Source organism: Falco cherrug, chromosome 7 (genome assembly GCF_023634085.1).
Source record: "Falco cherrug isolate bFalChe1 chromosome 7, bFalChe1.pri, whole genome shotgun sequence".
Classification (NCBI taxonomy): Eukaryota; Metazoa; Chordata; class Aves; order Falconiformes; family Falconidae; genus Falco; species Falco cherrug.
Window position 1 is genome coordinate 4,148,200 of NC_073703.1, and position 68,899 is coordinate 4,217,098.

At 56.6% G+C, this 68,899-nt stretch overlaps 1 protein-coding gene and 1 long non-coding RNA gene across 9 annotated transcripts; both read left to right on the plus strand.

Annotated features, from left to right (window-relative positions):
* The first annotated feature begins 9,532 nt into the window (after positions 1-9,532).
* LOC129736564 (uncharacterized) lies at positions 9,533-11,172 on the plus strand. Its single transcript, XR_008733345.1, has 3 exons — positions 9,533-9,629; positions 9,748-9,911; positions 10,976-11,172. It is a non-coding gene; the product is annotated as an uncharacterized LOC129736564 (long non-coding RNA).
* A 2,492-nt stretch (positions 11,173-13,664) lies between these two features.
* On the plus strand, positions 13,665-45,579 carry TLE3 (TLE family member 3, transcriptional corepressor). Of its 8 annotated transcripts, none has more exons than XM_055716332.1 (21): positions 13,665-14,088; positions 14,508-14,631; positions 14,702-14,802; positions 16,467-16,530; positions 17,405-17,449; positions 25,788-25,850; positions 26,344-26,448; positions 33,075-33,276; positions 35,116-35,132; positions 37,389-37,508; positions 37,800-37,850; positions 38,032-38,187; positions 38,331-38,463; positions 38,718-38,914; positions 39,557-39,633; positions 39,846-40,095; positions 40,280-40,527; positions 40,845-40,992; positions 42,221-42,371; positions 42,833-42,909; positions 43,150-45,579. In XM_055716332.1, the coding sequence occupies exons 2-21, from the start codon at positions 14,608-14,610 to the stop codon at positions 43,255-43,257; spliced, it is 2,337 nt and encodes a 778-aa protein (XP_055572307.1). In that variant the 5' UTR covers positions 13,665-14,088; positions 14,508-14,607; the 3' UTR covers positions 43,258-45,579. The 8 variants fall into 8 exon arrangements, with proteins under 8 accessions (XP_055572307.1, XP_055572312.1, XP_055572308.1 ...); XM_055716337.1 differs by having other exon boundaries at positions 26,344-26,418; positions 38,718-38,899; XM_055716333.1 differs by having other exon boundaries at positions 13,665-14,037; positions 33,072-33,276; positions 38,718-38,899.
* The last annotated feature ends 23,320 nt before the right edge of the window (positions 45,580-68,899 follow it).

Consider the following 68,899-nt stretch of genomic DNA (forward strand, 5'->3'; position numbering starts at 1 on the left):
GCCAGCTCCTCTGCTCCGCCGGTCCTTGGGCTCCTTTGAACGTGCTCGCTTCAATTATCTCTAATTACACGCGGTGTATCAGAAGCCAGACTGCTTTGAACCTGAAAGAGAATTTGCGCCGTTTCCAGGTGCAGAGCAGCAAGCCGCCCCAGCCACATGAAAAGTTGATATTTCTGGAACTATTAAAGAAATGTCTTTTAATGATTTAATAAAATAGCCAGCGTAGCAACGAGTCCTTTCAGATGTCAAAACCCCAATCCAATAAACCATTGCTCTGATGACTGGCTTCCTCAGATGCATCATCAGAGAACGATTTTCCAAGGCAGCCTGGGATGGCCATAATGATGGAGCCGAGAGGGGCCTTGAGAAGGATCGTCACTGCTCACTGGCTCTGGCTGGGACAGCCACCGGTCCCCACTCGCCTGGTGTGGCGATGGCCAGAGTTTGCCCTGCTCCATCCCCACCACAGACCACAGCGTGTGTAGAGACGAGAAAGCCACGGTGCATCTGAGGCAGTGACAGCAGGGCGATAGTCCTATTTATTTTGAGGATGCTGGTGACCTTCTGCAAGCAACACAGATAAATGCTGGGGCAGGCAGCATTGTTCTCTCTTAAACCAAGAAATAGAAACATTAATCATCTAACCAGTCATTTATCATGGTTTGGGGGCATTAATTTGATGGTATGTCATTTCCCATTTGGTTTGTGTGTTGTGGAGGTTGCATTCAAAACACCTTCAATTAGATGTAACTAATGATATAGAGCTATTTTAAGGACCGATGATCCCTCAGAGCAGGAGGTTGCTGTGACCAACACAGCCACCTCTGACACCAGTTAGGAGCAGGGGGATGAGAACGCATCCCTTACTGGAGGACAAGCTACCGCCAGCCTCCCTGGGCTGCTGGGCTACCCTGGCCCCAGCCAGGGCTGTGGGACACGGGTCTGCAGCCTTGTGTGGTGCAGGGGTCTTGCCTCATGCTCAGGAAATCATGAAACCCCCCCATTGCCCATGAGACCCCCCTTCTTCCTACATCCCACGCAGTCGGTGGGCTTGTGCAGACAAATCCAGGAGAAGTTTGCTTGGTACCCAAGAATCATGTTTCCCTCCTACTCAACAGCCAGCTCGTAGATGCCAGGCTGATGTTCCTCATCACAGCGATCCCTTCTCCTCGGAGGCTTATTTGTAATGCAGACATTGTGGGAATGTCCTGGACCTCATCTGCCTCGCAGCTACCCCAGCAAGGGAGGACTGAAGCCTGCATCCGAGAGCGGGACAAAGAAGAGCAACAGCTTACAGGCTTTGTCCTGAGGGTCCACAACAACGTGATGGGGGATGCAGGTGGACGAGGTTGTGATGGGGAAGGGGGCAGGGAGAGAGGGATGAGGAACTGGGGACCACCGCTCCCATTGGAGCCTGAGCAGCCATCTGGGGATGCTGCAGTACTGAAGGTCAAACAAGTCTCTGGAGCTGGGTGAGCCGGGCGTTTGGATCAGGACCAGGCAAACAGAGCCTGATCCTCCTCCCTCCCTGTGCATCTTTGCATGAAGGCATGCAGACCGCAGTGCCCAGATCAAAGATGTCCAAAGGAGAGCCAGGCCTCTGAGGACGTAGTCCCTGGGCAGGGAAACACCCTGCCACCTCGGAGATGAGCATGCCCCAGCCTGCAAGCACCGTGCCACCGTGGCCTCGCAGAGGAGTCCCAGCCTGGTCCCGGGCCAGGGGCTGAGCGTGAGTGCCGGGCCCGGCCATTAGGTGTGGGTTTGGTTCCTGGCTCAGCCGAGGTCTCGTTGCACAACTGGGGTGAAGCACATAACCTCCCGCCTCGCTCGTTTGACTTTGGAGAGCTGTTAAGCCTCTGAATGGAAAAGCACCCCGTAATGACCCGGGTTATTAATGGTTGCTCGGGGAGTAATAGCAGAGCTGGGCAGATCAGAGGAGCTGCCTGCAAACAGCCCTGTCATCCTGCCTCGGAGCTGGCCTGCAACACCCTTATCTTTCCCAGACTGGGGCAGCTCCTGAGCAAAGGCTGCCCATCGTGCCAAATTGCACAGCGCAGCAGGCAAACACTCATTAGGTGCTAGGTGGAGCCTACCAAACCCGTACTCAAGGGCCACCTAGACCACAGCAAAGCCAGGCTGCAGCATCAGTCTGAGCTGTCAGCACGAAGCAGAAGGAGCTGCATTACCACAGGTCGAAGTCAGAGCTTTGCTGTGCCTCGGAGAAAATCTCTTGCCGGGAGAAAAGCAAGCACCTGCCCTGCGGCCGTGCATGCAACACACCCTTCCCACCGCAGCAAGTCATAGTGCTCGCTAATGCTCCCTAGAAAGTCCTGTCTCCTAAAGACCTGCTCCAAAGCAACCCAGGGAAAGGCAATTGCTGCCCTTTTTAGAGAGGTGGATGATTTACTCCAGTGCCTGGAATGATTCATTCGGAGTTGGTCTGGTCTGTTTGGTCAGGGCCGTTTTACAGGCTGGGCTCTCAGTTCCTGGTGCAGCATCACCTCGGGGGCCCTGGACACGGCAGCTCCCGGGTTCCTCCGATACGGGGGTGCGGTGGGTGCCAGAGGGACTGCCTGTCTCTCATGCTGGAGACCCCTGAGTGTCCCCGCGTCCCTGGGCAAGCGAGACAGCTAAGGAACAGGGAATGATCCAACAGACATTTGACCTTCCCTGTCTGAAGGCTTTGTCAACACGAAGAGACTGCCTGGAATAGATGTTGCAGAATAAGCTGTTCTGTTGAGCTGTTTGAGGCAGAGAAACCCTCATTCCCTTTTGCAGGCTGGAGAGCCTATAAAAAACAACACAGAGTAAATTGCAAATGTGTCTTTTTGCACCAGCTTTTGGCTTTTGCATGGAAAATGTGGCCGAGACGAGGGCTTTAAATAAAAAGAGATGCTGTCCCTGGCTGCAGGAGGGCATCCTGCCCCGGCTGCTGGCCGGCTGGCTTGAAAGGCCGGACCGATGCTAGCCAGGCTGGAAATCCCGTCTGAGCCCAGCCTAGAGCCAGGCTGGCCAAGGGAGGGGGGAAAGGGGGTCTGGCCCACCCCGACTCATGCACCGAGGCCGAGGTATTTTTGGGGTGCAGGTGCAGGCTGGTGTGGGTGCAGGGCTGCACCCCAGCAGTCACTCCCATAGCTTTTCCCCTGGGAATTGCAGCATGCCCAGGCTGCCTGCGCAGTGGGGTGAGCCGGGCAGGGCTGTGCCCCACGCTGAGCACCATGCCCAGCACCTGCCCCCTCCCATGGGTCCGGCAGCGTGCGGGCGGGCGGGATGGTGCCCGTGGCGAAGCCTTCCCAAGGAAAACGCCACCAGCTCCCACTCCTGTGTCGATGGGCAGCTCGCCTGTGTGGGGCTGGCACGGCTGCTGCCTGACACTGCTCCCCAAGCGCCGTGCCGAGGGCGTGCTGGCGAGGCCACGCTCGTTAGGGATGCCACAGCAATGCTTCTGTTGTTCACAAACCCCACACTGTTGTATTTTTGCCCCGGCTCCAGGCAGTGGCCTGGCTGTCTCTGAAGAGTGTGAAGCCCTTCTAAAACTTTCCGGCTAGCTGACAAAGTCCTCCGTGATGTAGCGGTCCCAAGTATTTGCTTGATCTTCTGTTGCCACACATTCTTCCGAGAACAAATCCGCACAGCAACGCGCGCACGTCATTCTCCTCCGGAGAGCTGGCTGCTTTTCTCCTGTTATAAACCAAAGCTGACAAGTGTCAGACCTCCTGCCAAATTCGCACTGACTGGCATTCTCATGAGTGTTGGTCAAACAGTAAAATCCATTCATTTGTCTAAAAACAAACCCACAGCATTCTCCTTGTCTCGGGTTGGGACAAAGTCTGTGCCTGTCTGCTCCCAATGCCCTTCCTATGATGGCAGCGGGCATCGCCCCCTCCTAACTCCACAGCCGGCACAGGGATGGGCCCCACAGGGTGGCACGGCTGCAGCCCCGGCCCCCCCAGCTGGTGCTTGGTGGTGGAGGTTTAGGCGAGACCCCTAGAAAAGCAGCAAACCTAAAGCTTGGGAGTTATTGGAGGTGGGAGGTGGCAAGGCTGATGCTTCAGCTGGGCTCGGCTGCGAGCACAGGGCTTGGTCCCCTCCGTCCTCTGGTGCTGTAGCCCCAGCACCATGTCCCCATCCCCAGGACCCACCTCTTCCCTCATGGACCCTGGGAGGCTTCGTTCTCCCTGGCCACGTGGCAGCGAGCGGCGTGGCCGACCCTGCGTGCATCGCTGTGCTTCTGGCTGATGGCAGCACCAGGGCTCACTGCTCGGATTGACGTGCGTGCGTACGCTCTTCGTGTTTGATTAAATGTTTCTGAGGAGCGAGATGCTTCGTTTCCAGACCAGCAACAGATTGAGCAACAGAAGCATCTCTCTCTGTTGTGGAGCCTTCAGGAAGCTGTGGGTATTTTTTTTAATTTTTTTTTTTTTAAAAGATGCTGGAGATGTGCTGGGAGGAAAGCGGAAAACACAGGGCGAGCGTCGTGCAAACCTGGCAGCTCCTGTGAGCAGCTTCTGCTCAGCCTTCAGTTGGGATAAGTGGTGGATTTGAAGGCTGGGTGCAAGTGCTGTGGCAGCCGGAGCCGCTTGGAGCTGGGTGCCCTCGCTGGCTGGGGGAGCGGAGGCCTGGGCAGTGCGGTGTGCTGCCCTGTCTCCTCAGGCAGCCTCTAAGGGAGGGCTAATCCCACCAGAGGGAAATCACCAGCTGCCCACAGCAGAGCCGGTGGGCTCCCGGGGAAGGGAGCATCCCTCAGCCCTGCAGCGCCCAGGCAGCTTTTGGGGCAAACCTTCTGCAGACGAATGCTGTGTTTCATTGGGGATGATGAGCGACCTCTTCATCTGCTCCATCTTCCATCTTCTTCTCGCTTCGGTGAAACGCCTCAGACATCCTCACAGGCAGCACGTAATTGTTGGCCACTTCACTGAAAGCCCAGCGCTGTTGCCTTGCCAGGGTAAAACAAGCCCTTTGTTGAACCTCCAGCTCCCAGCCGGCTCCTTCCCGGGGCTGGAGAGCACAAGGCAGCCCGGCTGCACAATGCTGGAGCCCCGCCAGCGTGTCGGGGCATCCCAAACCCCACGCTGCGCCTTTCATCCCGTGTGGGTGGTACTGGGAGACAGGCTCTCCCACGGAGCAGGGGCATGCTGAGGATGGGGGGGCCCTGCTGACAGCCCCCCGCTGGGGCCAGGGGCTCTGAGCCCTTCCCCTGAGCAGGGTGATGCTCCAGGGTTGGAGACGGGGGTACCCAGGCTGTGTGGGGCCCTTGGCAGAGTCCCACCGTGGGTCTTGACCAGCCTTGGCTGCAGCAGAGCAGGTACCTCCCTGAAGGACAGTTTCCATTTCAGAGCTGCAGGGAGACTGCCCAGGCGACTCTGAAATCAAACCTGTCCTTCATGCAGGGTCCTGTTCTTCTGCAGCCGTGGGCTCGCGCTGGCCTGTGGTGGGTCAGGGGCTCTGTGGGTGCTGCACCTTGCTGCAGGAACTGAAAGGCCCCCAGGGCCTTTTCTGGGGGCTTCTGGACGGCTCAGAAATTACCGCTTCTCCACTGAAAGCTCACTGCTTCAGTCCTGAGGCACATGATTTAGAATCAGGCTATAAACTACGGTTTAACGAGCCAAGGAGTGGGGCGCGCGGGGACGGAGGGGTGCTGCCCACCCGTGCTGGCAGCCACCTCCTGCCCACTGGCCAGAGGGAAAGAACCCTGTCCCCGTGGGAGACAGCGATGCTGGCTTTGGGCGAGCAGTGGGACTGCTGCCAGGGGTTCCTGCAGTCGTTATTCCTCCAGAGAGAGACCACAAAATAGCTCCTGCCCAGCAGATACTGGCTGCGACTGAAACCAGTCCCGAGCTATGGCTGAAACCTGTCCCAGGCTGAGCCCCAGACAAATGTGCACGGCTCTCATGTATCAGTGGTAAATGTCTTCCTGTTTAAAAGCTCTCAAAATCACAGGGGTAGCTTGTTTTGACATTTGATTAGCCACAGAGAACAACTTGAGAGTGCTTGAGTGAGTGAGTGAGCAAACTCAGAAGCAATCCTGGTGCTGAATGCTCGGGCCTGTTAGCGATAGAGGCGTATCGGGCAGGGAGGGTGGGCACCGCTCCAGGGGGAAGATAAGTGGGCTGCTGGGGGAGGCGAACGCGAGCAGAGGAAGTGGTGAGTGAAGTCAGCTGAAAACAGTTTCTTTTGCTCGCTCTGACTCATAAATTTCATTAATACCCAGCTTTGCTCGGGAGCGAGTGGCTCTGTGCAGCCCTCCGTCCCCCTGGCCCCGTGCACGCTGGAGGGGGGGCTCGGGCTGCTCAGGACCCAGGAGGATGGAGACCCACCATCGGTGAGCGCTGGGGCTGCAGATCACCCCGCCACCCCTCGCTGCTGGTGGCCTTAGCAGGTCCGGGGTCAGGCAAAGGTGCCACCACGCTGCTTGTCTGGTTGGTGCCGGTGTGATGCCGCTGCAGCCCCAGCTGTGCCAGCTGTGCCAGCTGCTGCCAGTGCAAGGGCCTGCGGGCAAGGTAGTGCTAGATGGGCAGGAGCATCCTTGCCTGCAGAGCCCAGCCCGGCGCGGGCAGCCACCCTCCTGCAGCCCCCCAGTCATGAACTCCCGGGGGTTTGGTGTTTTTTTGTTGGTTTTTTTCCCCCCCCAGACCTAAAACGTGTTGTGTCAGGTTGGTCAGGACACTGCAGGGCTGTTTTCCTTTCCCTTGCTATCACTGCTATCAAGTAGGAGTTAACAGCTCTTGTTTATACAATGACTATCTGGCCAGAGGCTGATTTAATACCTCCCACTCCTTTTAAGTGCAAATAGACTCTAATGTGTGTATTAGACTACTTGAACGGCTGTTCTGGTGAAATACTTGCTTTCCAAATAACTTATCTGCAGTTAATGCTGGGGAGAGGAGAAGAGCAAACTTCTTTAGCATTTAGCAATAATAAAAAGAAAACAATCCGTTTAATATTTTCCTCTTTCCTTGGCTAAGCCTTTAGTCGTACAGAGCTTTCACAGGCGGAATCCTATAATGGTTTATGGGCCGCAGCCCTGATTCAGCAAGTTGCTTATGAGCATCCCCAGGCCTGAACCCAACAGCTCTGGCAGGTGATGCCACATCTGGGGACAGGGAGCTGCACAGCCAGGCTGCCACTGCGCCCGCTTCCAACCTGGCACAGATGCCAGCCCCATGCTACCGCCATCCCACATCCCTCCCGGTCCCCGAGCTGCTCGGTCGGGCTGGAGTGTGGCCACCGGTGGGGCCGGAGCGGTAGCCGTGCTGCACAGGCAGCCGTCTGCAGCCACGCTTGGCAGGAGAGACAAAGAGTAATATCATCCCTGAGCGAAACTGCAGAGTTTCTGCTGAGTCACAGTCATCAGGGAACGGGGAGAGCAATTACAGACGAAAACTGGGAAGGCATCCCAAACAAATTGGTTATAATTAACAAGTAGAAGAATAACACCAGTAATACCATTAGCAGGCCCAAAAGCCATTTGCAATATAATATCTATAATTAGACAGTATACAGCAAAAGCCTGGGCTGAGCTGCTCGCCCCGGGAAGGGAGGGCAGGTGAGCATGGGGAGCAGAGTGCCGGCGGCGCAGGCTCCGGGGGTGGCGAGCACCCACGAGCACCCGCGAGCATCCGTGAGTATTCGTGAGCATCCGTGAGCAACCTGGCTCCGGCCATGGGGGCGAGAGTCTGGCGTGGGGCTGGCCCTGGCTCTGGTGCCCAGGGAGGCTCAGCAGGCCCAGCTGAACCTGCTCTCCCCGCGGAGAGCGGCCAGGCTCTCCTCTGCCACCTCCCTCTGGGTCGCACCTGGCGTTAAATACACATAAGCACATGGTGTTGCTATCCTGGGAGCAGATGCAGTGCCGGGGCCCCAGCGTGACCAGTGCTGGTTGAATGCACAAGGCCAGCACTTCTTTGGGCTCTGCTGAAGCCCACCTGTGGTCCAGGGGGTCCCTGCGAGCTGGGAGACTGGGGCAGCACTGGGACTGGATGCAGAGATGCAGGGATGCAGGCAGGGGTCAGGGAGGCAGGCTGGGGCAGGGAACACCACTTCCCTGCCTGCAAAGAGCTCTCCGATGCCCTGTTTTCCCCATCTGGATTTGGACACCAGTGAGTTGTTTGACAGAGCCGGCAGTGCCGGAGCTGCTGGGTTTGGAGCTGAGCTGCAGCCAAGCCCCGTTAGCGGGTGCGGGGTCCCATCCCTCCACCAGCTCCTCCTGTTGGACACAACTTCTTGGCCAAAACTTTGCAAATGAGTGGATGGGCTGAGGCTTTTCTGGCAGGCGGGATGGCAGCTCTTCCAAGCTGCAGTGCCACCGGGAGGTCCTGGGGCTCTCCCTTCCTCTCTCTGGCACTGTCTGTCCCCATCTGTACCCCCCTCACCCACCTCCTTGCACCTCCCAACCCAGCCACAGGAGGATGGGGGAGATAACATTTGCTCTGGAGGCTGGGGCCCTGGTTCGGTGCTCGGAGGGGTTTGCAGCCAGACCCCAGCGGGTTTGCTGCCTCCCAGGCCCCCCTGCCCAGGCAGCCCCTGGCTGGGCCACTGCAGCCCAGAGGCGCTGGGCTGGGCCGGCGCGGGGATTGCTCAAGCAAATCCTGCAGATGAGGGTGATGTCAATGGGAGTTACGGGGTAATCGGGGCCTGTTGTGGCAACACCAGGAACCGACGCTCTTCCCTATCTCCGCCTGCGCGCCAGGCTGCGGGGGCTCGGAAACAGCCCGGCAGCTTCTTGGCGGTGCTGGATGCGGATGCGCGTGTATGGCTGTGGGGGGCAACTGCGATGCCCACCGCTCCTGCCGCTGGCCCAGAGGACCCCGGCACGCTGCTTTCAGTTTCCTATAGCTGCTGTGGAGCAGAGAGAAAAGTTCTGCTTAAACCTTCCGAGGCATTCGAGGAGGAGCGCTGCATCCGCAGGCTGGGGTCCAGGCTCTGAGCCCTATCAGGGGCTCAGGCCCCTTCCCACGGGAGGGCCCCCCACCTCTCCGCCCTCCCGCAGCTTTGTGCGGGTGCATTTTTCCTACCTGGAGCCCCCATCTTTGCTCTGGAGGGGAAAAAAGGAAAAACTGGAAAAGCTCGAGGCCAGCACACAGTCTGTTGTGTAGATACTCACTCGCACTGGCTGCGGGTGCTCAGAGCATCACTAGTGGGAACACCCAAAACTGAGAGAGGCTTTTGCTGACCCCAGCCCTTGCGAGGGATCCTGGGGCCAGAAGCGGTTGCAGGATTGAACCCTCTCTTGCCAGGGGGGCTATAAAACCTTACTGCCAAGAGCAGATAAACCCAAGCTTCCCCACAAAGCAAAATAAACTTGCTGATAGCTCTCCCGGCTCTCCGTGGTCGGTCATTAGTATGCGTTTCACTGCCTTCCCAGCTCTGAAATCCTTGTTTAGATAAACTTGAAAGCTAAAGGAAATTTGGCAGGCAGGGTCCTGCCCTGTGCGGAGGGCAGATAGTGTCACCTGAAATGTAAACACACACTATTGACTGGGGCCGGGACCAGCTTGTCAACGATAAAGCCACCTCTCGGGGCAGCTGCCGTCACGCTGCCGGGCACGGGGAGCACCGCTGGCACGCGGGGTGAGCTCAGCTGGTCACGGTGGCTGGGGAACGAGGTGGGAGCAGAAGTGACCCAGTGACCGGTGGGTGTGCGTGTGCCTGCACGTGTGCGTGCGTGTGCCTGCACGTGCGTGTGTGCGCACACGTGTGTGCATGCACAGAGGTTTCTCCATTTTCCCCCCTTCCACCTTCTCTCACCAGCAAATCCAGGTGGACGGATGAAGCTGTGCTGAAGCTGGAGCCAGCCTCTTCCAGGGGTCACGAGACACAGGGCATGTGAAGAGGAGACAAAGTGTGGTGGAGGGAGAAAATCGCGTTTCCTATCACTGGCATTGCGGACCCGATGCCTTGCAGGGAGGCTGGAGGTGAGCAGGATGACTATGGCTGTGTGGGACCCTGCCAGTTGCAACAAACCTTATCCCGCAGGATTCTTTCCATCCTGTTTCCTACAGCTGCAGCACGGCCCGGCCCTTGGGAGCAGGGCTATGGAGGGGCTGCGTACGCCCACCGCTGGGCTGGGGCCAGCCGGGGTGGCCGATGCTGCAGCATCGATGACGAGAGGATGGGGTGCCGTGGCTCTTGACCCACACGGGCTGTTTGGGAAGGGGAAGGGCAGGTCGGGCAGTTTCCCCAAAGGGTGGCATTGCGGTGGGGACGAGACGGTGTCACAACACCCCGTGCCCAGAAGCGGAGCCTGAGGTTTCTCCCCAGACGGGGTGGGTGAGGACATCTCCTGTTCCCTTTCGCACAGCTGTGAGAGCTCGCAGGTGCCAGGGCTGCAAGCCCACAGTGTGCCTGGGCATCCTGGCACAGTGGATGGGGCACAGCTTGGCCAAAAGCACCCATGGGACACTGACAACCTAAGGGAGGGACCAGCGCATCACCCTCAGGACCCCCAACACCTTCTGTGCTCTGCTCACCCTGGGGTGCTCCACTGCCATGTCCCTGTGGGCAGCTGCCCTTTGCAAGGCACCCGAACGATGCACGCGGGGGCTGCACGGGGCCACTGGCCTTCGCTGACCATCCCTGCAGCCCTCATCCTCATCCTCATCTGGGGGGGGCTGGCTGTCCCAGCTCAGGCAGCAACATGCTGGGGAGAAGACCCCCCTCTTGCCTCCCTCCTGCCCCGTGTCAACCCACTGAGGAGGGATGTGACATCCCCCGTCTGCAGTGACAAAGGCACCTGGTGGCAGCGCAGGCTGGCTGGCTGGGAGAGGAGCTGGGGGCTTCTCCCACTGAGGCTTTTCCTAGGATCATTAAGAGAAAAAACCCCCAAAATCTCAGAAAAAGAAAAATAACTTATGGGAAAAGATCACAGTTTATAATTGGGATGTGCAAATATCAATTTAAGTAGATTTTAAATCAATATGAACCAGAATGTTTCATTTCACCCTAATAGTTCTTTTTTTTTTTTTCTTTTTTCAAACAGGTGAGTTTTAATAAGCTAAAATAAAACATCTGCTATTTCAGTGCAGTCCTAGTGTGAGGAATATCAATTAACAAGAGGCATTCTTGGTCGTTTGAGTTCACCACAACAGCGCTGGAGCTACAGCTAGATGGGAATGTGAAGAAAATTACAACCTTTTCGGGGAAACCATTAAATAAAAATCAGAATTTGTCCATAAGTACCGCTGGGGGAGGGAAGCGGCTCATCTAATGTGTTCTATTTTCAGCAACGAAATGAATTCTCAGTGCAAAATCACTGCTTTTCACTCCTGTCCCCGTGTCCCTGTGTCCACGGAATCAGGCTCCAGAGGGCCCCTTGGGTGGAGGCTCTGGCTTGGCCCTGCCATTGGAGTCACCCCATTTATTTGCATTTTTCCAGCTCAGTCGGGCGCAGGGTGAGGATCCGCAGGGAACACGAGTGCTCAGCGTGGGCTTGCAGGGTCTCAGCACCCAGCAGCACCCACCCTGGCCCCATGCTGCTGCAGCCGCAGGGTCAGCAAGAACCTGCCGGGGGGGGGGAAGCACGGGAAGATCAATAAACCTTCCTCAGCTGTGAAAAATTAACAAATATCTGCAAACCCAAGAGCAAGCGTGGAGGCCAACACACAGCGATTGGAGAATTATCACGGGTCGCTCCAGCCTCCATCAGCTTGAGGAAATGGTGGGCAGCTCCAGCAGCCTGCTGCTGTGCTGGGGGGCAAGGGCAGCGTGTTCTGTCCTCAAGGGTCACGCGGAGGGGAGGATTTTCAGGTGCTGCTGCCTTTGCTTTGCCATCCTCCTGGGACCGATGCGAGCGTGTGACACCGGGAGCATCGGTCACGTTTTTCCACTAAATAGATGTTGCCTTGGATGTACTCGGCAGCGTGAACTGCCAGGGAGAGCACTTTACAGGAAAAATAAGCACCGGTTTCACCGCTAATATTTCCAGGGTTACCAGTTGCCATTAATTTTTGCTGTTTCTCCAGGCACAGGCGGTCTCAGGAGACCCCCGGCGTGGCTGCAAGGGCTGCGGGCCCACGCTCGCCCATGGTGGCTTGCATGGGGGCTCTTCCTGCACCTGCTTGCCTAGCACAGCCTGCCCGGGGCTGCGGTCCTGGGGGGGCTCAGCACCCCCCTGTGCACCCCGACATGCACCCCCGCTTCGCAGGGAGCTACTGCCTCTGCGGGGGGAAATCAAAAAGGAGCAAAAGGGAAGGGAAATTAAAACCTCGGCGGGGGGTGGGGAGCAGGGAGCGCAGTGGCTTTGGCTCCGCGTCTTTAATTCCGCGCCGGGTTTTGCGCGCTCCCACCTCCCCGCCCGCACCCCACGTGGGGACAGGGCGGGGCCGGCCGCCTCGGCCAATGGGCAGCGCCGACGCCTGACACTTTTTGCACGTCAACAGCCGGAGCGCAGCCAATTAGCGGCGGGGCCAGGCCGGGGGGGGCCGGGGCACCCCCACATCCCAGGGGGGGCTCCTCTAGCCCCCTGCCCGGGGGCCCGGGGGGGCGGGGGGGCGCGTTCCCCGCGCAGCGCGACCACCGCCTGGGGGGGGTATTTTTTTATTTCCTTTTTTCTTTTTTTTTTTTTTTTTTTATGAGGGGTGTGTGTGTGGGGGTGTTTTGATTTTTCATTTTTTGTGTTGCCCCCCGCCCGCCTTTTATTATTTAGATGGACGCGTTTCATTACTGGGGAGAAAAACCTAAAATATTCCTTTGATACACAAAATCAAATTGATATTTAGCCTCTGCTTACTTCTTTATGCGCGGCTGCCCGCGCCGCGCGGCAGTGACAGATTGTTTGAGCTGGAGGAAAAGCCATCCCGAGCTAATTAAGCCGCCATGCCGGGGGGGCTGCGGGCGGGGGGCTCCGCGGCAGCCGCGTTTGTCAGCGCTCCGGCCCCGCGTGGCTTTGATTGACAGCGCCCCCCCCTCCGCGGCTGCCCGGCTCCCTTCAGCCAATAGAGTTGAAAGAGCCGAGCGCTCGGTGGGGTTTGATTGGTTGAAGGGCGGGGGGTTTGCTGAGGGGGCCCCACGTGGGGTAGGGAGGCTCCGTGTGACGTGAGGGTGAGGAGCCATTTTGTGTCGCCATCGGCCGGGCCCACGCGTGAGGATGCGGAGGGCCGCGGGGGGCCGCACTCCTGCCCACCGGGGTTCGGCGCCCCCCGACCTCCGTACACCCCCGGCCTCCGTAGCCCCCCGGGGCTCCTCACCCCCCGCCCCGGGCTCGCCCCCCCGGGCTCAGCGCCCCGGGGTCAGCCCGGCCGGCCTGTGCGCCCCCGAGGCGGCGTTACCCGCGCCCCCCGTTACACCCGGTTCCCCCCCCGCCCTGCCCCGGTAGCACCGGGCAGGGCCCAGCCCCCCCCCGGCCCCCGCACGGCCAAGCGGCGGCCGCGCAGCGGGGCGGGCGTTACGGTGATACAGCGGCGGGGCCGCACCGGGAGCGCCACCGGGACCCCACGGGCAGCGCCTGGGCCCCACCGGGACCCCACGGGCCGTGGCGGGGCCCCACGGGCAGCGGGACCGGGCCGGGGCGGTGGGGAAGCGGGGCGTGGCCTGTCTGGCTGGGAGGCGTGGTTTACCGAAAGGGCGTGGCCTGATGGGGGCGTGGCCCGCCGCCGCCGCTCAGTCTCTCATCGTTTCAGACACAAGTCTGGGCATTGTGACGTCTCCGCTGTAGTCGCCCAGTCAGCTGCGGGCTTTTCTGTCCCCCACGTGGGTTTTCCGGCCGGCTATTGGGCGGCGGCGGAGGGGCCGCCCGGGTTTTGTTCCCCCGCCCCGCTTCGCCCCAGCGCTCTGGCGGCGGCGGCGCGGACCGCGTGCTCCGGGGCTGCCGCGCTCCGCCGTGCGGGGCTCCGCTCCGCGCTCCGGCACCCCTCACCCCGGCACCCCCCGGCCGCGGGACCCCAGCACCCCGGACCTCGGGGCAGCAGGAGCAGCAGCAGCATGGCTTGTGGAGTTACGGCGATACCGGCTGGACGCAGCTGAACGGCCGCCCCCGGGCGGGGGAACCGCGGCGGAGGCACCGCTCGCACTTCGCATGCCCGCGGCGCCCGGGAAGTCGGATGTGTACGGCCTTCTCCCCCCTCCTCCTCTCCTCCATGGCCGTCGTGCTCCGGCGTTAGTTCCTGGCTTTGCTTCCCCCTTCTTCTCGCAGCAGGAATCCCGCGGGATCCTCCTTCCTCCGGGGCTCCTTTGGTTGCGTTTTGTTGTTGCTTTTTTATTATTTTTTGTGTGTGTGTCTCTGCGTGTGGTTTTTTCATTTTTTTTTTTTTTTTTTTTTTGAGAGCGGCCGCCGGCAGGCGGGGGGGCGAGGGAGCGGAGCGCCGCGGGGCGGGGGGGGCCGCACCTGGCCCCGGCGGCTGCGGGCAGCTCGGCCGGGCTGGGCTCCGCGGGCGCGCAGCGCGGCCCCGGCGGTGCGGTGGCTTTGCGCGGGGGGTGGGGGGCCCGCAGTCAGGCCTGCTCCCCCACCCCCCCCGCCCCCCATCCCCCCTCCTCCGCCCCCCGCACGGACTTTTCCTCTCGTCTCTTTGTTCCAGTTCTCGGCCTCTCCGGGAGCGCTCCGGGCAGCAGCGCACGTCGCGATCGCCGTAGCGAGGCACGGCGCGGCTGGCTCCAGTGACCCCCCCCAGCCCTGCCATGTACCCCCAGGGCCGGCACCCGGTGAGTCCCGCTCCCCCTCGCCCCGCTCCCCCCGCTCCGCGGCCCCGGTGCTGAGCGCCTCTCCCTGCAGGCTCCGCACCAGCCGGGCCAGCCGGGCTTCAAATTCACCGTGGCCGAGTCCTGCGACCGGATCAAGGACGAGTTCCAGTTCCTGCAAGCCCAGTACCACAGGTGAGCCCGGGGGGGCCGGGGCGCGGCTGCGGGCAGTGCCGCTCCCCTCCCCTGCCTGCCCCTGCCTTGCCGTGCCTCCCCTGCCTGCCCCTGCCTTGCCGTGCCTCCCCTGCCTGCCCCTGCCTTGCCGTGCCTCCCCTGCCTGCCCCTGCCTTGCCGTGCCTCCCCTGCCTGCCCCTGCCTTGCCGTGCCTCCCCTGCCTGCCCCTGCCTTGCCGTGCCGCCCCTGCCTGCCCCTGCCTTGCCGTGCCGCCCCTGCCTGCCCCTGCCTTGCCGTGCCGCCCCTGCCTGCCCCTGCCTTGCCGTGCCGCCCCTGCCTGCCCCTGCCTTGCCGTGCCGCCCCTGCCTGCCCCTGCCTTGCCGTGCCGCCCCTGCCTGCCCCTGCCTTGCCGTGCCGCCCCTGCCTGCCCCTGCCTTGCCGTGCCGCCCCTGCCTGCCCCTGCCTTGCCGTGCCGCCCCTGCCTGCCCCTGCCCCTGCCTTGCCGTGCCGCCCCTGCCTGCCCCTGCCCCTGCCTTGCCGTGCCGCCCCTGCCTGCCCCTGCCCCTGCCTTGCCGTGCCGCCCCTGCCTGCCCCTGCCCCTGCCTTGCCGTGCCGCCCCTGCCTGCCCCTGCCCCTGCCTTGCCGTGCCGCCCCTGCCTGCCCCTGCCCCTGCCTTGCCGTGCCGCCCCTGCCTGCCCCTGCCCCTGCCTTGCCGCCCCTGCCTGCCCCTGCCCCTGCCTTGCCTTGCCGCCCCTGCCTGCCCCTGCCCCTGCCTTGCCTTGCCGCCCCTGCCTGCCCCTGCCTTGCCTTGGCGCCCCTGCCTGCCCCTGCCCCTGCCTTGCCTTGGCGCCCCTGCCTGCCCCTGCCCCTGCCTTGCCTTGGCGCCCCTGCCTGCCCCTGCCCCTGCCTTGCCTTGGCGCCCCTGCCTGCCCCTGCCCCTGCCTTGCCTTGGCGCCCCTGCCTGCCCCTGCCCCTGCCTTGCCTTGGCGCCCCTGCCTGCCCCTGCCCCTGCCTTGCCTTGGCGCCCCTGCCTGCCCCTGCCCCTGCCTTGCCTTGGCGCCCCTGCCTGCCCCTGCCCCTGCCTTGCCTTGGCGCCCCTGCCTGCCCCTGCCCTTGCCTTGCCTTGGCGCCCCTGCCTGCCCCTGCCCTTGCCTTGCCTTGGCGCCCCTGCCTGCCCCTGCCCTTGCCTTGCCTTGGCGCCCCTGCCTGCCCCTGCCCTTGCCTTGCCTTGGCGCCCCTGCCCCTGCCCCTGCCTTGCCTTGGCGCCCCTGCCTGCCCCTGCCTTGCCTTGCCTTGGCGCCCCTGCCTGCCCCTGCCCTTGCCTTGGCGCCCCTGCCTGCCCCTGCCTTGCCTTGCCTTGGCGCCCCTGCCTGCCCCTGCCCTTGCCTTGGCGCCCCTGCCTGCCCCTGCCCCTGCCTTGCCTTGCCTTGGCGCCCCTGCCTGCCCCTGCCCCTGCCTTGCCTTGCCTTGGCGCCCCTGCCTTGCCTTGCCTTGGCGCCCCTGCCTTGCCTTGCCTTGGCGCCCCTGCCTTGCCTTGCCTTGGCGCCCCTGCCTTGCCTTGCCTTGGCGCCCCTGCCTTGCCTTGCCTTGGCGCCCCTGCCTGCCCCTGCCTTGGCGCCCCTGCCTGCCCCTGCCTTGGCGCCCCGCTGGGTCTCACACCTTTGCTCTGCCCCCCCCCCCCCCAGCCTGAAAGTGGAGTATGACAAGCTGGCAAACGAGAAGACAGAAATGCAGCGCCATTACGTTATGGTAAGAGACTTTAATCAGATTTCGGATCAGGCTGTAAATGTCATTAGCTGGGAGCCCAGCCGTGTGCTGGGAGAGGGGCAGCAGGAGGGGGACAGGGACCGGGACCTCTCCACCCCGCCGGAGTGGGCACCCAAGGGACCTGCCGCCCTGCCCCGGGCTCAGGCAGGGAGGGGGCCGGCTGCATGCCCTGCTGGTGGCTGTGCCAGGTCGAAGCAGCCCAGGAGAGCAATAACAAGTTTCCTGTTAACCCCTTTTCTGCCGGTGCCTGCGGCCCCCTGGGCAGGGGGTACTGGGGGGTGCCCCGGGGTGCTCGGCGGGATGGGGTGCAGCCCCCGACGATTCCCACCCGGGCTCTTTTATTGCATCTTTTGAGGACAGTTTGCATGGCAGGGATGTGGGGGGGTTGCTGGTGGGGGTGGCAGGAGCCAGCCACCCCCTTTCTCGGCGGGGAGAAGGGGTTGGTGCTCCCTGGGTTCCCAGCAGCAGTGCTGGAGTCAGGGTGAGGGGGGGTAGATAAATCCATACCCCACCCCCAGCTCAGTGAGAAACTGGGTTTTTGGCCAGACTACGGGCAGTACCTGTTCTGCCAGGGCTCTGCAGACGCCTGTCACACAGCTCTGCGCCTCTTTGTTTTTCTAAATAGCTTAGGAGGAGAAAACAGGAGTAAAAAGGAGTGTCCTCTTGTTAAATGCATGCCACTTGAACCCTATAAACATCTGCTTATTATAACGTATAATTTCCTTGGCTACCAATGCTTTAAGCACAGTTTTGACCGGGATGCTTTCTGGTAATGACCTTATGCAAATACCTTATGTTAAATTAATTCAAATTCTTCTTGGCTCTTTTTTTTTGTTTTGTTTTATTTATTCCCCAGTACTATGAAATGTCCTATGGTTTGAATATTGAAATGCACAAACAGGTGAGTAATTTAAAGGGGGGAAATTGTGATTGATTGATCTCCTGTTGCCCTTTTCTCAGCCTGAGATAAAATAGGCCCTGATTGCACTAAATGGGGAGCAAGTGCTGAAGCTGGGGATGTGACTCCAGGTGAGATCCTATGGCCCAGCAGTTACATCGGGAACTGCAGGGTGATGGCAGGCCAGTGAGGTTTTTGCCTATATTCAGGAAAAACTTGGGTTTTGAAAATAGTGTTCATGAGATGGGGTGAAAATAGCCTTGTGTTCCACGCTGGGAGGTAGGTACCTGGAATGGCACATTCCCAGCACTTGGAATATTCTGTTATCTCCTGCGTTTTCCTCTGGTTTTGTGGTTGGTACAACACGACCGTTTCTAAGGTTGTAACCCCCTGATACTCGCCGTGCTGTAGTGTGAGACTTAAAGGGAATTATCTTCAGGGATACTGATACGGTGTGTTGCTCAATGTCACGGATTTGTCTTTGCATCTGGAAAATGAAGCAATGTTTGGTACTTGGCCCCCCACCCCCACCCCGCAGTCTAATATGTAACTTGCCTGGAGGAAAAAATAGAGAAGGCCGTAGCAGAATGTGGTGTGCTACCTTGATAAGATTATAGTTAAAGAGCCTAAAGGCTGGGCACATGATGGTAAAACTTAAAGGAATAAAGTTATTATTGAGATTAGACCTGATTATTTGTGCTGCTGCTCTGCTTACTGGTTTTAGAAGTAGTTCTAATTAAGAACTTAAGGCAGATAGAAGTTGACATCAACTTTGCCATTCGCAAATCAGCCCCGTTCAACTCCAAAGTGGTTTTGCTTGACAGCAGCATCACCCTCCGAAGTAGGAAAGTGTCGTTAGCTGACTGATGAAATTCAAGGCAGCGTGCCTGTGAAGCTGCTCTCCTTCGCGCACACGCTTCCCTTTAGCTTTCTGGTACGTAGTCACAGGGTAACGAAAATAATTACTGCTTAGTCTTCAGTTTTTTAAAAATATCTTCTTCCATGCAGATAATCCTGACTTCTTTCTCTTCGTTGCTTCTGCCTGGACACACAAGCGTCCTTGCAAGGCAGCGCTGCTCATGAGGAGCCCTGGGGGGGCTGCACAGGAGCCCAAGCCCCCAGACTGGGGGCAGGCAGGGCATGTGTGACCGCTGGACGGCTCAGGGGAGCCGCTGGTGCGGTTTGCCTCGGCGCAGCCAGAGATGCCCCTGAATTCAGAATTTTTGCTTAGGCCTGTGGTGGCCTTCTGCGAGGACCCAGTCCCTGTTTTGCGTGCGTCCAGAGGGACATGGACCCTGTGGCCTCTTCGGAAATGCTCGAGGGAGTGGAGTGCTGCAAGCGCGGGCCGCTCTGGGGAGAGGGAGAACCTCTTGCTGCCTGGGTGCTGGGTGTTGAATGGCTTCACTCTGCAAACGCTGGGAGATGCTGAGATAATACAGCAGGATGCCGAGCTTGTTCTATTGATTGGAGCTTTGGAAGCAATTGCCGTTTCCCTGAGATGCGCAGTGTTTTGCACCGGTGCGTGGCTGCAACTGGAAATGGATCTGGGAGGTTTTGCACGGCAGGATGAGTGTGGGGGCTGGGGGCGAGAGCCCGCTGGGCTCTGGCTTCGTCAGGTTGTGGCTGGGGCGCTCCGCCCTCTGCTCCATCTTGCGGCGTGACCACGTAGCGTGTCTTCCTCGTGGTGCTGAGCCAGGCGAAGTGTCTGCTGCCTTGGCTTCTGGAGGGTGACTGAGGAGCCTTGGAACGCCCGGGGGCTGTTTTCTCTGGGGCTGGTGCAAGCGGAGCCCAGCCGCTGCTGCATTCCCTGACCCGGATTTTGCATTTCCCGGGTGGCAAGGCCGAGCGTGGTCGGTGTGCCTTGCTGGGAGCTTTGCTACCTTGCAACTCCGCAGATAAATCTTTGCCGGATGCTTCCAGCCTGCACCGAGCATCCCCTGCCTGCTTTAGTTGTTCCTGGTGACATATGCTGCGTGCCTAGTGCTGGGCTGATGGGGGAAGTTTGGGGAGGTGAAGCTGTCTTGTTATTTAATTGACAGCAATGTGCATGGTGCTGGAGGAAAACAAAGCAGCCCGAGCTGCTCCGAGCGTGCTTCCAGGCGAAAATGGGGCGAGAGGGAGCGGAGGGATGGGAGAGCTCGGCCGGCCGGAGCGGGTGCCTGGAGAGGCTTTGCCCCTCTTTTGGGCTGCAGCATCCCCCTGAAAGCCATCCCATCCCGCCGCTAATTGCAGCGTGGTCCTGCCTGCATCTGGTTGAGGGTGGCTAGTCCTGAACAAACAAGTTTATCAGCTGACCTGTTTAGCGGTTGACTTGTGTTTATCTGCACACAATCAAGTAGACTGAAGTGCTTGAATTATTCATGCAGTGTCCTGCCCTCCAGACTTGACTGCTTGTGATTACATCTGCTTGAGACAAACATTGATGGATACTTCATCTTTAAGCAAAAGGGGATTGTCTGTCTGTGGGTTTATATAACAGATTATCTCTTCTACGCTGAATATTAAGTGTGTGTATATGTGGCCGTGTGTGGGGTTTTTCTTCCCCCCCTCCCCCCCCCCCCCCCATTTTGTTTCTTGTTAAGGAAAAAATGCAGTTTCATAAACAACTCCATATGCAAGGAAATATTTAGGAAGTGACTACCCGCTTTGTTGCATATAACGCGGTGAATTGCTCCTTACATCAGTCTTCCTGCTGAATGAAGCACTCTCTTCCCAGGGCTCAGCTTTCTTAAACTTGAGGCCAGCCAGGAGTTTTCTTTTTAAACCTGGGCAAAGCTCTTTTTTTTTTTTTTTTTAAGGTTAATTGATTTTTACAAAAGAAACTCTCGTTCCCCTGTTGGTTTTGCATTGTTTTTGTTCAGATCTCTGTAGATAATTGCCAAATGCAGTCAGAGTGAATAACGATTCCAAAAGAAAAACTTAATTTTGTGTGGGGAAACGGGACACCTTGGAGGGCAGAACCTTTGTGCTGATTTTCTTTTTTTTTTAATGGCTGAGATCTCTCCACATAAGCACTTCTTGTTTTTGTGCTTAAACGCTTAATGCTTGGAACAAACCTAAACCCTCCTGCCACTTCCAGGGAAAGAGAGGCATGCTTTCTTTTTTTCTTTCTCTAGAATATTCCAAGAACACAATATACTTTCTGTCATGCTTGTTAGCAAGGAGTGCCAGGTAATAATTTGCTAAATACTTCAGAAGCCAAGTAATTTGTTAGTGTGATACTCTCAGGTCTCCTAAGGTAGGGAGGAATAGCTCTCAGCCAGCTTAACCTCTCCCTCCCCTTGGCTTTACGGGAGGCACCGGCAGCCCCCGGTGACTTTTGGGGGTCCTGAGTGAGCTCTGCCCCCCCACCCCACAGCCCCAGTGCCCGTGGTAATTCCGTAATGAGGGGTTGTGGCCCGCCCCTCCACACCCCCTCCCTGAATTTAATTCTCATCAGTGAAGCTCTCCACTTTGCTAATAACGATAGCAGCCACAAATAGCTTTCAACATGCCATTGACAGCCTGGTTGGAGAGAGCACTTGAAATAGTGGTAGACAGCTGAAAGTACCCATAATTGTGCGCCGGAGTGAGAACCACACTGCTCAAGGGCCTTATTTTCATGTGCTTAAAGAGACAATATCCTGGTTTCAACAAATGCTTCTGGTGCTTCACCGGTGGTGTGATTTGCTCCTTGCCTTTCTCCAACCGTCGCTGCTACCCTCTTCCAGGGCTGAGGTTTGCAGGGGGAGACTGGGGTAGCTGGGGGAGGGCAGTGGTGCTCCGGACCTGTCTCGGAAACATCCTTGTGGGGGGTGTCTGGAGAGACCTGTGGTTTTGGAGCCGTGGAGAAAGCTGCGGGGCTCGGTGGGGGCTTCTTGGTGGGAGTCTCACCTGAACCCCAGGATCATGCTGATGCTGCGTCCTGTGGGCCGTTTGCCTTCAGCAGTGCCACCAGCCCCGTTCGGGGGTTGAGGCAGTGGACAGGGTTTGTTGTGTTTTTCAGGAGGAGGAAGGGCTGGATGGGCGATGCGGTATGTTCAGCCCCTTGTCACTGGCCTTCGTCCCACTGTTTAAATCAATAAGCAAGAGTGGGTTGGAGCTTGGTCTGCAGCGGTCCAAAAATCTGTTCTGAGGCTGCATCTGGGGTGGCCTGGTCTGCTGTGCTGGTGTGATTCGCTTCCAACCCACGCAGGTTCACGGGGGCTCTGCCCCGGCGGGGTGCGGGTGTGCTGTGCAGGGCCTCTGGGGAGCCCGGGGCTGCTCCCCGCAGAGCGGTGGCCACAGGCTGGGCTTCTGCGAGCACCTCCATCCCCAGAGCAGGGCTGAGCGTTCCTCCCGCAGGCTGGGAGCCAGGAGGGGTTTGGGTCTGGTCCTGTGCCCTGGGATCCACGCTGGGGTGTGACCCCCGGTGTACCGGTGGGGCTGGGGCAGCCCTGCAGCTCCCCTTCGGTTGCTTGGTGAAGGCCAAGGCTAATGTATTTTGGCACAGTGAGCATCTCTGTCGCCCAGAGCAGTGTCTGCAGGGTGTCATGCCAGGGTTTGGGCTCCCCCCCTACCCCCTTACCCTGGCTCAAGGCTGGGGCTCTGCCTGCACTCGGGCACTTCGGGCATGTTTTTAAAGGCTGCTCCTTTCCACTCCGCTCTGCGTATCCCACAACTGACGGCCGGCAGAGTTATTTTTAAAACTTCCCTCTGCCATGTCCAGGTGTAAAGACGAGAGGACTGGGAGCCGGAGCTGCTGGGGAGAGCCAGCCCTGTAGCTATTTAACACCATGCCACTGCTGCTGCAGCCGGAGCTCCTGCCCAGCTCTTGACTTGGCTCCAGCCGAGGTTCTCCATGTCCTTAAGTGCTTTGGGTGCTGCTAGCAGCTCTGGCCATTTTAAGAGCGGGTGGCAGGACCTGCAGCCTGTGGCCAAGCAGTCTGTCTCTTGATTTATAACCGGTGCAAATGTTTTCTCTGATTTCCCCCCTCCCTGCTTGCAAAACATTGCCCCAAAAGTGTTTCTTGACTAGCATCAGGTCAGATTCCTGGCAGGGCTGTGGGGCTGCGGGGGGGATTAGTCAGGATTTCAGGTTCTCCTGACTCCTTGCCCTTTTTAACGAGCAGCACAGAGCCGCCCTCAGCATCCTGCTTCCCTGGGGTGAGCTTCCTGGGAGGTGCTCCCATGGGTGCCGGTGCTGGGCTGTGTGCCTCTCCTGGGGTGCCCTATGCAGCCCCCGGTCTTTTATCTGCCGCTCATTCACAGCCCCCATCTTGGTGCTGCACACCATGGTCCAGCGAAGATGCAGGGTGTCGGGAGGGGATGCGGAGGCTGGGATTGCCATGGCAACCTGCAGCAGGGGGGGAATGGAGGTTTTTCTTGGCAAGAGTGGCTGAGGGGGGGCTCGGGGGCTCTGCCTCTCTGGGCCAAGGTGATGAATGAGCTCTGTTATGGGGAAGGTGTTGGGCATGAAACCCTCCCCTGTTCGCGGTGCGCCAGAGGATCCCCTTTCGCTCCTGATTAAACTTTTAATGGGGACAGCTAGAGTTTAATATGTGGGGGAATGGGAAAAGTTAAAGTGAACAAATATTTAAAGATTATTGAATCTCATGTTAACAGGAAACCTCATGGTTGTAAACACAATATTTTGGACATCTAATATCTTCTTGCTTGCTGAATCCCACGTGGGAAGGCTGTCTCTTTGCAGGACGCAAAGGTTTTCTTCAAATCTTTGTTGGAAGTTTGGGCAGATTGGATCTAAATGTGGAGGCGATGGGTCGTCATGCGTCTTTGTTTGTCTGGACCGTGTTAGTGCTCGATAGTGCCTGGGGAAAACTCAGCCCCTTCCCTCCCTCCCTCTGTGGAGGTGGTCTGTTTGGATGCTGCATTTTTCCTTTTACACCTAAAAGACCTTTGCGACACGCAGCCGGAGGGACTGCTCATGCTGGCACCGCTGTTTTCACCTCAAATAAGGATTGACTTTGTTCTAGAATTTGTTGGGGGCTGGCAAGAAAGAGCTCACAGGAGAAGCAATCATGCTGGAGGAGCAATACGCAGAGTGCTTGTTGCGTCCAGAATCCAATAGGCTTCATCTGAAGGAATAAATATTTAATGGAGCTGCAGTCTATATATAATCTAATCAATGCGTCGGTGCCAAAAAGGCCTTTAAAGAGGTTTACCTATCGCTGAGCAATGCGTGATGTGAGCGCCGGGGTGGTTGTCGGTGGCACTGCTGCCACTTTGAAGTGGCACCGCTTTGCTGGGGCGGCTGCGGTACGCACGGCGCCACCCGCGCTCCTGCACCACGCTCCTTCGGATGCGGCACTGTGCCTGGGCTTGATTTTTTGCAGTTCCAGCTCACAGCCCTGTTTTGGGGCTGGGAGTGGTCGGCAGGCGATGCACCGCATGTTTGGTGTTTAAAAACTTGTACTGGCCGGAGCCCTTTTCCTCTGGGCAGGGAGTGTCGTGCCGTCACCAGCCGCCTGACGAGCCCTGCATCCTCGCGTTCGGGTCTGTGGAAATCCTGGCGGCTGCAGCACTTGCTTAGCTGCAGCCAAGGTACCTGAGTCCAAACCGTAGTCACTTCCAGATGCCTCTGGCTCGACACGGCACGCCAGCACATTCCCCTGACCTCTGGAAGGGCTAATAAAAGCATCAGGTGTAACCTAATCACAGGGGCGCTGTCAGAAAAGACGTCCAGAAATATCCCCGTCGCTTTGAAGCCAAAACCGGCGATGCCCGTGCAAAGGTGCTGCGGGAGCAGCAGGCGGGGGGTCCGGGGGGACCCCTTGCAGCAGGTCCCTGAGCTCTGGTGGCCATGGGGTCTCCGTGCGGTGGTTCCCTCTGCAGGGGTGAGTCTAGACTGGGGGAGATGGGAGTTCTCCTGCCATCTTCTTGCTTATGCTCGTTCTGGGGCACGTTGGTTGTGCTTGTTGGGTTAGTCCTGCAGTAACACCAGTGCGCCCCAGCCATTGCCCAGCTCCTCAAAGCAAGGGTTGAGTGTCTGTTGTGGGATATTTTGTTGTGGTGTTTTGTTGCTTTTTTTCCCAGACTATGGGATTTGGGTTTTTCTTGCAGTATTTGAGAGCAGGTGGAGCTGAGAACCCCTCTGTGGGTCAGCACCCCACTGGGGTTGCAATCAAAAATCAGAGCTGCTGCAGGGCACATCCTGGGGGCTGAGCAGTGGAGGTGGGGGAGAGTGAAGCCTTGGGGTGCCGGGGGTGGCGGTGGCGATTTGGGGAGCACGTGGGCAGCTGCTGGCTGTCTCGGGGGGGAGGCACCTTGCCAATGGGGAGGCTGGAGCAAGACCCAGTTAATCACTTATGTTATTGATAACGAGCTGCTCAGGGCTGTCGGAAGGAATTTCTGGGGCGTTTGATTCTGTGCCAGGGCTCGGCTCCGGCCATTGTTGCGGTGCTGAATCCTCGCGGCTGCTCAGGCCATGTTTGAGTTGGACCAAAAGCTGTTTTAACAGCTGCCTCGGCTGGCGCAGCAGCCGGCATTAACTCTTGGGAGCCAGGCAGCTCCGCGTGCCGAATGGGAGCATCCGTGGGGTGCGCGGCAGGATGGCACCTCCTGGCACCGGGCTGCCGGCTTGCCCCAGACATGGGCTAGGGTTATGGCTCCAGGAAAACGTTATTCCCAGTTAATGGAGGTGTTGTAGAAACCACAGTTTGACAGCGTAGGTTTGTTGTTAAACTCCCAAATAATGTGGTTGAGTGGATGGGTGTGAAGGGTTATGGGCTCAGCTTGCTGAGGATGACGAAAGGAACCTGGGCAGCTTCAGTTTGGGGTGGGGGAAGACCTCGGCAGTGCAGGGATGGGAGCAGCACCCACCAGCCCTCGCTGTTGACTAAACACTCGCTGCATAGGGCGGTGTGTTTGCCGAGGTTTCTTCTGAAGAAACCCAATGCCCGCAACTGAGTGCTGGGAGCAGAAGGTGATGGCAAGGGGCTGCCCCTGCGCGTGATCCCGGCTGGGTGTGCCAAACTGATTTTGTGTGACCCAGCTGCTTCGGAGAGCAGCAGCTGCTCGAAGGATGGGGAGCCGGGCTAACGCCTGGCTGTGTTTTCTTGCAGCCAGGGGAGTCCGGGCTGGTGCGGAGCTGCTGGGGCTGGTTGGTGATGCTCGGTCCCATGATTGGGACCAAAGCATCCCGAGAGCGTGGGGAATGGGACCCTGTCCCACAGAGCAAGCACGAAGGTGCTTTTGTTGCCTCTTCTGGGAGTCACCGCTTCCTCTTGTGTGGCTGGGAGGGGATGCACAGGGTGGGGGTGGGGGTGGATGCACGGTGCTGCTGCCGGGAAGCCTCGTGCAGGCCACGGGAGGTTGCTTGGTACTGACTGTTGCTTTTTCTTCTTCCTTTTTTTTTTTTCAGACAGAAATTGCTAAAAGACTGAATACAATTTTAGCCCAGATCATGCCTTTTCTGTCACAAGAGGTAAGGATGTTTTCACACCCCAGATGTGGGGTGCTGCTTCTCCCAGGGGGCTTCCCCAGGAAGGAGTGCTGTGCCCTTTGGGGAGGGGGGATCCCACGAGGGGGCACGGACCTGTTCCCAACAAACCTGTGTTTTGGAGGTGCGGGGCTGTTCTGGGGCTCCCCATGAGAAAGGGGGCTCAGATCCTATGTGCGTGTTGCAGAACCCTCGGGGTAGGGGAGTGCCAGACCCTGTGAGGGGCTTTGCTTGGCTGTGGGGGTCTGTGCTGAGCCTGAGGAGCAAAAAGGGCTGCGAGGGGCTGCTCTGGCTCCCCCCCCCCCCCCGTGTGGTCCATGGGGCAGTGTCCCTGGGCTGCTGCTCTTGTGAGCAAAATATAGACACAAAAAAAATAAAGAAAACGGGGGGGGGGGGGGTGACCATCTCCAGGGGGTTGCACCTTGGTTGGGTGCCCCCTGCCAGGCTCTGACCTGGCCGTGCGCCTCTGTCCCCGCAGCACCAACAGCAAGTCGCACAGGCTGTTGAGCGTGCCAAGCAAGTGACAATGACGGAGTTGAATGCTATCATCGGGGTACGTGGACTTCCCAATCTGCCTCTCACCGTGTGTATACCCCTTTTATTCCTATCATTTACCATAATCAGAGGCAATCCTGTGCTCAGGCGGGGATAAAGAAGGGTGGCTCGCTACCCTGCGGCCCCCCCCCAAACTACCAAAACTCCCCCAATCTGGCATTGAGCGAGACGGGGGGTGACAGCCACGGCTCGGGCAGCCCGGTCCCCCTCACCGGGCACTAATGCAGCACCAGGAGCCTCTGCCAGTCAAATTTGCTGTTCTCCATGAGATGGGGGAGGGTTTGGGGTGCAGAGCGGGGCTGAGTGCCCAGCGCCCTCCCGGAGCCCCCTGAGCCCAGGCATGTCTCTGCATGGGCTGTTGATGTGAAATGTGCTGTAAATTTGACAGAGTTGTTGTTCCATGCATTGACTTACCCGCTCCCGTCTTACTGGGCTCTCTCTCGCAGATCTTGGGTGGTGGGTTTTTTTCCTTAAAACTAACAATTTTTAATGTCTTTTTAATTGGTGTGATGGTCTCAGTCCTGCAGCAAACCTGTTCTCTATTGGAGCTGGGACATCAGTGTCCCCAGCCAGCATCCTGGGGAGGTGGCTCCAGAGCTGCTTTGGGTTTAGGTGTTTGTTTTCCAGAAAATACTGATTTTTAATTTTTTAAATTTTTTTTTTTTGCACAACTATTTGCACTTCTTTCTTAAGCTACAAGGGACTTCATGATTCTCTGCATTGGACTTGCTCTTGTATATGTTTTTCTGGTTTTATGGGGGTAGCACCAAGTGCAGAATTGTGCTCCGGGCTGCAGCAGCAGCCCTTGGGGGGCTGAGGAAAGCCTGGCTGCAGCCGGATCCCTCACAGCGGGGCTTGTTGTGGCGGTGGCATTGGGAAGTGGTCCAGGCACAGGAGTGTGTCTCACTGGGGTGGCAGGCAGCACTGTGCAGCTGCTTGGCCTCCTGCCTGCTGCTGCCTGCACCTCACACCTTCCCGGCGGGCTGGGAGGTTGCATCCATGGCAGAGACAGCAAGCGAGGGAGATGCTCGGCTTTGATGAGCTGCTTTAAGTCGCAGCCAGGAGCCCAGGCAGCTAGAGGCAGATATTGGAATTCAATTAAGGTGAATGAGCGGGGCCTGTGACCCCCATTTTCAAGGTAATTGCTTCCTTGGATCAGAGCGAGTGTCATCCCATCATTAAGCAGCCAGGCATTTAATCGCTTTGCCTGACAAACTTTGAGGAGGCAGGAGTTACAGGCAGCTGGGGGAGCACAGGGCTGATCTGGGGGGGTGCTGGGGTGGGACAGGCAGCTGGGAGCATCCCCTCCCGCTGTGTCTTGTCGAGGGGGAGACCCAGGACAGCTGCTGCTGGGAGAGGGGCAAGCGCTGCCGTGTGCTGGGATGGCTGGAAGAGGAGGGCAGAGCTTATCCCTGGGATGTGCTGCGTGTTCCAGGCAGATGCGGAGCTGTTTTGGGTTGTGGGTCTGTACTGCTTGGTGGCTGCTGCACCTGCTTGGGTGCCCCGCCGAGATGTGAAACCAAGAGGGGGCTGTTTTTTCCAGCAAACAATTTCTTCCCTTTATGCATGCGGTGGTTTGTTATTGTGGGGTTGCTCATGTGGGGCAGACCACTTGTGTGTGTTTGCTCTTTTCGAGTGGGAGAGGGCAGTGTGCCGGGGCATGCACAGCCCCCCGCATCCCACGGGATGCATCACCAGCACAGGGGGATGGGTGGCTCTACTGTCCCCTGCCATGCCTTGCAGGAAGGGAAGACTACTATTTATAAACTGCACCAGCGTCTTGGTGCAGGTGCTGCAAACAAAAATCAACACACACAAAAAAAGCACCAAATCATTAAGACATTTTTGGTTTTTGTTTTTTTTTTTTTGCCCCTTTTGAGGTCAAGAACTGTTAATTTTATGCATCTAGGCCATTGTCTCACAGTTCCTCTGCTTCAGGCTTCTGTGAAATTGAGCCCTTGATTTGGTTATAGCTCTGGAAATGATTAGACTACTTTACTAAATTTAACGCAAGTGGTGAACTTAAGTGGTGAACCATTAAATCGGTTAACAAAGGCATGAAGCATGATGTACATAATCCAATTAAAAACACTCTACATATGAGATATTCCTTGCCAGCCTTTCTCATAAATTGTAACCTCTTCATATCTTAACCATATTTGTCTGGCACATGCTGAGGGACCCCAGAAGGAAAACATCTCTGTGTCTGCGCATCTCCCACCAGCTCCTCTCGCCTGGCCTGGACCTGGGGCCTGAGCGATACTGACATCCCCCGCCGTCACCTGGGGCTGGGTTTGCAGCGCCCTTGTCCACAGCCCCTTGCTGCAGGCTGGTGTCCTGGGCTCTGCAGGGAAGTCAGTCCAGTTTGGGGTACTGCCAGCAGCTGAGAAGCCCCAGCGCAGCATCCTGAGCAGGTCTGAGCTTGCTGTGCAGCTTGGGCACGCTGGAGAGGTGTTGGGAGGGTTGCTGGCCTCAGAAGGCTGCCCCAAGTCCTTGCACGTACCGCAGCGCGTGCGTGACTTTGAGCAGGACCCTGATCCTGCTTGGATGTGAGCAGCCTGCCTTGTCCCTGCCGTCGGTGGAGGCGTGGGGCACCCACCCCGGGCAGCTGGCTGCAGGCGCAGGGGTGTTTTTCAGGTGGTGAAGGTGGCTGAAGAGCTGCAGCCTGCCCTTCCCTGGGCTGTTTGCAGCAAGCCCCCCTGTGATGTTAATTTTTAAAAAAAACACCATTTTTCATTGAAGGGAATAAGGGGCAGAGGAGGGAAGACGGGCTTTTCAGCGAATGCTGAGTGAGCAGCATCACTGAGCTACACTGCATCCCTCTACACTGCGGAGTCCCGGGCGGATTTTATCCCGCTCTGTGGAGTCTCCAGGACGTGATTCCCGAGTGCCACGCAGGAGGGACATGGATCCACCACTCCCTGGGCCAACACACACAAACCCCGGGGGAGCGACACAGCTGGGAAGGATGGCAGAGGCGGCCGCGGGGAGCTGCGAGCGGAGCCTGGGGATCCTCCAGCACCCATGCGGGTACCCTTGCCTGCAGCGAGGATGTGCGCTGGACTTGTTGGCTTATCATCGTCGTCTTGCCATGGGAGTGACCTGGTTGGGGCATGGCTCCTTCCAGCAGTGCCGGGATGGAGGTCTGCAACCCTGAGATGTGATCTTCGTGACCCTGTGGAGATGTGGGCAGCCCAGCGCTGATGCTGGATGGAGGGATGAGGCTTCAAACCAGAGCTGCCTGGCAAGGAGGCTTTCCAAATGGATTCTGCTTGCTGGTTCCTGCATGCCAAAGGGGAGAAAAACACCTTTAAACATTACCTTGGGCCACAGTGGGATGTTGTGTCTTGACATTTGTTTCTACCCCCTGCACCGGAGCAGGGCTGCTGCAGCGTGGCTCAGACCCCACAGGGTCGGTCCCCTGTGGCTCATGGAGCTGTTGGATGGATGTATTTGCTGGCAGCATGTTGAAAGAAAAAAAAAAAAAAAAAAACGGGGGAGGAATCCAGCAGTTTTCTGCTCTGCTGGAGTGTGAAGCTGAGGGTGGTGATTCTTCCTTCCGTGTTCTACCCCACCTGGGTGCTGCTGCGCTTGCTCGTGGTGGAGCTGCTTTGTCTGCTGGGGCTGTGCCATGGCTGTGACCCTCATCAACGTCACTGGGCTGGAGTGTTGCTGCCTGGACCCAAGGGTGCCCAAGACACCATGTCCTTCTGGGGCTCCTGCTGCTGCAGGAGGTGGTCACCCTGGGCTGGAAAGCTCCTGGGAGGAGCGTTATGCAGTGCAGGTATTTCTGCTCACCGTGGAAGTTGGAAATTGCTGAGGATAAAGCATTGGATCTTGGTGTATTCCAGCCCCACGGGAATGGGCACTGCTGGAGAGCTTGTAGGAGAGGAGCGTACCTTGCTGGAAAACCATCGGGGGCTGTTCCCTGGGATGATGCTCTGATAAAATGACCAGCCTTGCCTCTCGCCTAAATGGGTGTAAAACACGGCGAGATTGGGAGTGTAAAGAGCCTCACTGAGTTCAGCAAGAGCTGAGGCTCGGTTCGTTTTGCTTTGGTGTCGGAGGGATTGGTCTCCGCACGTGTGCGTGGTGAGGAGGCAGGGGCCGTGCCCTGCAGTGTCGAGGATGCACCGGCAAGGCGCTGGCACCATCTGGCAGAGCCCCTGGGGCTGGGGACCCCCTCCTGGTGCTCCCCTTGCCCTGCCTGCCAGGTCTCCTTACCCTGCTGCCTCGCACCTGCTGGTTTGAGGACACCTCCTCAAATGGAGGTCTGGAGGATGCTTCCCCTCTTCTGCCCTGTGGATGGAGCAGCCCAGCAGAAGCCAAAAAGCTCCTGCTTTTGAGGACAAAATGATTTATGCTTTTCCTATAACAGCACTGCAGAGGCCTAATTGCCTTCTCAATTTGGCTTCTGCCACAGCTGAGACCTCTGCGCTGCCCGGAAGAAGCTGCGTTTTAAGATAATGCATCTCCTCTGCCTCAGACTGCAGCTACTGCCGTTCAGATCCATGCCCGGCTCCGTCCTGGCTGGGGATTTCCCTCTCCCCTCGCACCAGGCTCAGAAACCGGAGCCTGGCAGGTGTGGGTCGCCCACCCGCTCTCCCTGCACCCAGCTCTGCCCTGGGCGGCAAGAGGCAGCTGGGTCCCGCTGTGCCCATCAGCGTGTGACAGCAAGTCACCCCTTCCTGCTGCCCCCTAAAATAGGTCCTTTAGTCGGGAGGTGGGTGGAACGTGTGTTTCCCCTGAAGACATGGCCTCAGTGTGGGTTTTTTTTTTCCGAAAAGCTGCATCCTGGCTTTTGCTGCAGGGGCCACCGGGATGCTTGCAGGGGGTGCAGCCTGCCCTCAGCATGGCTGGGGCTGGGGTCTGTATGTACAGCCTTGCAGCACAGCCGACTGCTGCACCGTGGTGTTGGGGTGCTGCAGGGTCCAGCCTGCCTCGAGGGCAGCAGGAAAACTTTTAAGTGCATCTTCTGACAGGGCTGAGCTGTGGGTGCGAACCTCTGGGACCCCTCACGTTAAGCCCGCTCTTGGCCCTTTCCCAGTGTGTTTTTTGGACTGGTTGCAGTGACTGGTAACCCCCCACCACTTGCTGTTCAGGGGCACTCTGGTGCATCCATCCCCTTGCAGCGCTGGGGAAGATGTGCTGGAAATTTCCTTGTTGGAAGTGTTGGAAATGTCAGGTCCGCTGTGCCTGGGAGGGGGTTTTGGTGTGCTCCTGCTGCGCTTTGGGCTCCTGGCTGTTGCTGGGAGCTGAGCCCCCCTGACCCTTGCAGGAGGACCTCCGCCTGCTTTCCATCTGTGCCCCCCAGGGTGCTGTGGGTTGGTGGGTGTTCACTTGCCGCACGGTGGGATCCTCCTCCGTGCGCAGCCTGGGTTGCTAGAAAGCTGCCTGGTCTGGTGACAGCTTCTGCCGCACTTAGTGGTGCTGGGGAGGGAGAAAATCTGATCTGACCTGGTTGGGGGGGGCTCTGCCATAGCTCGGCTGTCCCGTCCCCCCAAGCCTATGATTCCCACTGAAGTCGCCCAAATGCAGCTTTCACCAGCAGCTAATAAGGTGCTGCTTGAAGTGGCTGTGGGTGCAGGCAGGGTTGGGAACACAAGCAGCAGCTCTGCGACCTTCCTGGCTGGACCGCTGGGGTCATTGGGGTGGGGGAGCTGCGGGAGCGGTGGCCTTGGGGCTCTTGGAAGTGACACCCCGGAGAACAGACAGATAGTAGCTTGCATTTTGGCTTATTTTTTCAAGTTTGTATTCGAAATAGAAATGAAAGGGGATGCGTTTGCTGTTCCCTTCCTCTCCTCAAAGCTGCAGATCAGCTTTTTCCAGCAGCTCCCAAGGCTGGGTGCATGCATGCCAGGATGGCCGGGGTTCACGGCTCCCCAAAGCCCCCGGGGGAGGTGGGGAGCAGCCAGGCGCCTGCAGACGTGCTGGGGACTGTGGGTGGTGATGTGCTGTGGCTGGGGGAGGGGGTGCACTTGCGGTTTGGCCAGCCCCATGCCCAGTGCAAGGGATGTCCCGCTGGTGTCAGAGGGGTTGGGAGCAGTAGGGTGGCAGGATGGGGCCGAGATACTGTGCAGGAGTTTTTCTTGTTTTCTTTGTGCTATCGATTGCCTTAAACCTTGAGCAAATAAGCAAAACTTCTCTTTTCTGAGGTGTCCTGGGAGGATACTGGATGCTTGAGTTTTCTCTTTCTGATCTGGTTTAGCAGCTGGCACTCCAGCCAGAGCTGCTTTCTTCATCCTGGGTGGTGTTCCTTAATTTTTATTTTTTTTTTTTTTTTTTGCTTATATCTATTGAAAAGCAAAACTAGCCAAGTCTGCAGTGATGATGTGAATTACCTTGAATTAAAGATGACTCCCATGGTCTGGCCAGGGGTGTGTGCCATCATGCACTCTTGCCACCTGGCTGCGTTGGGGATGATCCCCAGGGCCATACACGAGGCACCTTCCGTCCCTCCTGCTAACGGGGCTTCTCCTTCCAGGCAGCCAAGCAGGCAGCTCCCCAGGGCATCACCTGGCTGCCCTCCCGGCACGACGCTGGGCATGCCCCTTCCTGGCACTGCTCCCGCTGCCATGCCACTACTCGATGCCTCCAAATCCCCCCTGGTCCTGCTGCCCCCTCCCCGGCTCACTGGTGATTTCATTGCAGCAGCAGCAGCTCCAGGCCCAGCACCTCTCCCATGCCGCCCATGGGCCCCCGGTCCAGCTGCCGCCACATCCTTCGGGCCTCCAGCCACCGGGCATCCCACCGGTCACCGGCAGCAGCTCGGGGCTGCTGGCTCTTGGTGCCCTGGGCAGCCAGGCACACCTCGCCGTCAAGGACGAGAAAAACCATCACGACCTGGACCACAGAGGTGAGAGCAAGGGGGCCGGGTCAGTGTGGTCGTGGAATCACGGAATGGTTTGGGTTGGAAGGGACCTTTTAAGATCATTCAGTCCCACCCCTCTGCCATGGGCAGGGACACCTTCCCCCAGCCCAGGTTGCTCGCAGCCCCGTCCAGCCTGGCCTTGGGCACTGCCAGGGATGGGGCACCTACAGCATCTCTGGGCAGCCTGTGCCAACGCCTCGCTGCCCTCACAGTGAAGAACTTCTTCCTAATATCTAATTTAAATCAATCCTTTTCGAGATTGAAACCATCACCCCTTGTCCAGTTGCTACAGATCCTACTAAAAAGTCTGTCCCTATCATGCTTATGAGCCCCCATTAGGTACTGGAAGGTGCTGTAAGGTCTCTCTGGAGCCTTCTCTGGGCTGAACAACCCCAACTCTCTCAGCCTGTCCTCACAGCAGAGGTACCCCAGCCCTCTGATCATCTCTGTGGCCTCCTCTGGGCTTGCTCCAACAGGTCCATGTCCATCTTGTATTTGGGGCCCCAGAGCAGGTCCCTGGGGGCTGCTCATCACTGCGTTCTCTGGTGCTAAAAATGCCCTGGTCCAGGTGTGGTTCTGCTCCCACCGCCCCATCCCTCAGGGGAGCGGGCTTCAGGGAAGGGGCTCGTGCTTTTAGGGGTGCAGTTTTCCCTATATGATGCTTAAGCTCCTCAAATCAGCCTTGGTGGCCAAGGAAGGTGCTGCCGCTTGTGCGATATTCCCAGCGGCAGCTTCCAGGCGATGCCAAAGCTTTCCCTGCTTTGCTTGTTTGCTGAGGTCAGGATGCTTCTTGAGAGCAGCCTGGGGCTGGCGGGGTCTTGGGGAGGAGGGGACCTGCCTCCAGACCGAATCCCTCTTTGCTGGTTTAGGGCAGGGAATGCAAATTGCCTCAGGAAATGGCACAGGCGGAACGATCTGGTGGGTTGAGCTGCTTGTGTGCCCCCCGAGTTTACACACAGGTCTGAGTCCCCATGGGCTGTGGTGGAGTCTTGCTGCAGATCCTGTGTCCCCATTCAGCCGTGCCTTCATGGCAGAGCAGCCTTCCTCCTCTCCATCACTGCCAGACACTTTTGATGGTCTGGAAACCAGCAATATTCACTGTAAACCTGCTGGGTTTTCTTCCTGTTAGCGGTAAGACAATCTTTCAGAAGATAAAATGATTCATGAGATGGGTTGCAGGCCAGCAGCGTTGAAGATTTTCCTTGCAAATCCCTCTGCCTGTTAATACACCAAGATCCGAGATCTTTCCCCTTAGCATGCCCATCTGCAGGGCACTTATCCAACAGCCTTACGAAGCTGCTGGGCTCTTCTGCTGGTGGATCTGGGGTGGTTTTCCTCCCCATGAAAGCCAGTGAGGGAAAAAACCCATCACGATCGGTGGCAGTTATCCAGTTACATTCATTTTTATGCATGGATTCAAACTGCCGGGAGATCCCAGGGCAAGCGAATGGCTGAACCACAACCCGCCCGTGTGGCTGCGGAGATGGGTGGTGGGGACCTTCTCCTGGGTTTGTGACTTGGGGTACACGTGCCGTCGGCGGACGCCGTTCCATTTGCCTTTCAGGGTGTTTCCCTCGGCCCCATGTGCTTTGCCAAATAAATCACATTGGCAAAAAGAAGGAGGCAGGAGGCAGTGGGGGGACACAGGGGGATTTGAAAGCGAAGCCCAGGAGAGCACAGGAAGGTTTTGAGTTAAGGCAGGAGAGTGTCCGGTGAGGAGCTTCTAGGTTTATTTTTCTGTTTTAAGACTTACTCTAACTTGCTTTATTTTTCTGTCTTCATTTTGGCTGTGACCTCACCTCTGACATCGGCTTCCTCTACAAGAGCGAGACTCAAGTGCAGTAAGTCCCGTTACCTCCTTTTTTCCCCCCGTCAGTTTCTGGGGGGTGCGTGTTTGTGTTTTATCTGTTGTTTTAAAATACAGGCTTGAGGGTGTGAACCTTTTGCACAGGTCCTATTTAATAAATAAAATTAAAAATAACCCCCCACCCTGAGTGGAGGAGCTGCTGGGCTGTTGGCTGTGCCAGGGGGAGTGGAGCTGCCGCCTCTGGGCCAGTTATGAGATTTGGTTTAAATCTTTTTGATTGCTGCGGAGCTTCGAGATTCGGTTTCAATTGACTAAGCCCTGTGAATGAGCGCAGTCAAGTCTGCCTGGCTAAAAATCCTTCGGCGATTAGGAAAGCTATTTTATTCCTGATCACTCTTCTATTATCTTGGGTCATCTAATCTGTTGGGATGGGTTTGGCTATTACGCTGTGTTAAGTAGGACTTGGAAGGTCAAGCAGTTAACTAACCAGCTAAATAACCGTGGTGGAGGGCAACCATCACCTCCAGCACGGCTGCTTTTTATTTGTGTCCCCGACACCTCGGTGTTAATAGCAGCAGTTTGGTTCTTGTTTTGGCTGGGTGCAGTGCCTGAGCATGGATGGAGAGCGCAGGGAATATATTTTTTTCGGTGGGCAGAGCCTGGTGGGGGGCTGCCCTCCCCGTGGAGGGGGGCTGAGCCTGCGCCCCCCACCCCGGGGTGCACAATGCCGCCGTCTCGGGGAAAAGCTGGCAGGACAAAGCCTGGCTGAGCCATGGCTTTGCAGCGATTTCCTGCCATCCCCGAGCCCACAAATGGGCCTTTTGAGAGCTGGGGGCGGATGGGAAGAAAAGTGCCATTTAAGGGGGGAGAGGGGAATTGGGCATCATTAACCTGCTCCTTCAGCGGGGAGGGGGCCGTCAGAGATGGGAAGGTTCCCGATCTATAAAATAAAATACAGGGTATTCCCCGTGGAGGTTTAATGCGCACGATAATCAGTTAGTCATTCATATTTTCCTAGCCTTGCCTGTGCAATAAAAAATATTTAGTTTCTTGGCAGCGGGCCAGCGGCGGGCTGAATGGATCGATGCCTCTAAATGCTTGACATGATTCTCTGGTAGCTGCGAGGTTTTTCAGCATGACTGCCTGAGAAGAAAGACCCCGGTGTTATCCAAAGCTGCTTATTGGGTACCGAGGAGAAACATGAACTGCTTTAGTTCTCCCTTTCAGCTGGGAAAGAAAGGCAGGCAGAGGAGCTTAGGAACATTTCTGCTTAGCAGGGGTGGCAGGCTCTGCTACAAGACATGAAATGATGGTAATTTCTCCTGCTGCTCTGAGAAACTAATTGAAGGGCATCTGCGCAGGGCTGGGGCTGTGCTGCAGGGCGATGCAGGGCTGGGCTTTCTCTGGCGCTCTCAAGGTGGTTTTGCGCTGCCATTTTTGCTCCCGGCGCAATCCCAGCATGCGAGGGGCTTTCCTGGGAATGCCGGCATCTCCTGGGCTTTGTTACTTGAAGCGAGCACAGACAGCCCCCCCCCCCCCCCCCCCCCCCCCGAGCGGAGCTGTGCAGCGGGGCGCCTGGTGACGTGGGTTTTTCCAAACATTTTTTGGATGCCTTTTGGCTCGGCTGCTTGTCTGGCTTGTCTGGGGCTGGGATGAAGCGGTTCCTTTGCTCCCCTAATAAATGCCGGGGATGAGGCCCCTCAACACTGCTGATTCTGGGGGAAGCACCCATGGGCTCTCGTGGGTGCCAGCCCTTGTGCAAAGCCCTTCCCGTGCCCAGGGTTGTGCAAAGCTCTGGTGCTCCCCCCGTCAGGGGCAGAGGACGATGTGGAGATGGGGCTGGTGTAGGGGAGCACAGCTTATCCCCTCTCTGCATTCACCAGTACCTGCTGGTGGATCCCAGCGGCTGCTGGGAGCTGCTGCAATTGCCCACAGCCTCCTCCCAGGGTTTGCCTTTTGAAACAACAGCCAGCTCCCTTTTTCCCGCTCTGCTTTTGCAGTAAATAGGCTCAGGTGCCCATGAGCAGCCTTGCTGGAGCGGAGCAGCCATGCGGGGCTGCCCCGACAGCATCCCCGGGGCTCAGGGCGATGCTCAGTTTGGTGGCGGCCAGCCCCCAGCCCTGGCTGCCCCTGTCCCCTGGCATGGTGGGCTGCAGAGGCTCAGCCCCCCGGCGGGATTTTGCAGTCTGGGGCAGGGCTGGCTGGCTGTTTGCAGCACCCTCTAAGCTGCTGCTCGTGAAGTCTTGTTGCCTTCTGCTTCCAACACTAGAAGTGTCTTTTGTTTTTGCAGAATAACTCCGTTTCGCCCTCTGAGAGCCTGAGAGCCAGCGAGAAGCATCGGAGCTCCACAGATTACAGCATTGACTCCAAGAAGCGGAAAGCAGAGGAGAAGGACAGCATGAGCCGATATGTAAGTGGCAGGGATGGTCTGCAGCCGGGTCCAGTGGCTGGGGGACCCCTAGAGCCCCCGGGGGATGCGGTCATGCCAGGCATGGGGCATGCGGCATGTGTGTGGGCAGGACTTCGGGTGGGAGAAAGTGAGGTTTGGGTAATATTTTCCAAATGCGGCATGGTAACTTGTGTCATGCTGCTGGGGGTGGGGGGGGGTGGGGTGGGGGCGGAGTTGGGCTCCCTGGGGGGCTGCCCCCCACCCCAGGGTATGGCAGCTCACTGCAGGATGTAACTCAGCGCTGTGTTTCAGGACAGCGATGGTGACAAGAGTGATGACCTGGTGGTCGACGTCTCCAATGAGGTGAGCCATGGGGGTGTTCTGGCAGATTTGCTCCTCTCCCGTGGTGTGGTGGGGGTTTGGAGGGTGGGGGGCAATGCCTTAGGGGCCCCCTGTCACCAGCCCAGTTCCTGCCTGGAAGAGGAGCCAGAGGGAGCTCTCCCCCCTGCTGGGGGGGGTACCAATGCTTTCTCCTGTCTCGCAGGACCCTGCCACCCCCCGGGTTAGCCCAGCCCACTCCCCCCCAGAGAACGGCATAGACAAAGCCCGCGGGCTGAAGAAGGGGGACGCACCAAACAGCCCGGCCTCAGTTGCCTCCTCCAGCAGCACTCCCTCCTCCAAGACTAAAGACCTGGGCCACGTATGTCCTTCGCTCGGCTGGGGCGGGGGGGTCTGACCCTGCCAGCTGTGGGTGCTTGCTGGGTCTGGGGTCTTGGTGAGCAGGGGCTGTGGATGCCAGTGGTTGAACCTCATCGTCCTGTTTTTCATCCTTTCTCCTTGCAGAATGACAAATCGTCAACGCCCGGGCTCAAGTCGAACACTCCGACACCAAGGAACGACGCTCCAACCCCGGGGACGAGCAGCACCCCAGGGCTGCGGCCAATGCCTGGCAAGCCAACCGGCATGGACCCCCTGGGTGGGTACCAGTCCCCTGGTGCCACCTCTGCTGCTGTCCCCAGCACAGCTTCAGCCTGTGTCCTCTACTGGGAGCACGGCAGCTTTGAGGGGGTTCAGGTTTATCGGGGACCAAATCCAGGGCAGCTCAGGGGGTCCCGGTGCCAGAGATGGGGTGCGGAGGGAGGTCCAGCCTTTGCATCTTTGCCTCTGGGGGGAGTGGGGCTGGATGCTGGTGGGCTCCGTCACCTGACCGTGTCCCCAACCCTCCCTCAGCCTCGGCCCTGCGGACACCCATCTCCATTGCGGGCTCCTACGCGGCTCCCTTCGCCATGATGGGGCACCATGAGATGAACGGCTCGCTCACCAGCCCTGGTGCCTACGCGGGGCTCCACAACATCCCCCCACAGATGAGCGCTGCTGCCGCCGCCGCCGCTGCCTACGGCCGGTCACCAATGGTGAGCTTTGGAGCTGTACGTAGCACTTTTAGCTCCTTTTCTCGCTCCCGGTGGGGGGGGTGGGTGTGGGGAGGGTCTGGGTGTGTGTGTAGGGGTGTCTCCCCTGTGTCAGCTGTGAAACTGGGGCTCCTCACTAGCTGATTCATCTGCTGTTGAAGGGTGCTGTGTGTAGAGATGCCTCCCCACGGGGTGATGTGCGTGTACCACTACATGGGGGTTTATCCTTCCCCCTGGGTGCATGCAAAGTACCCATTATGCAGCCCCATTCCCATTACTCTTGCTAAACACTCGATGGCATGCTTTAAGGCAAAACACAGTCAAAACAAGAAGTAAAACACTGCCCTTAAATGTAGAGATGGGGGTTTCTGCAGCTGGGGTGGTGGGCATGGCTTGGCTGCTCCCGTTGCTGGGCATTTGGGAACAGCATGGGGAGGGTGAGTGTCGCACACTGTGCCTTGCAGACCCCAAACCTTTGGCTGATTCCCCAGTCTTTCCCCCTTCCTGCCAGGGGAAAAAATAACAATTCGTTACTGAGCAGTAAGGGGGATGAGGGAGCCGCCGAGTGTCCCCCCACCTGCCTGGGCTCATGGATGGGAAGCTGTTCGCTCGCGTGCTCCGCTCGTGTCCGGCCTCACCCGTGTCTGTGTGTCTCGGCAGGTTGGCTTTGACCCACACCCACCCATGAGAGCCCCCGGCCTGCCCTCGAGCCTGGCGTCCATCCCAGGAGGGAAGCCGTAAGCCCCTCTTTGTCTGTTTGCCTGCTGGGTGGGCATGGGTGCCCGGGAGGGAGGTGAGCGTGGGGCTGGGGCCAGCCCAGCCCCCGGCTTGCTGGGGCAAGGCATGACCCGGCAGCTGGGTTGCAATGCCACCTGCCTGCCCCTTATGCTGGGTTTGCAGCAAACCTCTGTCTGTGGGGCTGACCCCCCTGTTTGCCCTCCCCTGACAGTGCCTACTCCTTCCACGTGAGCGCTGACGGGCAGATGCAGCCGGTCCCCTTTCCCCACGATGCCCTGGCGGGTCCCGGCATCCCACGGCACGCCCGGCAGATCAACACGCTGAGCCACGGGGAGGTGGTGTGTGCCGTCACCATCAGCAACCCCACCAGGCACGTCTACACGGGCGGCAAAGGGTGCGTGAAGATCTGGGATATCAGCCAGCCAGGCAGCAAGAGCCCCATCTCCCAGCTGGACTGCCTGGTAAGGGGGCTGGGGGCGGCACGGCCGCGCACGGGGGCTGGAGCATCCCTGATGCACACACAAGCGAGCAAGCCGCAGTGGATTGCCGCTGGTCCCCAAGCGCATGTTCCCCCTGCTTTCCCCTACCTTTACCATGACAAATTGTTCTCTGCTGTCCCCCAACGCCACCTCTGTCCCCCTCCAGAACAGAGATAACTACATTCGCTCCTGCAAGCTCCTTCCCGATGGCCGCACGCTGATCGTGGGAGGGGAGGCGAGCACGCTCACCATCTGGGACCTGGCTTCCCCGACACCCCGCATCAAGGCCGAGCTGACCTCCTCTGCCCCCGCCTGCTACGCCCTAGCCATCAGCCCCGATGCCAAAGTCTGCTTCTCCTGCTGCAGCGACGGCAACATCGCCGTCTGGGACCTGCACAACCAGACGCTTGTCAGGTGAGCCAGCCTCGGCACCTGGCCGCGGCACGAGGGCTGGGAGCACTGCAGCTTGCTCTTCTCCGGAATTGGGGTCTTTCGGGCCACGTTTTGGCATGAGGACCTCAGGGATGGCGACAAGAATGCTATCTTGTGATGCTTGGTAAGTGAGCCTAGGAGGCTTGGCCAGGATGGCAAAGGATGCTCCCTGGGTAGGTGTCCAGGCATGGTTGGTGTGGAGAAGCCTCGTAAATGTAGCCTGAGCACCTTGAAACAACCTGTGTGCTTTTTGCTAGTGTTCCCCTTGAAGATTTGTGTTATCTTTTTGCTGCTTAAAGGCAATTTCAAGGCCACACAGATGGTGCCAGCTGCATAGATATCTCGCATGATGGTACGAAGTTGTGGACAGGGGGTCTGGACAACACAGTGCGTTCCTGGGACCTGCGGGAAGGGAGGCAGCTCCAGCAGCATGACTTCACCTCCCAGGTAAGCAGGGGGTGCCCGCGGCCCTGGGAGGGGGGAACAACCTTGCCTCATCGTGCAGCTCCTTGTGGAGACCCCATGGAGGGCTTTAACCGGGGCAGTCTGCTCGGCATCCAGCTCCTGTGTGGCTGTGAGAGGGGGCTTTTCCTGCTGGGAAAATGGCCTGCACAGGCCCCTGTTAGCTCTGTGCATGGTTGTCCGCACTGCTTTAGGTGAAACCCAAGAGTCTTCAGGGTGGTGAGAGCTCTGGGGCTCCCTGACTCTTGTTTCAGCTCCTCTTTCATCGCTTTTTCATCTGCTGCAAGGCTGGGCTGCCATTAGGAAAGCAGTGCTTGCCCAGGGCCACCTGTGGATGTCACAGGCTGGCTCTAGGTGCCTTGCAGGTGAGATGGCTGCAGGTCTCAGGCTCTGGCCACCTCCTGCAGACCCTCCCGGAGCCCTTGTCCAGAGGGGCAAAGCTGGGACTTTGTGTCCTCTTGGCAAGTGTAGCAGCATCCATGGGGCTCAAGCTGTCCCAGCATGTGCAGGTCTTGCACAGCTGCTCCTAATTTATGGATGTGCCTCTCCAAACCCTGCTGCACCTCTTTGGAGCTGGCCAGCAACCTCCACCAGTGACATACAGCTGGTGAAACTGGAGTTGTGTGGTCAGGGTCAAGAACGGCAGCCGGGTGGTCAAGGTCTCCGCTGTGTGCCAGCCACCAGCCCCATGGCACAGCATTAATACTCGCCGTCATGGAGCTGGGCATCCAGAAGCCGTGCCACCAGGGTTTCCAGCACATGAGTAGCTGTGGCTTAGAGCTTATTTAGTCCTACCTCGTTCCACACCAAGTTTTCCTCTTCTGGAGGATGCCAGGAAGGTACTTTCTGTCCAAAGGCACAAGTGCTGTCCACGGAAGAGGCTGCGCTTCAGCTGGGGCAGGAGCCGGGGCTGTGCTGCAGAGACAGACACCATCACCAGCTTCACTCTGCCCATGGATCGGTGGCTGGGGGGTGATTTAAGAGGACCTGGCCGTGTCCTTCCGTGCCGTTCGGGCTGTTTCTCTTCTGAATTGCTGGCCTTGCTGCCAGCGCTGCGGGCAAAGCAGTCACGATATTGAACTCTCTGAGGGGTCGGCCCCCAGCTCAGCTTGTGCCCGGGCAGTGGGTATCCCTGATGGGGGGTTGCTGGGGCTGCAGGCAGAGCCTGGTGGGTGCAGGCTGCCCCTCTGAGCACCCCTCTGCCCCCCTGCAGATCTTCTCACTGGGGTACTGCCCGACGGGCGAGTGGCTGGCGGTGGGCATGGAGAGCAGCAACGTGGAAGTGCTGCACCACACGAAGCCCGACAAGTACCAGCTGCACCTCCACGAGAGCTGTGTCCTCTCCCTCAAGTTTGCCTACTGCGGTAAGCAGCTCCGGTGCTGCGCTCGGCTCCTTCGGTGGCAGCTGGGCGTGCACATGAAGAACCATGGCAGGAAGGGACAACGTGTGGCACGGTGGTGTGGCGCTGAGGATGGACCAGGATCCATCCCACGGATGGCGCATTTGGGGATTGTCCTGGTAAAATGATCTCAGTTGTGGCTGCCGCCTGCCACATCGCGTGACGGGAGGTGGTGAACCAGCACCTGCTCGTGCTGGAGTGCATCCCGGTGGAGGGGGGCTGGGGTGAGCATCTCTGGAAAACCTCCAGGCTGTTCATTTTGTCCAAAATCTCCACTTTCTGAGGTTAAACAGCCAGAAGTCTCTGGGGGGGCAGGGGCAGGGAGATTTTGGCTTCAGGGTCTGGCCAGTGGCTTTGGCGCTGCTGGCCACAGGGAGTCGGCAGCGGCAGCTTTCGGCTGCTGACGCTGCTTTTCCTGGGCACAGGTAAATGGTTTGTGAGTACTGGAAAAGACAACCTGCTCAACGCCTGGAGGACGCCCTACGGAGCGAGCATCTTCCAGGTAGGAGGCTGCTTATGGGGCTGGGCATGGGGGTGGGCTACACCCAGACCCCCTTCTCGGCATCATCCTGGAGAGGGGAAAATCCTTTTGGGGTGGCCAGATGGGTACCCAGCCTGCGGGATGTAGTGAGAGCACCAGCATGGATGCTGCTTGGTGGAACACAGCCGCGGCAGCCTCATCGGGGAAACCAAACTGATGGTTTTTTTGGGGGGGTTCTCTCCCCCTTTTTTTCCCCCCCAGTCCAAGGAATCCTCGTCTGTCTTAAGTTGTGACATTTCAGCAGATGACAAGTACATCGTCACGGGCTCTGGTGACAAGAAGGCCACAGTCTACGAGGTCATCTACTAACTGCGGATTTTATAGCAGGGCTGGCAGCTCCCAGCCCCGGCCGTGGCAGGACTCGGGCGGCCGGCGGGCAGCGGCCGGGGGCTCGGGGGGGCTGCCCCAGGGTGGCCCCGGGGGCTCGGCCACGAACCGGCTGCTCTGGCAGGGCTCTGCCTTGAGGGCCTGGCGTACAATACACACGGATTTATTTGGAGGTCTGCAAATATGGCACACATTGAAGCCCTAAACAAATTTTTGTTTGGTTTTAGGGTTTTGGGTTTTATTTTGATTTTTTTGTTTGTTTGTTTTCTGGTTCTTTCCGTCTGCGCTTTGGTGGCACTATAAAGGACTTATTTTTTATTGTGACTTTTTTTTTTTTGTGCATCCTGCATAAGACTTGTGAAAAATGTAAATAACGGACTAGTAAATAGCATTGGAAGGGTGGGGGACCCCTCCCGGTACACTAGTTGTGTATTTTTCGTCTGCTGTAATTGTATTCCACTGATGGTTTTGGTGGTGGCAATTTTTTTTTTTTTTTCCTTACCCCCTCAAAGCGTCTGTTGGGACGTGACTTTGCCATGCAGCGCGTAACCAGGCTGAGCAAAGATGTCCACTGGTGAAAGTTGTTCCTACTGTCGTACCCGTGCGTTGTTCGGTGTGTTAGTGATGGTGGGACGCTGCTGGGACCGCGGGGGACTCGGTCGGATCCTCAGCTACTGATGGGACATCAGCAACACAATCACCTTTTTTTATATATGGATTTTTTTGTGCTCGTATGTTTGAAGAAAAGGGGAAGCCCACGCTGCGGGATCGTCTGCGCAAGCCCTTCTTGGTCTTCGGACAGAAGCAATGAGGAGTGATTTCAAAGAAAGCATAGTAAATTCAGCTCAGGGAGCCACGAAAGATAATAGCAACTTATGTGTTTTGTATTCAAATGAAAGTAAAGAATTAGAATTGATAACCTTTAAAATACAGTTTTTTTAAAAGCAAAGTTTACTAACAAGTAGGGTTTGTGTGTGGTGGGGGGAAGGGGCTGGCTTTGGTAGGGTCCTGTGGGCTATATGGTCTTGTGTCTTCTGGTTATATAGGTTCTGATGAAGCAAACCCCCTCCCCCCACAGGCCTGCATTTCAGCATTTTGTACTAAAGGGTTAAAAAAAAAAAAAAGACGTAACAGGAAATAAAAGTATTTGTGTAGCAGAAGCGCTCACCCTGTATTGTAGCATATGGAAGAGAATTTTTATACTACATTTTTATGGATTATTTTTTGATTTTAATCTGGTCAAAAATAATAATTGCTTAGGCTTCAGGTGAGAACTGCCTGGTTTACAGACGTGGATAGTACAGATGGGGGAGAGGAGGATGGAGTGGAGGTGATTGGTACCTGGGGTGTGCGCTTGGCATCGCATCCCTCCGAGCAGCCGCTCTGGGGCCGGGAGAGGCGAGTTGGGGTTGGAAGGAGGTCTCATGGGAAATGATTTGGGTTGGGTTTTTTTTTCTTTTCTTCCCCCCATCAAAATAAGAGGATTTGGAGATGTTTTGCCCTTTTATGTTCAAAAGAAAAAGAAGGGGGATGTCCTAGGAAAACAGTGTCTGCTGTGTGCGGCTCGTTGGTGCTCGCTGCGTGCTGCCTCGGCCAGGGAGGAGATGGGATTGATCTTGTGCGCTAATTACCCAGCGAAGGAAAAAGCAAGCTCTTTAAACCTGCATTTAGGGAAAGTGTTCTAAGGGCGGGCGGTTTGGCTCAGAAAAGTCACTCTGACAAGGCCCCCGGTGCCAACAGCCCCACGCTGGCGCCTGCTGAGGGGTTTGGCAGTGCCCTCTGTGTGTTTTGGTCCCCGGGGCTGATGCAGGGGTAGCTCCAGGTGTCCCCCTGCACCCGCAGACTTGGGACCAGTGTCTGACCCCCTGGTGTTTGTGGAGCATCCCCCCTCTTTGCATTGATGGGGAGGTGCATTTGAAAGGGCTGGGGAGCTTTGGATTGCCCCTGTGGCAAACTCCTCCAGCAGTAAGGTCACCCCCAGCTCGTGTCCCGCATGGTCACTGGTTTGCAAGTTGGTGCTTCATTTTCCTCCAAAAAAAATAAAAATAAAGGAACTGCATGTACTGGAGCTGGCGGAGGGTTACTGAGTCAGACTTCTCAACTTTACACCAAAGTATGTAGCAGAATATGTACAGCTGTTAATAACTACAACTGGTTTTTGTAAAAAAGGGAGAAAAAAGAAAAAAAAAGCAAAAAAGAATAAAAAAGTAAATGTAATGAAGCTCAAATGAAAGCAAAGTGTCTATAAACCATTTGCTCTCTGAAAACCTGCACTGAGTTGTTAATAAAAGCAAGCAAAGCAAGCGAGGGGCTGTTGTTGCTGTGCGGTGGGGCTGGGGGCTACAGGACACCCCTGGGCTAGGGACCCCCTTACTGATGGGGTGACGGTGGAGGTCGGCTGAAGCAAGAACCGAGCTCAGGACTGATGGGAGCCACCGATTGCAGCCCCCAGCCCTTGGCTTCTCCCCGTCCTCATGGTGCTGGGTGCTGCTGCAGCGAGTCCCTGGGCACCCTGGACCCCATCGCTTCTTTTTAATTCCTGAAAGCATCACCCAGCTGCCTTATTTCTGCTGCTGCAAGCCTGCAGGGAGGACTTTGGGAGGCAGAGGCAGGGCTGGGAGCAGGAGCCCTGCACTCCGGGGGGATGCCGAGGCAGGGGGGCAGCACTCGGGGTGCCCGTGGCTGCAGGTGGGATGCTCGCTGTGCCTCAGGGACTGGGTCGGGGGGCCCCAAAACCATGGGGCATGAGCACCCGCGTTCCTGCACTCTCAGCCCGGGTGCCCCTGACAGAGACAAAGCACTTTCCTTGAACTAGGACATATGTACCGTCCTACGGGGGCTTCCCTGTGATGTATTGAACATGACAGAGCCTGCTGCGAGGGAGAAATAAAAAGCAGGAGCAGCACTCTAACTGCTTGGTTTCCCGATAATGTACAGCGGTAAATGGTTATGAGTGCATTTAAATCTGATTTTAAGCTGGATGGAATGAGGGGCTTACACAGGGGACCATTAAAAGATAAAAATTGCAAGAAATCCTTTGTTGTAAGATTTCGGAGAGCCTGGCACCGGGGAGTGGAAGGGTTCGGCAGAGCCCGGCATCCCCCCAGTGCTGCCCCTTCGGGCACCTGATCTGCTGCGGCTTCTGCTTTCAACAGTTCCCAGCAAACTGTTGCCCTTTGCAATTAATTTGGTTTGACTACAACCTTTCTGAAAGTGCTGACGGAGGAGGTGTTAAAGCCGTGCGCAGTCTCTCCGATTCCCATTTACACTATCAGCCAGGCGCCGAACGCCCGTACTTTATAATTAAAGTATTTCGAGCTCCACAGACTAATTTTTTTTTAATTATATATTCATAAGGGCTTTTTTTTTTTTTTTTTAACATGCTTTTAGTTCAGCCTCGGCCGATGCTGCTGTGACACACCAGGGTGTGAGACCTTGCACATCAGCCGGCAGATCGGGTGGGAGCTGCCGTGGGGCAGGACCCCACAGCTGCACCGCGCTGCAGGTGGGCTGTGGCCTGGTAGACCTGGCAAACGGCATCTTTTGGGTGGCATTACCCGCTTCTCATCAGCGATTTCCTTCCATGAGCATTGCATCCTGCAAGGAGGGGCTCCCATGGAGGTGTGCAAGATATTTGATCACCAAATATTGATGCTGAGCATCAATACTGAGTCGTTACCCTTTTGGGTGCACCCTGTAGCTGTTACCCTTTCAGGTGCACCCTGGCGTTGCTCCTGGCTGGTTTCCCGCAGCAGACCCTTGCCGGTGAGGACGGAGGGTGCAGCAGAGGGTGCAGTAGCTGGGTGCAGGTCACCCCTCCAGCAGCCGCCTGGGGCTGGGCGCCGCTCCCCCTTCGCAGCCCAGCTCTCCAAGGTGGCAGTTGATCCAAATTGTGCTTTGAGTAACCAATAATTACCAAATTACAGCGTGTAGGCCCTGGCGTTGAGGCAGAGGGGGCGAGTGTGCTGTGAAGTAACTAACCCGGCTGACTGAGGTGCAGGGTGGCTGCTCAGGCTGCAGCCGTGCCAGCCACCCTGATGCACCCCCTGCATTTTGGCTTTGGCAGAGCTGCCTCGGGGCTCCTGCGCAGCTGGTGGGGTGCACATGTGTCCCCCGCCGCGAGCGGGCTGGGAAGGAGGATGGTGACCCCCAGGAATGCCTGCCCCCAGCCTGGCCAAGCAGCTTTTCTCACACTGTGTCTCTCGTTCCTGAACGGCAGCACCAGGCAATGCTGCAGGTGCAGAAGAGCTGTGCCGTGCCACGTGTTCGATGCCATGCCACGCCATGCCATGCCACGCTATGCCCACCGCAGCAGCGAAGCCCTCCACCGCGGGTTGGGCTCCCCAGTCCGGCGGCCGTGCCGTTTGCAGCACGGCGAGCGGGGATAACAGGGTGCATCCTTCCCCCTCCGTTTTCGCCGGCTCTGCGCCCAGTTCGGTGGGGCGGCTTGCCCTTCGGGGTGCAAGGGGCAGCACCTCCCCGCAGCACGGCTCCCAGGGCAGCGGCTGGGCAGGGTTGTGTCGGGAGGGCCGAGACCCCCTTCCCACCCCCTTCCCATCCGCCATCCGCTCGGTTGCTGCGGCACCTAATGCCATCCCTCCTCGCCGGCTCGGAACAGATGGCGGGAGGAGGCTCTGGGACACCATCAGCTGTTGTTATCGCTAGCTGATGACACGGAGTGTAAATTCTGTTGGCACTACTCCCTTCGTCTGTTCTGCCTCTGCATCCCACCAGTTTTAATTACTGTAATTGAGTTATAATGAATGATTGTGCATTACCATTGTCTGTAATGTGGCAGGGAGTATTCTGTTCGTTACACACTCCATCTAACAACATGCCCCTCCTCGTTGCTTTGTTTATCTGGTTGAAGGGTGTCATCACTTCAAATGGCAGAGATAAAACAGTACTCAGAGTGTCTGCGTTTAGATGTTTATCGTTTTTCTGTTCTCAGGCACTGGTGCTTCACTGAATCCCAGTGGAAAACTGCAGAAACAGATAAAAACTAATTTGGCTTAATCCCTCTTGAAAAAAAAAACCAAACCCAACCCACAAACCCAACACAAAAAAAACAAAACACCACAACAGAAAAAAAAGCCAAAAAACCCCCAACACCCAAACCAAACCAAAAAACCAACCCTGCAGAGCTGAAAAAAATCATTAGCATGGATTGACACACACCGCCCATGGCAGGAGGGATCGCCCAGAGCCTCTCCTGGAGGGGGCTTGCCACACCGGGTGGCTTGTGGCTGCCAGCCTGTCCCTTCTGCAGGTGACACAGGCACCTGGAGCCCTGGGAAAGGCGCCTGGCCCTGCTCTGCCCATGCCTGTGCCTGCCATTTGGCCTCTGCAAGGTGCTCACAAGCCGCCCTCGCCTTTGCTGCCAGGGGAGAGGCTGCTCCTGGCGCCAGGCTGGGGACAGCAACACCAGAAAGTGTCACTGCCCCAGGCTGGGGACAGCCCAAGCCCAGCCCTGGGGCTGTTTCTGACGGTGACATCTCAACGCTGACTCAGGACATTTGCAAAGCCCCTGATAGAGCTCAACCCTGCTGCAGCCAGCCGGACTGTGCTGGTGCTTACGCAGCACTTGAAGAGCCAGCTTCCACCTAGAGACGTGCCAGAGCACCAAGGGTCTCTGCCACTCTTGGAAAGGGATATTCACAGAATCATGGAATCATCACATCGTTTGGGATGGAAGGGACCTTAAAGCCCATCCAGTCCCACCCCCCTGCCACAGGCAGGGACACCTTCCACCAGCCCAGGTTGCTCCCAGCCCCGTCCAGCCTGGCCTTGGGCACTGCCAGGGATGGGGCAGCCACAGCTGCTCTGGGTGCATCACTCACACGGGGCACACTGGCCTTGCCCAGCCAGTTTCCCCTAGGTGGGATGCAGACAGGGGGCTGGGGGGAGGTGCTCTGTTCCCTCCCAGCCCCACCGAGTGTCCACAGGTGCCAGTGAGTTGGTCCCAGCTCCCAAGGGATGGATGAGCTCTGCTCTTCTGATCGCCCAGCTGCTCCGTTTGCAGCCTCCCCAAACACCTCCAGCCCCGCTGGCCTGTCGGCATCGTGGCGCAGAGCCGGCGGAGGCGAGCTGCCAGCCTTGGTCACGGCCGTTTGCCGCAAGCGCCGACACGTACTGTGCCCATCCTCTGCAAAGCAACCCAGGGGGAAATGAAAGGGGACGCGGTGCCAGCCAACGTGCCACCACCTCCGCTGCAAACAAACACGCTGAGGGAGGTGGCTGCTGCATGCTTTGCTGGCCCTAAAATGCACTAAAAGGCTTATTAATGCATAAAAAGTCTCAAAGACCTCATTAAAGCACTGCTGCACCACCTTCCCCCCCTTGCTGCAAGGGGGTGGGGTGGGGGTGCAGCAGTGCTTTAACGAGATTTATCTTTTCTGATAAATACCTTCCAAATGCTCGGCCACTTGAACGAGCCCCCCCTGCACCCCCCGGGGCCCAATCCTACAAATCTGGGGATCTCAAGCCGTGACCAAGGGGCGCAGCTCTACAGGGAGACATGGGAGCACCAAGCCCACTGCAAACACGGCATTCAAGTGGGAACGAACACTTTTTATTTTTGAGGTAGAGGCCAAGATCATATTAATTTTTAAAGGCAGCTCTGCATTCGGCAAGCGCCTATCATGCTTCTGTGAGGATAATAACGTGCTTGTGTGCACCTAATATTTCTTTTAGGCTGTGCCTGGCTTAGGAGAAAAGTGTTGTGTGAGCGTTTTTTTAAAAGACTTGGCTCCATCTGTACGCTGTCAGTAAATGGTTGAGCTAAATAACATGTTGTTATGAATAGTAGCATTTGATAGTTTTAAACCTTTTCTTTTTGCTTTTCTTTTTTTTCTTTTCTTTTTTTTTTTTTTTTCCAAGGTAAATTCCAGCGGGATCAACACTACACAGGAATTGCCCCGGAGGAAGTTGGCTGTTCACCAATTCATCTTGTAAAAAAAGATTCATTATTACTGTTGAGCTGAGATGAAACAATCCTCTGGAATTAACTAGTCTAATTTTGACCAGCCAATGTTTTGCTACAATGAAAGTTTTTATTGTTACACATAAAAGTCAAAACCCCCCAGCATCCCTGGGGAGAAGATGGGTGAGAAGATAAAGGTAACTGCGTGCACGGGTGCACGTGCGTGCTCACGCACATGCTTCTCTGCAGCCCCCAGGACCAGCCCCCAGCCCGGTATAATTATCCCATCATTCCTGAGCCCTGGATGGGCTGTGCCATGGGGAAAAAGCCCTTTTTCCTAGGCAGCCATCAGGGATGCCCCAGTCTCAGCAGGATGCAGGAGCACTGGGCATCCCACACGTGGTGGCTTGAGCACTGGCGAGGGAGGTCGTGTGTTACAGAGTTTGAGATTTAAAATAAATGCAGAACTCCCCAGAGCAGGTTTGGCAGCAGGATGGGACCCTGCAGCATCGGTGGCTGGTGTGGGGCAGCCCTGGCGACCCACCAGATCAGCATGTGCCTGCCAGGGAGAGGTTTCCAGTGGGATATTTAGCAGCTGGGTGCGCCCTACCCTTTCACCTGCAGCCCCCCCCCCCCCCCCCCCCCCCCCCCCCCGGGCAGAACCTTGCATCACATGCAATGTCTGGCATCACTCTGTGACACAAGCACCACTTCCAGCTTGCTGGAATAACCCCCCTTCCGAGGTGGGACTGCTCAGCAGGGCTGCTCCGGTGTGTGACCGTGATAGGCTCGGGGACAGGGACACTGTGGGAGCCAGAGGCATGTGGCAGCATGGGCAGCACCTCGTGCTACCCCCCGGGAGCTGCACCACAGGCCCCGGACACACTTGGGATGCTAACGAGGCTGTTGAGAACAAACGCCATGACTGACTGATAATTGGTATTTCATTCGTGCAGGTTTGATAGCTTCTGCTGGGAGGTTAATTAACGGTTCATTTATCCCCCAGAAGTACTGAACAAGAGTCTATTGACAGGTCTTGTTCACTCGGCATTTACCTTCCCGGGCACTGGCAGCAGAGGGATAAGTGGCAGCAGTCCCTCCCGCACACATTTTGGGGTGCGGGGGATCCCCCTCCAGCACCTACCCCACCTCCCCCAGGGCAGCAGCCAACGCTTTGCTGCTGGCAGGACGTGGCAGCGGGCTCGGCCCCTGCTCCCTACAGCAGCGCGCCGGCACGGGCGCAGGGGGGAGCATCCATCAGCGGGATGCTGGCACCCGCGTTCACGCGCGCAGGCACATCAGGGCTGATTTATCGGAGGAGAGGTTCACCTCCCCGCGGACGCCGTGGTGCGGGAGCCATGGCTGAATCTCATTTAGGCACCCAAGCAAATGGCCCAGCAGTTTTAAAATGCTTTATGGCAGCACAAAGCAGCTGTGCTGTTCTCAAGGCGTATTGAAGCAGTTTAATTACATTTTGACACTAAGAGCTGTTTTATTATCCCAATTTTTGTTGTATAACTAGAACATGCAATGGATTGCGGAGGCATAATCCATTAATACTCACTTGTGAGGATTTGTAGCTTTGGACTTGTGGCCTTATACCTTACTTGCAGATAAATATATTATCCCCTGGTACAGCCTATCTGGGGGAGCCAGCGAGCCCACAACATGCTGAGAGATGCGGTATTTATGAATGCTCGTTACTCTGAGCCCAGCATGGCAGGGACACATCCTCGGTGTCCCAGCTGTGCTTGGTGGAGGGTCGCTCGCTCTCAGGTACCAAGAGGGGCAGGCATGGGCACGGGGGGACCGGCCAGAGCTGCTCCTGGGGGCACTGCCCTCCCGGCAGGGTCAGTGGTCCCACAGGCAGCATGCACGGTGGGTCTCCCTCCATTCCTTAACCACTCATTTTTGTGAAACACCAGCTTTAAGGCCTCAGCCCTCCTGCCAAGTGGGGTGGAGGGGGAGGTGATGGACCAGCATCGTGTACCACCGCTCAATTCATACACATAACACTTCTCTGATAGTTTGGATATTAGAAATGAATGCAAAGGTGCAAAACTTCAAAACAGGGATGAGCCCACCTTCTTCACAAGGTCAGCAGGAGAGGGGACCGTGCAAGTGGGATGATGGTCCATCAGATGCACCAACAGCAGGTATGGGAGACCCTGCCTGGTCCTTGCAAGGCCAGCAGGCACAGTATGGCACGGCATGGCACGGCACAGCACACTGGCATTGGTGGTGCCCTCCTGATCACTGCTGGACAAACTGCAAAGCCACAGGCTGCCTCCAGCTTGCTCTTCTGTAGGAGGCAAAATTATAAAAGTCAGGAAATTTCTGAAAAAACAGCTTCAAAGGAAGATGAAGAACAAAGCCAGCAAGGTCACACTGCAGCATCACAGCCCGGACATCAGCTCCGGCTCCCAGGGCGGCTTGTGCCATGGTGGGTGGCCATCCCACAGCTGCCCCAGAGGGCTGGGGAGGGGGACAGCAGGCTGGGGGTGGCAGCGTTGATGCCCCAGGCTGCGCACGCACAGGGGGCACCCTGCCCAGGGGGGACACCGCTGCGGGGCCAGCAGTGCTGTGGGTTTGTAGCTATCAAAGTCCTCCTTGGGGCTGACTCAATCCCACCCACTGCTGCTCTGCTCTGCGCAGTATCTGAAAGCTCAAAACATCTGTGGAAACAACATCTGGGGCAGTCCCCACTGCGTGCTCCCTCACAGGCTCCCCCATGCTGTTGTCCCAGCCAGGGAGCTCCCACCCAGCTCAGCTGGCTCCCCAAGATAACCTCAGCACAGCGGGTGAGCCCCCACTCCCCCCCTGCGGCTCGTGGGTGGTTTGGGGCTCCTTTGGAGGTATTTTTCCTAGTAACATTGCAAGAACGAAGGGGAGACACCCCTAATGTGGCAGAGGCTGTGCCGCTGGTGAGCTTTGGTTTGGCTGTGCTGGAGGTCACCGCTCCTCCCGAAAACACCGATGCTCCTTCAAAACCATTCGGCACCCAGACACAGCGCTTACACCCCCCTGCCCAGCTTTCATGACATTTATCTGTATTCTGGCAGATACCTTCCCCGGAACAGGAGCTATCTGAACAGCAGGGCCAGCGCCCCAGCTGCCACACAGCTCCCCCGAGCCACCAAACCACCCGGCTGCTCGCCAGGGCACGGAGCCACCGAGGGCTGGTCCAAGGCGGCGCAAGAGCTGAGCTCGCCCAGCTTGTGCAAAGCCATGAGAGCACGTCCTGGGAGAGGGAGCAGCGGTCTGACCCCGGCTGTGAGTGGGAACCATGCTCCCTCGCAGCTGGCTCGCTTCTGGCAGCAGAAATAGGGACGGGTTTGGCTATGAAGGTCTTCATCCCCACCTGCTGCGTGCCCGAAGGCCCATCCCGGTGTGGAGGACGAGGACAGGGTGGGAAGGTGCTGCTCAGCAGGTCTGCGCCACGTTGTCCCTCTGCAGCCTGATCCTGCAGCCCCGCCGGCTGACGTCCCAGTAATCCCCCAAAGCAGCTCGAAAATTCCTCAAAGCAAGACCACAGCTTTGCATGCTAATGGGAGGGCAGCGGGGATTAGCTGGCGTCCCACCCCCTGCGCCGCTCCCTGGCCCAGAAACTGCGCAGACACCCTGGCAGATGCAAGGACCTCTGCCTGCTTTATGCACCGCTTTCTTAAATAAGTTGCTTTTCCCCTCCCCTTTCCTAACACTTAACCTCATGATCCTCACTCTTTGAACACACACAATTTTGGCACGCAGCTCTGCAGACCACCCTCAAAAGCAAATCTCTTTAATTTATGGAGAGGCTCAGCTTAAAACATGCAGGGTTTTTATTTTTTTCCCCTCCCTCTTTTGCATTTCGTCCCGACTATAAATTTTTAACGACAGTTTAGAAAACATGAGCAAATCATCAGTGACATTTTTATAACCTGCCTAATATTTTAAATGAAAGGTTCCCCAGAAGTGCCTGTCGGGAGCTGGGCACAGCAGCATCTTGATTACTAATCAGGCTGGTCAGCAGGAGGAGTATCTGCAGTTGTATAGGAGCCCATCTGCCACCATGCCCCCATAAACAGGTCAGTTTGCGGGGGTACACAGGCAGGGAGACGTGTGCTGCGGACCAGCAGAGCTGCTCTGCCCTTCCTGCAACTCAGCCAGGAGCGAGCCAGCCCCTGCCCAGCCCCAGCCCCAAAGATCCCCCAAATCCACCTTTCCAAGATGCCCACCTGCACGGTGCGTGTGGGAGCAGCCTGGCCGCATCCATGCCACCAGCAGCCCCAGGGACTCAGTACAAAACCTGCCGAGAGCTTTTCCCTGACAATAAAAGCCTGAATAGAGATTTTCCTTTTGAAGATGCCAGAACGTTTTGTTTCTGACATTTCCAAAATGGAATTTAGCCTTTGCATTTATAAACAGTGGGTTTTTTTCAGTTTTTTAAATTCAAAATTGGCTGAGCTTGTAAAGGTTGAAAGCAGGCTTAAATAACCTGCAAGTGCTGTGTTTCCTCCTAGGTCAGGCAACAAGTTTTAGGTGCCCCGAGGCGTGCTTTTGAAGCACTTCAACCTGCTCTAGGGTGGTGTGACCCACACCGGTCCCTCCTCCACCCGTCGGTCCCCATTCCTACACGAGGGGCTTTGCTTTTGGCTGGGTTAAAATATACACGGTCTGCTTGCACCTCACTCAGCAAGCCCCCATCCCTTCAGACTCTGTGTAACCCCCCAGCAACAACATCTGTTCTTCCCCCAGGTCACTGGTGGGCATGACCAGTGGTCCCCAAGGCCAGCACCCCCGGGACCCCTGGCCACCCTCTGTGCCTTCACATTATTGGGGTTCCCAGCACGCCAGCACCTGGGGATGACCTGAAACCCATCGCTTTAACGTTTATGGTTATTCACCAAAGTTGTAATCTCATCAAGGACATATCACAAGAGCTTGACAAGGGCTGTTTCCCATAAATCCACTCTGATTGGCATTAATTGCACTGTCCTCCTCTGACTCTCTATTAATTGAGTCCCATATCAGCTGTTCCATTATTTTTCCTGGGATCGATGTCAGCCTGACAGGCCTGTAATTACCTGGGTCATCTTGTTTGCCCTTTTAAAATACCGGCACAACATTAGCTTTCTCCCAGCCCTCCGGAACCACCCCGGTCTTCAAAGACTTATTGAAAATCAACATTAATGGCCCAACCGTTCCCCTTGGCCAACTGTTTTCAAAGCTCCTTGGCTGCAGCTGAACCGGACCTGCTGATTTCCACACGCCCGGGTTTAGCAACTGCTTAACGTTCATGTGAGGTACTGTGGGGCCGGGAAGTCTTTCATCACCAACCACCGATCCCAACCCTTGGCTTCCTCCCAACCACCCGACCAACAGCTATCGAACACCTCTGCCCTTTCTGCATCCTCCTTCTGCAGATCAGGAATATATTGTCAGGATGCCCTGCTCCGAAACATCTTCCCGGCTTTGTCTCTGCTGGCCCTTAATCCATGGGTTGTAAACAGTTTGTGGGTTTGGGTTCAGTACTTTTCCCATCTCTCCTGATGTTACGTGGAATGGTCTTTGACTGCTGCCCTCCTGGCAAGGACCGAGCTGCTCTTCTACGCTGCAAAGCACCATTTGCAGCAGGAACTCAATCTGAGCTGAAGCTCTGGCCTTACAACAAAGCCAGCAAGGGGAATGAGAGAAAACAGCTCAAGAGCCATAAAGCAAAGCCCTGGTTGTGGTGCAAACAGCAGCGAGCCAGGACCCCTCTGGGCACCCTCGCGGGGACGCCCGGCTTCCTTCTGATGCACTGGTGCAGGCAGTGCAGCAAGCAAAGGGTTACTGCCTGTCCTCCCAGTGCTGGTTGGAACCGGGAATTGCTGGAACAGGTTAAGATAATGTTCATTTGTCTTCATTAGGCACAGGAAACGTGGGAAGGAGTGGTGGTGCGGCCCAACAAGGGGCCCTTTTCAAGGATCATTGTGCCTTTCTTCCAGGTAATAGAGACAAATGGAAATTGCTCTGTACGTGTGTAAGTCATCCCCAGCGCAGGCTCTCAGCTCGCTGTCTGCCCGGAGAAACCCACCGGCAGCCGTGGGGGCACCGGGCAGACCCGCCGGGGAAGAGGCTGTTTCCACAACAGAATTTTATTGACGTCCATAACAGCAGGAGCAGAGGACATGCCGGGGACCTGGCGGGTGCTTCGCTCCGATGGATGCTGAGCATTATCCCAGCTTGGAGGTGGCATCACCCTGCCAGGGTCCCCTGGCCCCAGTGAGACAAAGACAGGGTTTCTGCTCCCTCCCAGGGCACTGCAAACCCCTCCTGCACTGCCGGGCGGCCGCTGCGCTCCCCAGCAGCCGGCGGGCCACGACGACACCGTAAATCCAGGCAAACCCAGCAAACACAATAAGCAATTGTTGTTTGACAGCGTCAACTGCTTTTGAACCCTCACACAATGTTCCGTGGTGGGAAGCTGGGGCTGTAACTCCTTCCGTGTCCCTGCATGCCACCCCCCATCCCCATCCCCTTCTGGGGAGACCACCTGTTTATGACCTGGCAGTAATTATACCTAGCCACAGCTCTTCTAAATTAGCTGTAACGGATAGCCACATGAGTATAGGGTTATATTAAAAAGGGTAATTGGTTTGGGCTGGGCACACATTTGGGTGACAGTCCCTTCTGAGGCTGCCCCAGCACCTGGAGAGTGTGGCATCTCGGCATGGCGCCTGCGGGGTCCGGCTCACACCAAGCCCACCCACTACAGGCATCCGCATCACCAGGACTCTGCTTGTCTTCCCTTTCTACGTTCCTTCCCCACCTGCCCTTCCCCAAATTCATTTTTAAAAACAAACACATGCCTGTTTCCATCAGCCTGAAGGAGTATGTGCCAATCCGGCTGCTTCGCAGTGTTGGGCATTGGTCTCCCCAGGGTGCAGCAGGCACCCACAGCTCTCCACCGATGCCACCATGGGTCACCGCGCCGACCAGGCAGGCAGGTTGGAGGTTTTGCAGGGATCAGGGACAGCTTCCGGCTCCTTTTCCTTTCCAGAGCAGCTGGATGGGTGGCACAGCCTGTGCTGCCCTTTCTGCCCCTCTGCAACCCCAGCAGCTGTGAGGAGAGCTAGAAATGGAGACAGGCACCGGCTGCACCCCAGAGGGCTGCAGGCTGGAGATGTTACAGCAGGATGTAGAGTGTCCCCTGGACCACCCCTGGGCTGCCCCAGTGCCCCGTTAGTGTGAGGGACACCAGCGCTCCCCAGATGCCAAGAATGCTTCAAGAGGGACCTTGCAGCCTCTGGTGCTGCTGCCGCAGCAGGTTTTACCCACATCAAGGTCTCCAAAGGGCAATACCCCACCTGGCCCTGATGTTAGCAGGGGCTGCTGGTGGGAGCTTGTCCACTACTACTGAGCAACTAACAGAAAAGCACCTAAAAAAGCAGCCGTGACTGCAGACCAATGGGCAAAAATCAGTGTTTGTACCCTTGTACCCGAGGCGAGGCAAGGGGTGATGTGTCGGGCTCAGGAACTGACAGGGAAGGGTTGCGTTTGCTCCTCTCTTATTTTACCTCCCTGCAGCTTTGAACTGCTGGGAAAAAACAAAGTGTGCACAGCAGAGGAAAGGAAATCTTGACACAGGGAAGCCCACAGTCACCGCTACCCAGTGAAAGAAGTAGAAGGGTCCATGTGGGCACACCGCTGAGCGCTGCGCCATGCCATGTGCTCCAGCACCAACTCCGCTGCTGCTGCTGGAGGGGAACACGCAGCCCCCCCTGTGCTCCCACCCCTGGCAGTGGCTTTAAAGGAGCAATTGTGCCTGAATGCACAGCCACGGCACAGGAAAACAGATCCCAGCAATACTCTGAGAGGGAGCGAGTGAGCCCAGTGCTCCAGAAAGTGCTCCAATTGCAGCAGGTTCTGGTGCAAGGCTGTTGCAAAAAGGTTATCTCGACCGTGTGGGATATTTATTTCTTCGTATTTTGGTAGAAGACAAACTGTTTTGTAGTCTCACCTTGGGTATTTAATTCTCTGCAGCAAGCCTAAACTGCAGGAATGTCAAGCGAGGCTAAGTACTTGCCCTAGCGTCACTACCAGACAAAAGCTGACACTTTCTGGCATTAATTCGCTAAGAGACAGTCAAGGACTCTTCAATGCGGCTGCAAATTGTGTGGCCAAGCTGGAAAACACAAGCCACAAGCTCCTCTTGGCCTGAACCAAGAGGTTCACCCGTAATCAGATGAAACCATAATGAAGCACAGAGCAAAAAAAAAAAACAAAACCAAAAACCCAACCCCCTCATTTTTGACATGTTGAAACGATGGGAAAAGCTCTGTGCTTTGGCTTGCCCACTCGGCAAACGCTTCCCCTGTGCCCCGGGACTCATGCATGCTCATTTTCCAGCTCGGCGATGCGGCTGCTGACAGGATGGATGCATTTAATGCCAGGGTTTGCAGGCTGGGATCGGGCCCGAGAGCATCAAGTGCATCCACGGTGCGGGTGCTGCAGCGCGGTACCCGCTGCGAAGGATGCTGGGGCTGCGGCTTTGAGCCATCCATTGTGGCTGCAGAAATGTTTAGGAATCAGCCGTTTAATGAGAACAAAAGAAATTAATTGGTGGTTTAGGCCTAATGAGACCGCTGTGCAAATTAACAGTCCTCATCAGCAGAAACAAACAGAGTCCTTAAACGAATCGCGCCCAGTGAGCCTTTGCAGGGTGATAAATATGGGGTCGGGGGGAGGGGGGACGGGGGACACCATCTGCACACTCCTCCCCGGCATAGGGCGGGAGCCAGGCTCCAGGGGGGAAAAAAACCCCACCAACCCACCCCAGATCTCAATAAAGCATAAATTCTCCGTTTTATTCATCCAGGCCCAGCTTGACACCACCATCTTACTGGCGAGATAAAGGCGAAACCCACTCGCATTTGCATCTGAAAGGGGCGAGACGCGGCCCCTCGCTCGGGAGCCGGAGCGGGGTCTCGGGGGGCGTTTAGCCCCTATTGAGCCCGGCACAAAGGGGCCCCCCCGGCCCGGCTGCTGGACCCTGGGTATCCATCACACAGCCCGTTTGTTCCCGCTGTTTACTTAAGACGTTCCTCAATTCCCAGCGAGGATTTGTATTTCGGGGTTGGTTTACTTCTGCTCGTAGGCTGGAAAAAAAGAAGGGGGGAAAAAAAAAAATCTGTCTGATCTTTAATAATCAAAGTAATTAGAATAATCCTTTCAGGCCTGAATGGGGGATTATTTCTTCGTGTCATTTTAGTTTCATCCTCATTTGGGCTCATAAAATGTGGAAAAAGCACTTCAAAAGCCCACTGTAGTCCCTGGCCCTTCACGCTCTTGAAAATTCCCACCCAGGCGCCTGCCGAGCCCCAGTTCTCAGGGAAACCGCCAGCCCCGGCGTGTTTGGCTACAGCAAATTTATTTATTTCGGCGGTGGTCAAATAAACACCAGGTCCTGCGAGATTTGTGGATCGTTTGTTGTTTCGCTGTCTTGGGCAGATAAGGAAACCTTTGATGAAGTGAAGGGACTTTGTGTGTCTAATCTGAGCCCAGCAGCTACACGCAGCGATTGTAAAATGCTGCAGTGTCTGCAGGGAACAGTAATTACATAGGAGGATTAAAAGGTCCTAAACCTCACCTATATTTCACTTTTGTAAACTAGCAAGGAACAAAGAATTCTTGGCTCGCCCAGAGGAAAGAATAATTGACACAATTCGCAGGCGTGGGATTATTATAATGTAAATAAACGAAAGGAAGAGGACAAAACTAATTTAGGCCTGAAAGTTTTCATCTGGCGTTTAACAAGGGGGATAAACACAGCTTCCAAAAAAAAAGTTGCAAAAAAACCCCACTAACCCACCACCCAACCCCAAGCCCCCCCTTTCCCTTCTGCCCCGCTGGTTGCCCCCTCCTACTCAGAGTGCAGCTCCCTGGGGGGCTGGGGCTGGCCTGGGGGGGTACAAAGAGCTGGGGAGCGCTGCCCCATGCCCCTGTGATGCTTGAGTTCCCCCGGGGGCTCCTCTCCTGCAGCAGCTTTGGCCCCCCAGCCCCGACGCAGCCCTGACCGCATGCACGGTGGTGGCTGAAGGGGTGAGCATCACGGTGGGCATCACGGTGGCGATGGACAAGGGACAAGCATCACGGTGTGCACAGGCAGCTCGCCGGGTTTTTCCCTGCCATGTGCCCTTGGATGCTCACCCACTCGTGCCTGGAGAAGCTGTGTGGGAAAATCAGGCAGGCAGCTGACCTTGGGTTTGCCCCCAGCTGGCAGCCCCTCGCTGCTTTTGGGAACCAGAAGCTGAATTTTAAGAAATTTTAGCCTTCTCATCAATAAAACAGAGTACTCCTCTGTTTTCTGAGGGGCACGTGAAGCATAATAAACCAGTATTTATAAAACCCGAAGTGGCACAGAAGTGCAAACAGTCAGCAAGCAGCCACAGTACTATTGCTGCTATAAGACAGCGGGTAACTAAGCACGGTATGCAATGGAATTACATAAGAACAGTGCCAAAAAAAATCCCCAAAAGTAAAAAAAAAAAAAAAAAAAAAAGCGAGAGAAAAAAAAAAAGGCCATGTTCTTTTTTTCCAGCTTGACTCCTGGTTTCAGATGAGGAAAAGCAGGCAAGCTCCCATCTGAGGCTGAAACCCAGAAAGGGTTTGTAGCAGCGCAGGAACGAGTTCGGCTCTTCTGGTTTCTTGGAGTCCAGGTTGAATTTCCCGACAGCTGCCGATGCTGATAACCACCCCGGTCGCTCCTGCCCACCCTCCCCGCTCCCACTGAAAAACAGGGCTGGAAGAACAAAAAAAATGCAAGGAATGCCAGCCTGCACTCGGTGTGCACGAGAGGAGCGTGCACGTGCGTGCGAGTGTGCGTGCACGTGAGCGTGCGCGGGCGTTGCTCCCGCGCTGGCATCCAGCCCTTCTCCCCATGCCTCCAGGTTGCTACGGGCAGGGAGAAACACTCCGGGCTGGGGGCTTTAAATTATGAACAATTATCAGAGAGAAAATGACAAGAATGAGAAAATTAACAAAGAGCTCAATACATTCGGCTAAATGACTAACATAAATGCATTCCTATTAGGCAGTCAATATTGGGCTGGCAGCTCCTGTCTGTGCCTATTTCTCATTAGACAAAGCCTTGACCTTGACCTCATTGTCCTGTTTGCCGGGAGACAGAATCCCATAACAACTCGTTTGGCGAATGTATTGGACCAGTAATCCATAAATATTGATTCATTGTTTGCAGTGTAATTTAAATGTCAGTTATAAGCCCAGGGCAGATAAAGATCTGTATCAACAATAAAACTGGAGAGGCTATAAATCCCCCAGGGCAGGCTGGGTTAAAATGGATATGCAATGCATGCATCCTTTAAAAGAAAAAGCAAAAACGGAGGGAGAGAGAGAGAGAGAGGGAGAGGGGAAAAAAAGAAGCCACATTTCCTGTACATTAGGAGGAAGGAGGCTATTGATTATCTGGGCAACCAGTGTGGGTTTGCCAACCCCAAACTGGGTGGCCCTGATCCTGCAGCGTGCCCCTGCGGCCCCTTTACCTCTTCCACCCTCCCCACAGAGATGTGGGTCCTGCTCTGCCGGGTGATGTTCCCCATGCCTGCTGCACCCCCCCTCCCCTTGCCACCCCACCTCCTCCTCCTCCCCCCCCCCCCCCCCGCCCCAGTGTCCAGCCAGGCAGGTGTGCCCAAGCTGCAGAACCCCAGGTTGGGGGCTCCCAGCACCCCACAACACGGTCAGGTACAAGCTGCTCCCTGAAACGTGCTGATTTGTTTGCCCTCAAACAGGAGGAGGGGATAACCTTAACTGATAACTAACTGCCACAAAATAGAGAGAAAAATAAGTTTTTGCTTTTAGTGCTGTTTTATAGCGAAAGTTTTGTAACTTTCTGTTAGTGGCAACCATCAGCGTCATCGCTGCTGACACAAAGATGCAAAACTATTGTTTATAAATAAATTAAAAAAAAAAAGCCACCCTTTTTGGGCTATCAGACATGACTCCAACTGCAGCAGAGCTGCAGACCAGACCCTCGGAGTGATGTTTCCCTGGCAGGGCTGTGGCACTCAAGGGGCAGGAGCCCTCCCTGCATCCGCAGCCAGTGCCCCAGGGCTGGCATGAACCCCAGAGAAACAGCCCCAAAAGCAAAGTCCAGCGCCGGCGCGGGTCACAGTCCCGCAGACAAGCCCATGTTGCTGCTGTGGCTAAATCTGGCTGAGCACCAAGCGGCATTTAATAAAATACCGGGGCGAGGTGATCGCCAGGCTTTACCCCTGCAGATGCTTATCCTTCTGTGTTGTTTCATTTCTTCTGAACATTTAATTACACTTCCAGTTAGTTCCCTGTTAAGGCTGGATGCTGGTGGACTAATCGACTTCCCAGCGACACAAAGCAAATCCTATTGACAGGGGCGATAAGGAGTTACAGCCCGCAGCTGCCAAGCATGGCCCGCAAGCTGGCCGGAGGGGCTCGGGCAGCCCACTCCCCGCTCCCTGGCATATGGGGACCTTCCGCAGCCGCCCTGCCGCCCCGACCCCCGTGGCCCTGCCATTTGGCAGTCGGTTGCCGACACAAAGGCTCAGCCAGCCATGTGCTTTACTGGGCGAATAGGAGGGAGGCTTTGATCCCTGCTCTCGCCCCAAAGCCTGGCTGGCTCCTGGCCCCCAACCCCAAAACAGCCCCGACCCACCGGCCAGCATCATGGCGTGGGGTGCTGGCAGGTTTGTGGGATGTGGCTTCCACCAAGCTGGGTGCTGTGGCTCAGGATCCCGTGGGGTGATGGCGAGGTGCGCCTGGCATGCCACCATTGGGCATGGGATGGAGGGATGCCTGGCACAGCAGCGGTGTGCACGGAAAGGAGGAATGCACAGCTCCACATGCGTGGAATGGAGGGATGCCTGGCACAGCTCTGGGAAGCATGGAATGGAAAGGGTTTCAGCTCAAAATCCTCCCCAGTCACATCAGTGCAGTTGCTGCACAGGGGGTCCTGTTCGGGGGCTGCATGTCAGGATACAAAGGTGTTCCAAGGGCAGTTCCCAGCCATAAGTAAACCACTTTCCCCTATGGAGGCTGCGCTCCAGGCTGAGCCGCACTGCACAGCAAAGGGAGGAGAAGGTGGCTCGTACCCGCCTGCCCTGGCACCAGAGGAGGCTGCTCGGAGGTATCCCTGGTGCCACGGAGGAGGTTTGGGACCTCCTGTCAACCAGGGCGGCTGGCTTTGCTCCCTCTGGGGTGTGAGGCAGCCAAGCGTGCTGCTCCCCCACAGCAAGGGGCCCCAAAGAATGCAGGGGGACACCCCAGGCTTTGGGGGTCCTGCTTTGGGCATCTGCCCCTTCCTCGCTGCTCAGCCACAGCTGGGCGGATGCACTGAAGGTTCCTCCAGCCTTCGCTCCCTGATGCCCCAGCCTGACCCTGAAGCATAGGGAGAAACCGTTCCTCAGTTTCTTGAGGAAAGAATCCCGCTCTTGCTGTGCGCCCCTTGAAACACCCCTTCTATCTGCTGCCTTTGCAGGACTCTCGTACTCCACAGGGCTCGGTTCTGCCTCCATCAGACCCGCTGGTGAGGGGCAGGCTATGCATAAAAACATTTCTGCAGCCTTCTTGCCGTCTCCTGGAAATGAGACGCAAATTCTTGACTTTCTCTTTCAAACACACTCTTCTTCCTGCAAATGTATGTAAACTTGCAGCTCAAACTCATTATGCATTCAGGTGTGAATAGATAGCAATTTGAAATGTTTCTTTTTCCTGTAGACAGAACTTCACATTTTCTCCCACTGGTATTGTTTTTATGCAATACACTACGATTTGGGTTTTGTTTCTTTTTTTTATTTTTTTTTTTTTACTTTAAGTAACAGCCATTTAAATTTTTTTATAGCCTAATATCTCTGGGAAGCAGTCTCAGACACTGAGCTCATTATTTATTGAGCTCTATCAGTGACTTTAAAAGAAATCTTTTATATCAGATTTGCAGTGTAGTAATCTCCTTAGTCTGTTTGACAGGAAGAAAAACCACAGTGCGTAAACTCCTTTACTGCCTCTGAATATAGGTTAAGAGAAATACATTTTTCTGTGGGTTGGAGGGGAAAATCCTGGAGATTAAACAGACCAGCAGGACCTGCACCTCTCCCAGTAGCAGGATGCTAACGGGATTTTATCTCCTACCACTGAGAGGGAAACAAAATGCTGAGTCTCTTCTCCAGGGCTTTCCAAAAGGCACATGCCAGCCTCAGATGGGCATGAGACCCCCTGGATGGGGAGCCCCCATAATGGATGTCACCAAATGACTTGACAAGACAAATAAATCCTTCCTCATAAGGTCCACCTACCAGCTTTCTCTGATAGAAGTGGCAAACCTCAATATCTAACAACACAGAACCAATATAGACTCAAAAGGAAGATATTTGGGCACAGCAGCCCTTCCTCCACCTCTAGCTGCCCAGTCTGGTGGCAAAGCCACCCTGGAAAAACCTAAAGCTGGACCGCAAACACAGCCCCTGGTCGTGCTGAGCTTCACCCCAAACCAGAGCATCAGTTCTGTGCATCCTTTGTGTTGCTAGCTTTGCCTCTGGAATTAATATAAACATCCCTTGGAAGTTTTCATTAAGGTCCCATTTAATACGGTGCAAAGGGAGGCTGGTGTGGGACGCTGCCGAAGGGCGCAGGCAGCAAACGCGACCTTTTAATGTGGTCCGGAGGTATGCACACTCTAATCTTATTAGGCTTAGGGGCTTGAAGTTTAGAAGTTTAATTCAAACCCCCATTATTACGACTTACCCTTTATGCTCCCCTTGCGATGATTAATCCAGGAAAATAAAAAGTCCCTCCCCCCGTAAATTTGCAAGACACAAAAGAAGCAATAAGCCATTTTCTGGAATAATTTAAAGTAGGTTTGGAGAGAGACTTTGCTGGAGTGCTAGGGCGGATCAGAGGTGCATGGGGGACCACAGCTTACAGCAACCTTTGAATTCAGACAGTTACATTTTAATCCTGTACTTGAATAATGTGACCAAAAGGTCTCTTCCATTAAAAAATAGAGTGCAACAAAACACGGAGCCCAAGCTGGAGCCCGTTAGGTTGGTGGCCAGCATAGGTCAGGGTTTCAGGGAAAGCTCACACCGATGGGAGCCCAAGGATGCCGGCAGAGCAGGACCCCAGCCCCCGGCAGGACCCCCCACGCTCAGCACTGCTCCAGCACCCAGAACAAAGTGCCTTTGGAAACTGGAGAGAACCCAGGCTGGGCGAGCAGTTGTTGGCCATGGGAAGGAGCGTGGCAGTTCGAGGACATCACCTCAAGACACCCAAATCTGAAAGCACTGGCCGGCTTCAAACCAGCCTGACCCGCACACAAACCCGGTATCACAGCACTGTTTTTTGAAAAGGAAAAAGGTAAAAAATACTGAGGGGAGGCAGGCTTCTGTGGAAGCAAAGGAACAGCTCCACCGGAATCAGCAGTGTGGCACCGGGGTGCTGGTTTGCCCCCATTGGGTGACGCCACAGTCCTGGCACCCCAAAAAGCCATCACCCTGGTCAGTGCTTTCGGGCAGCACCTCACCCCTGTCCTGGGGCCACCCACAGTCTGCCAGCACTGCAGCAGCTCCTGCTGCCCATTCCTTGGCTGCTGCAATTCCAGGGTGCCGAGCCACCCCCGGCCCGCAGCCCACACCGTGGTGCTGCTCCCCCATCGGCTGGGCTGCAAACTCCCTGGTCCAGGGCAGCAGAGATGAAACCGAGCAACACAGGGCTTCTGCTTGCACCTACACAGTTTTGGGAAAAAAGCTTTTCTGCTCAAGAAGTGCATTTGGGTTGATTAGATCGCAGACAGTATGGAAACTTTGGGAGAAATGCCAGGCAACAGCTGAACACCACAATTTACTACCTGAAAACAGCACTTCTGCATCTTCATCCAGTATTATTTATTTAGTGTCAGCTTCTTAAACACACTCTGGAGGATGCTGAAGGTGTACAGCTCACAGTACTGCTCTCCCTGACAGTACCATCTCCTACATGAAGTATTAGGGATACTTAAGTCACGCTAACTGGAAGAGACACCGAATAAATGAATCCCAATGCTGCGGAGATGCTGCCTCTTTCCCCGAGCTGTGCAGCGAATCAGCCTGGGGAAACCCATTGCAAAAGCTGGTTTCTCCATGCACAAACCTAGCAAAACTTTCTGGAGGGAGAGGAGGACCTGGAGCCCAAAGCAGCTCAGGAAGCAAGAGCAGCCAGTCGAGAAGAGGTTTTATGTATCCTGGCTCTCCTCCTGGTGACAGACCAATGGCATCTTCATCCAGAGAAACTAGAAGTGAGCAGGGAGCTGATGGTATCCCTGGGTACCACATCCTCTCCCTCCTGTATCCCTAGGTCCTGCATCCCCTCCATGCTGCATCCCCCTTGGCCAGGGCTCCCCTCTTCCCTTGAAACTAGTATCCCCCCACATCCAATCTGGGATACAGGGGTATCCTGGTTTCAGGGGGAGGGGGGAGCCCTGCCTCTGAGTCCAGGGTCTTTGGGATCCACTTCCCAGAATCCCAAACCCTTTAGCATCTCTCCCTACCATGAGCAGCTGCTGCCGGAGCTGGCAGAGCATCGGGTGCAGCCCCCTTGATGTGGGAGCCAGCAGGATGGGTGCCCACGTATCTAGCGGCAGGATTTGGCCCCATATGTTTTTCCTCTGCTTTAATTTACATTCCAGGAATGGATCAAAAAACCAAATAAAAACGTCAAGGTGATGCCAGCTCCTACATCTGCCTTTGGAAACCTTCAACTGCGGCTGCTAATGTTGCCTAATCCTAGCCAGACAGCGCAGCTGAGAAACTCGGCAGCGGCAGAGTGGGGAGCCTGCCCACGGGCAGCAAGGTCCCCCCAGGATCACAGCCCTTTCCCAGTGGGAGACCGCCACACTTCTTCCATGGGAATCCTTCTCTCTCCACCGAAGGCCATTGCACATGGGTGCAGGGCACGCAGCTGCACTGTGCTGAGGGGAAAATCTCCAGGCGTGCACCCGCTTTGGCCTCAGTTTTAATTGCTTGTGATGAAATGATGGCACCAGGTCCCACCAAGGGCCAGCGCCTTCCAAAACACCCCATTAGCAGCCAGGCAGCCCCAAGGTACATTGTTTTTCCAGCAAGTTCATGGAGAGGCCGTCTTCCCCCCCCCCATCCCCCGTTTTTTGGAAGCGCTTCGATGTCAGCCAATGTGTTCTGCTTTGATCAACAAAACTGCACAGGCACCGAAGCTGATGGTAATAGAAAACAAATTGAACCAGGCTGGAAATGTTTAAAAAGAAACACACAGTGTGTAGGAGCCAAAAAGCACAGTCCGGCGTCTTCCATGCTACGTGAAGCAGCTTTTCACCCCAGACCTCAGGACATCAAACACCGACGGACTGGTGAAGCCCCTCGTGCCCACCAAAGTGCACATGGTGAGAAGAGTGTTTTATTTTTGTGGCTGTTGTTTTTACCCTGCCAGGCCCCCTCTCCCTTCAAACACACCCTTACAATGAGACTACCTCGAAGATGCCTGGGCGTGCAGTTCTGCAAAGCCTCTGCGCTGCTCCCCGAGGGATGCAGGCTGTAAGGGGGTCTGAGGGACCGGGGAGGACACTCTTTGGGGTGGTGTGAGCCCTCCAGGCTCCTGAAAGGGCTCCAAAGCCTGGGATGCAGGAGGAGCGACACAGTAGCAGTCCCTTCCCAGCACATGCCCTGAAAAGCAGCTTTTTGGTGCCCGGGGTGGGCAGGCAGCATCTTCTCCCCAGGCTGGCAAGGGGGCAGGAGCTTGGTGCCACATGGCATGGGGGTGGGGACCTGCTGCTGGCTGCAACCATCCCCATCCCTTCCCAGAGCATGGCTGTGTGGTCCCTGGGGCTGAGCTGCTCCCCTGGGACCCTGCAGCCCAAGGGGAAGGGTCCTCCCTCCTGCACCTCTCCTCCCACAACACCGATTCCAGGCTTTCCCCATGGCAAAGCCCAGGTTTGCTCTCAGAAACCACTGTAGATGAAGAAGCACCCACGAGACACAAGAAGCCGAGCATGAGCCCAGCAAACCTCCAAAATGAAGCACAATCAACCATCTGGCTGCATTGCAATGTCCACCCGAGAGGAACTTGACTCCTAGAAGCTCCAACAACATCCTGACAAACCCCATGGAACACCATGCGAGCCCCAAATCTGCACAGGTCTCCCCAAGTCGTTTTGAGCTTTAATGGGAAAGGCTTTGGCTTACAGCCCCGATGGCCACTGCAGAAATGGAGCCATTCCCCACAGGGGCAGGGGCCAGTGGGGCAGGCTGTTCACGAGCTGCAGTGCAGGGGTTTTAAAAAGAAAACAAACAAAAAAAAAAATCATGAAGCCTAACGAACATGAGGATGTCTAAAGGGCTTAGTGGCCAGTCAGACGTTTGAGTTATACCCAGGCTCAGCCTGAGCAGAGGTGCAGGAAGGGCAAACAGCAGGAGAGAGTGTTTGGGGAAACCGGGGGGTGGGGGCTGTCCCCACTGCCCCTTTCTTATACCCCAGGGCTGAAATCTGAGGGCACAGCACTCACCCTGCCCATGGAGAGTGGCAATCATCACTTTCAGCTGGGATAGCAGCACCTGTGGGGGCTTGGATGTCCCTGGGCTGCTGCACGGACCCCCGCACACACACCAGCGCCATCACACCATACAGCACCATGCTATAGGGAAGCTCTATATACTCACCCCCTAGTATACACCCAAGTGCTGGCAG

What these genes read in the sequence shown, in the direction of transcription:
- TLE3 (XM_055716330.1), top strand. Translation starts at nt 14,608, where the DNA reads ATGTACCCCCAGGGCCGGCACCCG. An exon ending in CAATGGTGAGCTTTGGAGCT is followed by an intron (nt 38,915 to 39,556) that starts GTACGTAGCACT and finishes GTGTCTCGGCAG; the next exon opens with GTTGGCTTTGACCCACACCC. An exon ending in TCTCCCAGCTGGACTGCCTG is followed by an intron (nt 40,096 to 40,279) that starts GTAAGGGGGCTG and finishes GTCCCCCTCCAG; the next exon opens with AACAGAGATAACTACATTCG.